The following is a 72,089-nucleotide window of genomic DNA, read 5'->3' on the forward strand; positions in this document are numbered from 1 at the left end:
TCAGAGGCTGTGTTTGCCCGTTGCTATGCAGGAGGAGACAAATGGATGCCTGCCGTGGTGGAGCAGGCCACGGGTCCCCTGTCATACAGCGTCCGTACACCTGATGGCCAGCTACACAGACGCCATGTAGACCAGCTACGGGGTCATACTCTGGTGAGAGTAACAGAGACATCACAGGCTAGGCCATTGTCTCCGCCACCTCTGTCAGGCAGTGACGGCCTGCTTCCTGCAACAATGATGGAAGCCACATCGACAGAAGGTGTCACGGAGTCATCAGCTACAGAGGAAGGTTTTCCTGCGGCTAGCAGTGGCACCCCGACTATGCCTGTCCAGCGGCACTCAAGTCGGGTTAGATTCCGTCCCAGACGCCTGGAGGACTAAGGGGTTTTATCTGGGGGAAAGGGGTGTTGTGTTTTGAGTTTTGCTTCAATTAAGTTTGTCCCAATTCCCAGGTGTTACCTGAAGTGGGTGCTGGGGGGCTCGGTTTTACTTTGTCTTTCACTTTCAGTTTCGGGTTCTGCCATGCAGACAATGTGCTGTAATGTCCACCCATTTACTCAGTAAATAGTAAAAGGTACATTCCGTCTCCTCTATTCATTACTGTTCGGTCAAGATGCAATACTTTAAACAGCGGGAATGGAGAGCCAGAGAGGCAGAGTACTTTAAACAGAGTGGGAGCAGAGAGCCAGAGTGGCAGAGTACTTTAAACAGTGGGAACAGAGAGACAGAGCGGCAGAGTATGTTAAACAGAGGGAGCGGAGAGCCAGAGTGGCAGAGTGCTTGAATCAGCGGGAGTGGAGAACCAGAGCAGCAGAGTAATTTAAACAGCGGGAGTGGAGAGCCAGAGCGGCAGAGTCCATTAAACAGAGCAGGAGTGGAGCCAGAGCAGCAGAGTATTTTAAACAGAGCTGGAGTGGAGAGTCAGAGCGGCAGAGTACTTTAAACAGAGCGGGAGCGGAGAGCCAGAGCGGCAGAGTACCTTAAACAGAGCAGGAACAGATAGCCAGAGTGGCAGAGTACTTTAAACAGAGCTGGAGCGGAGAGCAAGAGCGGCAGAGTACTTGAAACAGCGGGAGCGGAGAACCAGAGCGGCAGAGTATTTTAAACAGAGCGGGAGTGGAGAGCCAGAGAGTCAGAGTACCTTAAACAGAGCGGGAACAGATAGCCAGAGTGGCAGAGTATTTTAAACAGAGCGGGAGTGGAGAGCCAGAGAGTCAGAGTACTTTAAATACAGTGGGAGCAGAGAACCAGAGCGGCAGAGTACTTTAAACAGAGCAGGTGTGGAGAGCCAGGGTGGCAGAGTACTTTAAACAGAGCGGGAGCGGAGTGCCAGAGTGCCAGGGTACTTGAAACAGCAGGAGCGGAGAACCAGAGCGGCAGAGTACTATAAACAGCGGGAGCGGAGAGCCAGAGCGCCAGAGTACTTTAAACAGATAGGGAATGGAGAACCTGAGCAGCAGAGAACTTTAAACAGTGGGAGCGGAGAGCCAGAGCGCCAGAGTACTTTAAACAGCGAGAATGGAGAGCCGGGAGGCAGAGTATTTTAACAGCGGGAACAGAGAGCCAGAGTACTTTAAACAGAGCGGGAGCAGAGAGCCAGAGCGGCAGAGTACTTCAAACAGAGCGGGAGCAGAGAGCCAGAGCGGCAGAGTACTTTAAACAGTGGGAACGGAGAGCCAGAGTACTTTAAACAGAGCGGAAGCAGAGAGCCAGAGTGGCACAGTACTTTAAACAGCGGGAGCGTAGAGCCAGAGCGCCAGATTTCTTGAAACAGAGCAGGAGCGGAGAGCCAGGGTGACAGAGTACTTTAAACAGAGTGGGAGCAGAGAGCCAGTGCGGCAGAGTACTTTAAACATAGCGGAAGAGAGAGCCAGAGCGGCAGAGTACGTTAAACAGAGTGGGAGCAGGAGCTGATAGCCAGAGCAGCAGAGTACGTTAAACGGAATGGGAGTGGAGAGCCAGAGTGGCAGAGTACTTTAAACAGAGCGAGAGCGGAGCGGTAGAGCGGCAGAGTACTTTAAACAGAGCGGGAGCGGAGAGCCAGAGTGGCAGAGTACTTTAAACAGCGGGTACGGAGAGCCAGAGTTGTAGAGTACTTTAAACAGAGCTAAAGAGGAGAGCCAGAGCAGCAGAGTACTTTAAGCAGAGCAGGAGCGGAGAGCCAGTGTGCCAGAGTACATTAAACAGAGCAGGACCAGAGAGCCAGAACGGCAGAGTACTTTAAACAGAGCGGGAGCAGAGCCAGAATGGCAGAGTATTTTAAACATGGTGGCAGCTGAGAGCCAGAGCAGCAGAGTACTTTAAATAGCGGGAGCGGAGAGCCAGAGCGCCAGAAACAGCGGGAGCGGAGAACCAGAGCGGCAGAGTACTTTAAACAGCGGGAGCGGAGAGACAGAGCGGCAGAGTACTTTAAACAGCGGGAGCGGAGAGCCAGTGTGCCAGAGTACTTTAAACAGCGGGAATGGAGAGCCAGAGAGGCAGAGTACTTTAAACAGCGGGAACGGAGAGCCAGGGAGGGAGAGTACTTTAAACAGAGCGGGAGCGGAGAACCAGAGCGGCAGAGTATTTTAAACAGAGCGGGAGTGGAGAGCCAGGGTGGCAGAGTACTTTAAACAGAGCGGGAGCAGAGAACCAGAGCGGCAGAGTACCTTAAACAGCGGGAGCAGAGAGCCAGGGCACCAGAGTACTTTAAACAGCGGGAGCGGAGAGCCAGAGTGCCAGAGAGGGAGCAGAGAATCAGAGCAGCAGAGAACTTTGAACAGCAGGAGCGGAGAGCCAGAGCACCAGAATACTTTAAACAGCGGGAATGGAAAGCCGGAGAGGCAGAGTACTGTAAACAGTGGGAACGGAGAGCCAGAGAACTTTAAACAGAGCTGGAGCAAAGAGCCAGAGCGGCAGACTACTTCAAACAGAGCGGGAGCTGAGAGGCAGAGCGGCAGAGTACTTTAAACAGCGGGAACGGAGAGCCAGAGTGCTTTAAACAGAGCGGGAGCAGAGAGCCAGAGCACCAGAGTACTTGAAACAGAGCAGGAGTGGAGAGCCAGAGCGACAGAGTAATTTAAACAAAGTGGGAGCAGAGAGCCAGAGCGGCAGCATCCGTTAAACAGAGCGGGAGCAGAGCCAGAGGGGCAGAGTACCTTAAACAGAGCGGGAACAGATAGCCAGAGTGGCAGAGTACTTTAAACAGAGTGGGAGCAGAGAGCAAGAGCGGCAGAGTACTTGAAACAGTGGGAGCGGAGAACCAGAGCGACAGAGTACTTTAAACAGAGCGGGAGTGGAGAGCCAGGGTGGCAGAGTACTTTAAACAGTGGGAGCGGAGTGCCAGAGAACTTTAAACAGAGAGGGAGCGGAGAACCAGAGCAGCAGAGAACTTTAAACAGAGTGGGAGCAGAGAGCCAGAGCGGCGAGTAATTCTAACAGTGTGGGAGCAGAGAGCCAGAGCGGCAGAGTACTTTAAACAGAGCGGGAGCAGAGAGCCAGAGCGGCAGAGTACTTTAAACAGCGGGAGCGGAGCGCCAGAGTACTTTAAACAGCGGGAATGGAGAGCCGGAGAGGCAGAGTACTTTAAACAGTGGGAACGGAGAGCCAGAGAGGCAGAGTACTTTAAACAGAGCGGGAGCAGAGAGCCAGAGCGGCAGAGTACTTCAAACAGAGCGAGAGCAGAGAGCCAGAGCGGCAGAGTAATTTAAACTGCGGGAACGGATAGCCAGACAGGCAGAGTACTTTAAACAGAGCGGGAGAGGAGAGCCAGAGCAGCAGAGTACTTTAAACAGAGCGGGAGCAGAGCCAGAGCGGCAGAGTACTCTAAACAGAGCGGGAGCAGAGCCAGAGCGGCAGAGTATTTTAAACATGGTGGCAGCTGAGTGCCAGAGCGGCAGAGTACTTTAAACAGCGGGAGCGGAGAGCCACAGCGCCAGAGTACTTGAATCAGCGGGAGTGGAGAACCAGAGGAGCAGAGTAATTTAAACAGCGGGAGCGGAGAGCCAGAGCACCAGAGTACGTTAAACAGAGCGGGAGCAGAGAGCCAGAGTACTTTAAACAGAGCGGGAGCAGAGCCAGAGCGGCAGAGTATTTTAAACATGGTGGCAGCTGAGAGCCAGAGCGGCAGAGCACTTTAAATAGCGGGAGCGGAGAGCCAGAGCGCCAGAGTACTTGAAACAGCGGGAGCGGAGAGCCAGAGCGCCAGAGTACTTTAAACAGTGGGAGCGGAGAGCCAGAGCGCCAGAGTACTTTAAACAGCGGGAATGGAGAGCCAGAGCGGCAGATTATTTTAAACAGTGGGAACGGAGAGCCAGAGCGGCAGAGTACTTTAAACAGAGCGGGAGCAGAGAGCCAGAGCGGCAGAGTACTTTAAACAGCTGGAACAGAGAGCCAGAGCGGCAGAGTACGTTAAACAGAGCGGGAGCAGAGAGCCAGAGTGGCAGAGTACGTTAAACAGAGCGGGAGCAGAGAGCCAGAGTGGCAGAGTACTCGAAACAGAGCGGGAGCAGAGCCAGAGCGGCAGAGTATTTTAAACATGGTGGCAGCTGAGTGCCAGAGCGGCAGAGTACTTTAAACAGCGGGAGCGGAGAGCCAGAGCGCCAGAGTACTTGAATCAGCGGGAGTGGAGAACCAGAGCAGCAGAGTAATTTAAACAGCGGGAGCGGAGAGCCAGAGCGGCAGAGTCCGTTAAACAGAGCGGGAGCGGAGCCAGAGCAGCAGAGTATTTTAAACAGAACTGGAGTGGAGAGCCAGAGCAGCAGAGTACTTTAAACAGAGCGGGAGCGGAGAGCCACAACGGCAGAGTACCTTAAACAGAGCGGGAACAGTTAGCCAGAGTGGCAGAGTACTTTAAACAGAGCGGGAGCGGAGAGCAAGAGAGGCAGAGTACTTGAAACAGCGGGAGCGGAGAACCCGAGCGGCAGAGTGTTGTGTTTTGAGTTTTGCTTCAAATAAGTTTGTCCCAGTTCCCGGGTGTTACCTGAAGGGGGTGCTGGGGGGCTCGGTTTTACTTTGTCTTTCGCTTTCAGTTTCAGGTTCTGCCATGCAGACAATGTGCTGTAATGTCCACCCATTTACTCAGTAAATAGTAAAAGGTACATTCTGCCTCCTCTATTCATTACTGTTCGGTCAAGATGCAATACTGGCAACGAGGCGGCTGTTGAACTCTCTAGAAGGACGGAGCTAGACATGCGAACCTACAGCCGTGATATTGGAAATTGCGACGAGCGGGCCACTCAGCTAGCAACACCAACGGCATTTTGATAGTTGGCTAGCTGCGACGTAGAAGGCGGACAGAGTATTGTGCGGGCCAGGCAACTACCGTGAGTGTAGCTACCGTAACTCTGGCCGGAGGAGAAAAATAATTTATAAAAAAAAGAAAAAAGTCCGTGGATCTTAAAGCGACAGTGCACATTAAAACTATGACGACCTTGGGACGTATTGAAGAGTTCTCTGGGGATAAGGGCAGTTCATGGGAGGAATACGCAGAAAGACTGGTGTGTTTCTTTGAGGCAAATAATATTGACAAAGAGAAGAAGCGCTCAGTGTTGGTAAGTGTATGCGGAACTGCTACTTACTCCGTCCTGCGTTCATTGGTGGTTCCTCGTAAACCTAGTGAGGTGGATTATGCTGATTTGATTGAGAAGCTGCAGAAACATTTTAACCTAAAACCCTCAGAGATTGTGCAGCGTTTCCATTTTCACATTGTAAACAACAGCCTGGACAATCTATTTCAAGTTACATTGCTGAGTTGAGGAAACGCTCATTACATTGTAATTTTGGTGACCAGTTAGACAATATGCTCCGTGATCGGATTGTGTGTGGAATGCCGGACTCGGCATTGCAGAGACAGCTGTTAGCGGAGAAGGCCCTGATGTTCCAGCTGGCCGAGGAGAAGGCTTTAGCAGCAGAGGCTGCATCGATGAACACACGTATGCTCCGTACAGAGGCAGCACCATCTCAGGCCGCCGAGGAGGTGCACAAGACCACACACGCAGCTGCTGCTGCGAGAGACATGGAGGCAACTAAAGAGACAGGAAGAAAATGTTTCTGCTGTGGGGCTCTCCATGGTACCACAACATGCAAATTTCTGTCAGCGGTATGTCATTTCTGTAAGAAAAGAGGACACATAGCTCGTGTCTGCATGAAGAAAGCTCAGGCTGCTGCAGCAGAGCCAACACAAGCATCGCAGACACACACCCTGACACTGGAGTGTAATGTAGGTAATGTATATATACCTTAAGGGAGAGAACTACTTTTTACAGCTCCTGTATACTGTAGTACCGGCAGTGACCACACCTGTACATAAACCCTGAGTAGTGATCTGTACAGTTAGTTCTAGAGTAACCCTCATTCAGTAAACACCTGTTGAATCGTTCCCTGCAGTCTGTTGTCTGATTATTGAAGGACATAACATTAAGATACACAGACATAACACTGGCGACGACGCAGATTCGAACCTACCTGCAACTCTGCATCACCTCCCAGGGATTCGCTCCTGGAGAACAGTGGAAGAAGGTCGAGTCCAGAAGCACGGGCGTCGACCATGGGCAACCACCCAGTCATCCAGCGGAGATTTGAGCATTGCAGGGGAGGCTCTCGAGGGCCAGGCTTGGCTTTCCAGTCACGGTGGTCCAGCGAAACGGGCTGGCAACAGGTACTGCGCAGACCCATCCCGGACAGCGGCGGGCTAGAGCCCGACCGAGCGGCACAGAAAAAGACCGAGCAGCGTCAACGGGGGAGAGAAGGCAGAGCGCACAGGGCGCAGCCGGTGTTCAGGACCGAGCAGCGTCAACGGGGGAGAGAGATGAGAGAGAGCAGAGCGCAGCCGGTGTTCAAGGGCCGAGCAGCATCAACGGGGGAGAGAGGCGCGCAGGAAAACGCGAGGCGCTGCCATTGCCACGAGGACCGCAGAGAGCGGCGTTGGCAGCAGCGCAGGAGCAGCGCGCAAAACCCACAGGGCGTCGCCATTTGCCACGAGGACCGCCAAGAGCGGCGTTGGCAGCAGCGCGGGAGACGCCATTTTAAGCCACAGCGGGGAAGAAAGGAAAGCGCGGGAGACGCCATTTTAAGCCAGTCTAACCACACCCAAAAATGCCGAAGAGTGGCAGTATCACAGCGTTCGACAATGAAGTCGAAGATTGGATGACATATGTCGAATGCATAGAAGTATACTGCAAGGCGAATGAAGTGCCAGATGACAAGAAAGCGCTGGTATTGTTGAATTCAATGGGTGCAAAAACGTATGGCTTACTACGAAACCTAGTAACCCCAGAGAAGCCAGTAGAAAAGGATTTTGAAAACATAGTGTCAATCCTACAGGATCACTTAAACCCCACACCGCTGCTGATAGCAGAAAGATTTAAGTTTCACAAAAGGAACCAGCATAAAGATGAAAGTAATGCTGAGTATTTGACGGAACTGCGCAAGCTATCGAAACACTGCCAGTTTGGAACGGGACTAGCAGATACTTTAAGGGACAAGTTTGTGTGTGGGCTTCAAAGTGAAGGAACCCAGAAACGGCTTTTATCAAAAAAGGATCTTATGCTGGACAAGGCTTTCAGCATTGCAGTATCACACGAAGCAGCAGCACAGGGCGCTGCAGAGGTACAACGGAGACCGCAAGAATATGGCACAAATGAAATGTCATACGGAACAGTGAAGTGCTATCGCTGCGGCAGAACACACGACCATAATCATTGCTGGTTCAAGGACAAAGTGTGCAGACACTGTGGAAAAGTAGGACACATAGCAAGAGTCTGCAGGTCGGGAAAGAAAACCAGCAGCAAGAAATCTCCACAGGAGAAGTACAAGAAGGCACATAAGATAACGGAGAGTAGTTCAGACGAACAGAAGAGTGATACAGACTCCGGAAGCAAGGAGCTGGGTTGTCTGAAACTACATAATGTGATCAAAACGGAGGATCACCGAACTATCTGGGTCACGCTCAAGATAGCAGGAGTCCAAGTGAAAATGGAATTGGACACAGGATCAGCCCTAACAGTCATAAACCGAAGGGACTACAAGCGGCTATTCTCACATATACCCTTGAGAGATACAAAGATTGTCTTGAAGACGTACACGGGGCAAAAAGTCTACCCCAAAGGAAAAATAAGGGTGAACGTTATATATAACGGCAAGGAAACACCAAAAATGGACCTATATGTATTGCCAGATGGAGGACCACCATTACTAGGACGTGAATGGATCCGGAAGATACAGCTAGACTGGCATTCCATACAAGCACTGACTGTAGATGCCAAAAAGGATGACGACGTCACACCTGGACGACTGTCAAAAATGCTAACTGACGCACAAGAAGTGTTCCAGCAGGGACTCGGAACACTAAATGGCATAACAGCGACGATCAAAATAGAGGAAAATGCAAGCCCAAAGTTTTTTAAGGCCTTTTTAAGACCTTATGCGATCCGCCCAGCCGTCGAAGCAGAGCTGGAAGGTTTGGAACGTTCAGGAGTACTGTCCAAAGTGGACTGGAGTGAGTGGGCTACACCCATCGTTCCTGTAATGAAGAGGTCATTGAGTAATACGCCTGGGGAACCAAAGAAGGTTCGCATCTGTGGGGACTTTAAGGTGACAGTGAACCCAATCCTTCACACTGTACAATATCCGCTTCCGCGGATTGAAGATATTTTCGCCTCGCTATCTGGAGGGAAACGCTTCACTAAGATTGATCTGGCCCAGGCGTACCTGCAAATGGAGGTAGAAGAAGCCTCGAAACAGTACCTCACGATCAACACTCATAAAGGTACAACCGGCTGGTGTTCGGGGTAGCATCAGCTCCAGCTCCGGCTATTTGGCAAAGGGCAATGGAACAAGTTCTGCAAGGGATTCCAGGGACCCAGTGTTATTTGGACAACATCCTGGTCACGGGCGAAAATGACAGTGATCACCTCGCCAACCTGGAGCAGGTGCTCACTAGATTGAAGGAATATGGGCTCCGAGCTAATCACCACAAATGCGAGTTTTTCCAGAAGCAGATCTCGTATTGTGGCCACGTTATTGATAAAGAGGGGTTACATAAGTCCCCTGAAAAGATTGAGGCAGTAGTCAAGGCTCCAGCACCGGAAAATGTGTCACAACTGAGGTCGTTCCTCGGGCTGGTGAACTACTACCATAAGTTCTTGCTGAATTTGTCTACCGTACTACACCCACTGAACACCCTACTGCAAACGGGGGTACCATGGAAGTGGAGTGACGAATGTAAACGAGCTTTCCAGAAGAGCAAAGCATTGATCACATCAAAAGAGGTGTTGGCTCATTTCAACCCAGCACTACCAATTCGGTTGGCGTGTGATGCATCATCCTATGGCATTGGAGCGGTGCTGTCGCACAAATTCCCGGACGGCTCAGAGAGGCCAGTAGCCTTTGCGTCTCGGTCACTAACCTCAGCCGAGCGTAACTACGCCCAGATTGACAGGGAGGCCCTCAGCCTAGTGTGGGGAGTGAAAACGTTCAATCACTATCTGCACGGGCAGAAGTTCACCTTGCTGACTGACCACCAACCACTTGTCTCCATCTTTAATCCAAAGAAGGGCGTTCCGGTGATGACTGCGCAACAGCTACAAAGATGGTCTCTTTTTCTAGGGGCGCACCAATATGGAATTGAGTATAAGGGCACGAAACAGCATGGAAACGCTGATGGGCTATCATGCCTGCCACTGTCTACTGCGGAGGAAGCACCAGCAGTGGATCCTGTCGAAATATTTCATTCGACTATAATTGAATGCTTGCCAGTAACTAACGCTGGTATAGAGGAGACCCGAAATGACCCGACAGTGTCTCGGGTATATGATTTGACGGTGAAAGGATGGCCAGCACATGGCGACTCACTGTTGCCAGCATTCTCATCCAGAAGAGAACAGCTGTCAGTATGCCAGGGGACCTTGATGTGTGGATCCCGAGTGGTAATTCCACCCAAGTTAAGGGAGAGAGTGCTCAATGAGCTTCACGAAGGTCAACTGGGAGGGGTGAAAATGAAAAGCCTTGCTAGGGCTTATGTGTGGTGGCCGGGGATCGATCAGCAAATCGAGGACCTGACAAAGAGCTGCTCAGGATGCCAGAAGGTCCAAAATGCACCACCACATGCCCCTCTACACCCATGGGAGTGGCCCTCATCTCCATGGCAATGGGTGCATATTGATTTTGCTGGTCCATTCATGGACTCAATGTTTTTAATAGCCGTGGATGCGCACTCGAAATGGCCTGAGGTGATCAAAATGTCCTCCACCACCACGGAGAAAACTATTGCAGTCCTACGGACCATTTTTGCCAGGAACGGCTTGCCAGAGCAGATTTGCTCTGATAACGGACCACAGTTGGTCTCCGAAGAGTTTCGAAGATTTATGAAAAGGAATGGGGTAAGGCATTACACATCCGCCCCGTATCATCCAGCCACAAATGGATTGGCTGAGAGGTTCGTACAAACCTTTAAAAAAGCAGTAAAGGCCATGTGCGATGACGACATTCCACTGCAGCATAAGGTGGACAATTTCCTGTTAGCCTACAGAAATGCGACACATGCAGTCACCAACCAGGCCCCGGCCATGATGTTCTTTAACCGAAGGTTGAGATCTCGTCTGGATTTGCTCAGACCAAATGTACGAAGAGATGTTGAGAGTAAGCAATTCCAGCACATCAATGAGAAGCCGACAAGGAGCTTCAATGTAGGGCAACCAGTCTTGGCCCGCGACTACCGAACAGAGAAATGGCAACCAGGAACGATATGCACACGGCAGGGGCCACTATTGTATACAGTGGATGTTGGGGAGAACATTGTGAGACGCCATGCTGACCAGATCCTAGAGTCACAGGAACGAGTCAACCCCATGTCTCGGCCATACGTACCTGGTGAGGAACCCGACGTACAGGTCGCATCTACCTCAGAAACAATAGCATTGGAAGCTGATGAATCAACTGACGACAGGGTGTTAGAATCGCCTCCGCACCAAGAGCGAGACACTCGGGAAAGGCGTTATCCAGAAAGAATCACGAAGCCTCCCCAAAGACTGAATTTATAAATAGACTATTTTCAGTTAATGTTGCATGTTAAAAGTGTTAATTGTAATTAGTTTGATATTTAATTGTTAAATGAGTGTTATGGTACTGTTAATCTAAAAGGGGAGGAATTGTAATGTATGTACCTTTAAGGGGGAGAACTACTTTTTACAGCTCCTGTATCCTGTAGTACTGGCAGTGACCACACCTCTATATAAACCCTGAGTAGTGATCTGTACAGTCAGTTGCAGTTTGAACCCTCATTCAGTAAACACCTGTTGATCGTTCCCTGCAGTCTTTTGTCTGATTATTGAAGGACACAACATTAAAATACACGGATCTAACACAGAGCAGCAGAGTACTTTAAACAGATCGGGAGTAGAGAGGCAGAGTACTTTAAACAGAGCGGAAGCGGAGAGCCAGAGTGGCAGAGTACTTTAAACAGAGTGGGAGCTGAGAGCCAGAGCAGCAGAGTACTTTAAACAGAGCGGGAGCAGAGTACCAGAGTGGCAGAGTACTTTAAACAGAGCGGGAGCAGAGAGCCAGAGCGGCAGAGTACTTTAAACAGAGTGGGAGCTGAGAACCAGAGCAGCAGAGTACTTTAAACAGAGTGGGAGCTGAGAGCCAGAGCAGCAGAGTACTTTAAACAGAGCGGGAGTAGAGTACCAGAGTGGCAGAGTACTTTAAACAGAGCGGGAGCAGAGTACCAGAGTGGCAGAGTACTTTAAACAGAGCGGGAGCGGAGAGCCAGAGCGGCAGAGTACTTTAAACAGCGGGAGCAGAGAGCCAGAGCGGCAGACTGGACATAGGTAGGCTAGCAGTATGGGCAGACAAGTGGCAGATGGAATTTAATACAGAGAAGTGTGAGGTGATGCATTCTGGTAGAAGGAACAGGGAGAGGCAATATACACGTAATGGCACAGTTTTAAAGTGTGTGCAGGGACAGAGGGACCTGGGAGTTAATATGCATAGGTCCCTAAAGGTGGCGGGATATATAGAAAGAGTGGTTAGCAAAGCATATGGGATCTTGTGCTTCATAAATAGAGGTATTGGGTACAAAAGTAGAGAAGTTATGCTGAACCTTTATAAAGCGCTAGTTAGGCCACAACTGGAGTATTGCGTTCAGTTCTGGTCACCACGCTTTAGGAAGGAGGTGAAAGCTTTTGAGAGGGTGCAGTGGAGATTTACCAGAATGGTTCTGGGGATGGGAGCTTTTGGCTACAAGGACAGGTTGGAGCAACTGGATTTGTTTTTACTGGAAGAAAGGAGGTTGAGGTGTGATTTGATAGAGGTGTACAAGATTATGACGGGTTTGGATAGGCTAGACGGGAAAGGTTGTTCCCACTAGTTGATGGTACAAGGACTAGGGTACACAAATTTAAGGTTTTGGGCAAGAGATTCGGGGGGATGTGAGGAAAAACTTTTTTACGCAGCGAGTGGTGAGTACCTGGAACTCGCTGCCGGCGGAAGTAGTGGAAGTGGAGACACTCAATGGTTTCAAGGGGAGACTGGATAGGCACTTGAGGGAAATAAACTTGCAGGGCTACGGGATAGAGTGGGAGAATGGGACTGACCGAATGGCCTCCTTCTGTGCGTTATGACTCTATGACTATGACTCTATGACCAGCAATTGAGTTTACAGGGTATAATTTCAAAGCTTGCAGATGATACGCAACTCGGAAATGTAGTAAAAACTAAGGAGGACTGTAACAGACTTCAGAAAGACTTAGACTAACTGGCAAATGGGCAGACACAGATGAAATTTAATGTAGGGAATAGCGAAGTGATACATTTTGGTAGGAAGAATGAGGAGAGGCAATATAACCAAAATAGTTTTGGCCCGGATTTTACGGTGGTAATGACACCGAAACTTTCAGCGTTCACCGTCATTACCCCTCTGAAACTTACCGTAACTTCAGGATTTAGCGCATGCGCAGATAAACACAGAAAGTTTGTTTATGATATTTCAGCTTTTACCTTAACCCAATGTGAATGTCCCAATCTTTGTTTCAATCTCTGTAAAAATTTTGAAAAGTGAAATGTTAATCAGTGTTTTTTATTTCCTGTCTGTGAGAATTCTTCAATGTGATTGGCTGATTGATGACATCACTGTTAATGTACCCTGGGGATCACTTTTTGACAGCGCTACAATCAAGTTAAGGTCAAGAAAGCTAAAGTTTTCGCTACAGAGATCACAAGATCTTTGTAGGTAGCTTTCTTCGAGGTCAACGGCGAAATGACGGTGATTGCCGTCGCTTTGTTGCTGACTGCAAATTCCGAGCCATAATTTTAAAGGTGGTGCAGGAACAGAGAGACCTGGGGTGTATGTACACAAATCTTTGAAGGTGGCAGGACAAGTTGAGATGGCTGTTAAAAAAGCATATGGGATCCTTGGCTTTATTAATAGAGGCATAGAGTGCAAACGCAAGGAAGTTATGCTAAACCTTTATAAAACACTGGTTAGGCCTCAGCTGGAGTATTGTGCTCAATATTGGTCACCACACTTTAGGACGGATGTTAAGGCTTTGGAGAGGGTGCAGCAGAGATTTACTACAATGGTTCCAGGGATGAGGGACTTCAGTTATGTGGCGAGACTGGAGATGTTGAGGTTGTTCTCCTTAGAGCAGAGAAAGTTAAGGGGAGATTTGACAGAGGTGTTCAAAAGCATGAATAGTTTTGATAGAATAAATAAAGGGAAACTGTTTCCAGTGGCAGAAAGATCAGTAACCAGGGACACAGATTTAAGGTGATTGGCAAAAGAACCAGAGGCAACATGAGGAAACATTTTTTTACACAGCGAGTTGTGATCTGGAATGCACTGCCTGAAAGGCTGGTGGAAGCAGGTTCAATAGTAACATTCAAAAGAGAATTGGATAAATACTTGAAAGGAAAAAATACAGGGCCATGGGGAAAGAGCAGGGGAGTGGGATTAATTGGATCGCTCTACCAAAGAGCCAGCATAGGCATGATAAACTGAATGGCCTCCTTCTGTGCTGTATCATTCTATGATTCCATGATCCTTGTGCAAGATTCAAACAGGTATTTTTCTACTAGGCTGCTTCGTGAAACTCAGTAACAACCCATGATGAAACTACCTTCTGCAGTCTATCAGAGACACTTTCATTCACCATAAAATTTACGTAAGAACTAAAGAATGTTTCGGAACAAGAATGGCAAAGAAACCTCAACACAATTAGCACCTTTCAGAATTGATTTCCACCTACCCATCTAGCCATGTGTCCCCATACCTTTCCTAACTTCAGTTGGGTATCAGATTGTCTTTCGAACCCATTGAGAACGTGTGCTTCAATGGGATTCAGACTAATCTGAATATTATTCAAGTGTATCTTTTCCCCTTAGTGTTTTTGATGCATTTGCTGCAGGCCAAGGTATCAAGAGGCCCAATCGGGAGAGAACATAAGAACATAAGAAATAGGAGCAGGAGTAGGCCAATCGGCCCCTCGAGCCTGCTCCACCATTCAATAAGATCATGGCTGATCTGATCCTAACCTCAAATCTTCTATCACTCTCCATCCACCCGAACCCATGTAATCTCCCGGGAGAGGCGAAAAACCAGATAAAAGACCCAATGGCCAATTTGGGAGAAAAAAATCTGGGAAATTCCTCTCCGACCCATCTAGGCGATCGAAATTCTTCCAGGAGATCACTCTGTCCCTATATTTTCTACAGTACTTACCTTCTGTAAAGGCGATCTCCACCCCAGCCAGGAACAGGAATAAAACCATCTCCTGAAATCTAACACAGAATTAGAACACAGTAGGAGCAGAACCAGGCTACACGGCCCCTGGGCCCACTCCACTACCCACAGGGCCATGACCATTCCGAACCTAGACTCATGTCCAATTTCCTGCCTGCTCCCTGTAACCCTTAATTCCCTTTACTTCTAGGAAACTATCTATTTCTGTTTTAAATTTATTTAATGATGTAGCTTCCACAGCTTTCTGGGGCAGCAAATTCCACAAACCTACCACCCTCTGAGAGAAGTTTCTCCTCATCTCAGTTTTGAAAGAGCAGCCCCTTATTCTAAGATTATGCCCCCTAGTTCTAGTTTCACCCATCATTGGGAACATCCTCACCGCATCCACCCGATCAAGCCCCTTCACAATCTTATATGTTTCAATAAGATCGCCTCTCATTCTTCTGAACTCCAATGAGTAGAGTCCCAATCTACTCAACCTCTCCTCATATGACCACCCCCTCATCCCCGGGATTAACCGAGTGAACCTTCTTTGTACTGACTCGAGAGCAAGTATGTCTTTTCTTAAATATGGACACCAAGGCCTAGAAATTGGGTTGGTAGCGCCGGCGCTGAGCGCCTAAAGAGACCTAGAATTGGGGCGAAGCCCTATGTTGGGGTGAGCGCTATGAGGATAGCGCCGACTCAGAAATTGACTATACATTTAGCGCCTGCGCTAAGTGTTTGCGCGCGCCCGCGAGCGCAAACGGCTCATGACGTCATTTTAGTGTGCAACGCCTTTTAGGAGCGCCTGAGCGCATATTGGGTGGCGCCCGGAGCCTTAGCGCCCAGCGCTATTAGTGACAGTTCGAAGGAGGGCTAACAGGCCCTTCTCGGAGTAGGGCGGCGCTATTTAAAGGGGACAGCTCTAGTGCAGAATCTTCTGCCACTTGGCCTGCTCATTGCGATCGCTGCTGGAGAGAGTTGGCGAGCTAATGTGGAGCGGAGTTCTGGGATTTGAGCTTTACAGTACTTGGGACCTTCAACCGTGTCCGAAGCACTTGCAGCACTACACCTAAAAGCCTTTTGACCAACTGGCATCCGAATGGGAGCTTGTTTGGAGGGCGACGGCCTCATCGCCCAACACTGTGAAGGGGCAGAGAGACGGCGGGAGAGAGGGCCGGGATTGTCCAGAAGGAGGAGGGGCAATGGAGGTCGGCCAATCCGACGGGAGGCTGCGAGGGTCTTTAGGCAGCAGGTGACAAGCCTTGACATGTCGGAGGAGCAGTGTTTGCCAAGGCTCCGAATCTGGAGGGACATTGTTACTGATCTGTGCCACCTGCTTGGTCAGGATCTGCAGCCGCGTGAACGCTGCAGAACCTCTCTGTCCGTGATGGCTACACTGACTGAAGGCCTCCATTTTTATGCCAACGGCTCCTTTCAGTCAGCCATTGGGGACAATGCGACTGTCGCTCAGGCTGCAGTCCGCTGTTGCATCTGGCAAGTGACAGATGCCCTTTATAGGCGAACGCGTCCATTCATTACCTTCCCTCGGACCCTGCACAAGCAGACGGAGGAGGAGGAGTATGAGGAGGAGGAGGAGGAAGAGGAGGAAGAGCAGGCGGAGGAGGAGGAGGAGGAAGATGGAAGGGCTGCTGAAAGTGGAAGGTCCATTCGTCAGAGGCTCCTCTGGACTCGTCTCGACACCCCTGTGGCAGAATGATGAGAGTCTTACCTCATGGGCACTTTGGATGTTTGAGGGCCTCTGCATGCCAGCATCACTGAAAGTAGTCACATGCACCAAGCAACATTTAAACTTCTGTTTATTGACACAAAAGTCTTTCATTACAGCTAAACAACGTAAAGTGAGCAGAAACCATCACTGCCAAAATAAAAGTGACCTGTTCGGCAAAGCAGCAAAACTCAACAAAAATCTGCACCTATAACAGCAGGTGAGGGTGTCTGTGAATTTGGACAAACAAACGTCTCAGCACCTCCCTCTACAACTGGCCCCTTGAGGGAGAACGACTTCTCGTTCGCGCCCGGCCCCTTCCCGCCCTGCTGCTCCTACGTAATTGCACCCCAGTGGCGGCCTCAAGGCTGGGGGACGCTTGCCGACTGTCTGGAAGCGCAGAAGCCCCTGAGGCACGGCCTGGCCGACCTCTGGGCTTGGAGGGTGCGGACGCGGGATGCTTGCTTTGAGCATGGCTGGGAGCAGTGTGGCCTGCAGGTGGTGGCAGCTGCAATGCAGGCGTCCCAGCGCTGGCATGTGCAATGGTCTCCTGCCGAGAGAGGACACCTGCACCATGGTCGGACGACACACTGGCTATCTGAGGGGAGCGGCTCGGCTCATCCGCCACAATCGCAGGCTCCACGGATTCCTGGCCTTGTACGGGAGTGGAAGGGCCCGGGGTGATCCTATCTGATGCAGAGAGGGTGGCTGCAGTGAGACATCGCGTTGCGTCAATCTGACTGTGGAGGAGCCCAGTAAGTGAATGCGTGGCAACAGTGAGGACCTGTGTGCCAGGTGCCAGTGCTTCGGAGAAGGCCTGGACAGTTCTTCCCATGGCTTCGGACTAGACAGGAGCCGACCGCTCCACTGCCTCGGACAAGCCCTGCACAGACCTTTCCAGGGATTGTCCGAAGCCCTGAACAGTCCTTTCCATTGCCGACTCAAAGCCGTGGACAGTCCTCTCCATTGTTGGGCCGAAGCCCTGGATAGACCTGTCCATTGTTTCCCCGAACACCTGGAGAGACCTCTCCATTGTTGCGCCAAAGCCCTGCAGAGCCCTCTCCATTGTTGCCCTGAAGTCCAACATACTCCTAGCCAATGAATCTATTCACTCAGGCATCTTCTCCACTGCAGCCATCAGCTCCGTGTGTCTGACCCGGGCCTGTTTGCTCATCTCTGCCAGGCGCCGGACCTCATCTGCACTCTGTGCAGCAGTCATGACGACCTGCCTTGCCCTGCGGGGAGACGGTGGCCGAACTTGCCTATCCCCCCTGCGTTGCTCCATGCCGCTTGGTCCGGCAACTGGTTCATCCTCAGAGCCACCCCCCCTCCCCTCCAGGGGACTACTATCCCCAGTCTGCAGATGTCTCAGCTCCCCGGATTCTGCAACGGCTGGTCTGGATTCCTCCTGGTCCTCGCCTCCGGTGGCACTGGCAGCTTCAGCGCGTTGAGCCCGAGTTGGTGCTGCTTCATCTGAAAGTGGGAGGTGGAAGAGTGGCTTTAGCAAAAGGACAGGTTTGCTGAAAGTCATGCCAGATTGCGGCATGGCTCTGACAAGGCTGCACACTGAGGATGCATGCTGGCGGGGGGACCAAGTGGAAGGCAACAAGTGGAAAAGGTGAGAGTCTTACCCTCGCTGTCGGTAATGGGGTCGGCAGATGCAGTGGTCACTGGACCAGACAGACGTCCTCCAAGTATCTGGTGCACTCTCTCCTCCAGATCCGTGAGAGTGACCACTTGTGCAGGTCCGCCACCGGTTCGACGCTGTTCTTTTCTAATCTGCGCCATCTTCGACTGCAGGGGAAAGAAGGGGAGGTTCTGTTACATGAGGCCTTGAGACATCATCGCATGCCCCCCATTGTGCAAGAGCCCTTACATGAGGCCTTGAGACATCATCGCATGCCCCCCATTGTGCAAGAGCCCTTACATGAGGCCTTGAGACATCCTCGCATGCCCCCCATTGTGCAAGAGCCCTTACATGAGGCCTTGAGACATCTGTCCATGTGTCTGCCCAGAAAAGGCCATGGGTGCATATTGACAGATGGCCAGTGGTGCATCATTGCAGCAGGGTGCCCGAAGTCAGCTGCAGATGGAGGGAAGCACAAGTTTGGTAAACCATCACTCACCCTAACGATCCGTGTGAGGTCGTTGAATTTCTTCCTGCACTGAACAGGGGTCCTGGTCGCCATGCTGCTGGAGTTGACCCTCACAGCAACCTCCCTCCAAGATCGTCGGTAAGCCTTCTGATTTGGCCTCTTGCCATTATCCGGGTACAGCACCTGTCGACGGTGTTCAACTGCAGCCACCAATTGGTCCAGAGCCTCAGTGCTGAAGCGCTCTGCTCTCTGCCTAACCTTCTCCATAATGATGAACTTTGTACCGCCAGACAAGGGCGAGCGCCGAATCTGAGGCCTACAGGGCGTTGGGTGTTGAAGCTCAGTCTGACTGACCCACCCCTTTAAGAGCCGGCCGGCGCCTGCAGGTCTCGTGCTTTGCCGTAATTGAGTTCACCTGCGCTGCGCCCGTCCGCGTCGAAATTGAGGAGCGCCTGACCTTTTGCGGCTTAAGAGCACCGTGCAACGGCTGATTTAGCGCCTGAATCCCCTTTGGGGGCGATGCAACCCAATATCGCCCCAGGCGCGGATAGCTCTCGTCTGGCTATAAACTTAGCGCATCGCCAGTTCTAACGCCTCAAGCGGGGCTATACCCAATTTCTAGGCCCAAAACTGTATGCAGTATTCCAGGTGCGGTCTCACCAATACCTTGTACAACTGCAGCAATACCTCCCTGTTTTTATATTCCATCCCCCTAGCAATAAAAGCCAACATTCCATTGGCCTTCTTGATCACTTGCTGCACCTGCACACTAACTTTTTGAGTTTCGTGCACCAGGACCCCCAGGTCCCTTTCTACTACAGTACTTTCCAGTTTCTTGCCATTAAGATAATAACTTGCTTTATGATTTTTCCTGCCAAAGTGCATAACCTCACACTTTCCAGTATTGTATTCCATCTGCCAAATCTCTGCCCACTTACTTAGCCTGTCTATGTCCCTTTGCAGGTTTTTTATGTCCTCCTCACTCACTACTTTCCGTCCCATCTTTGTATCATCTGCAAACTTTGATATGTTACACTCGGTCCCCTCCTCCAAATCGTTAATATAGATTGTAAAGAGTTGGGGACCCAGCACTGACCCCTGCGGAACACCACTAGTTACTGGTTGCCAATCTGAGAACGAACCATTTATCCCAACTCTCTGCTTTCTGTTAGAGAGCCAATCCTCCACCCACGCCAGAACATTACCCCCAATCCCGTGATTTTTTATCTTGAGCAATAATCTTTTGTGTGGCACCTTGTCAAATGCCTTTTGGAAGTCTAAATACACTACGTCCACTGGTTCCCCTTTATCCACCCTGTATGTTACTTCCTCAAAAAACTCAAGCAAATTTGTCAAACATGACTTCCCCTTCATGAAACCATGCTGAGTTTGTCCTATTAAATTATGTTTATACAAATGTCCCGTTACTGTCTCCTTAATAATGGGCTCTAACATTTTACCAACCACAGATGTTAGGCTAACAGGTCTATAGTTTCCAGCCTTCTGCCTACTACCCTTTTTAAATAAGGGTGTTACATTAGCAGTTTTCCAATCTGCCGGGACCTTTGCTGCGGCCAGGGAGTTTTGGAAAATTATTACCAATGCATCCACAATCCCTACCGCCACTTCCCTCAAGACACTAGGATGCAAGCCATCAGGTCCAGGATATTTATCCACCTTGAGTCCCATTATTTTACCAAGTACCACTTCCTTAGTGATTTTAATCGTATTTAGTTCCCCCCCCCCAGAGCCCCCTGTTTGTCCAGTGTTGGGATATTCTTAGTGTCCTCTACTGTAAAGACTGATACAAAATAATTGTTCAGCGTTTTTGCCATCTCCATGTTTCCCACCATTAATTTCCCGGTCTCATCCTCTAAGGGACCAACATTTACTTTAGCCACCATTTTTCTTTTTATATAACTATAGAAACTTTTGCTGTCTGTTTTTATATTTTTTGCTAATTTACTTTCATAATCTATCTTCCCTTTCTTAATCAATCTTTTAGTTATTTTTTGCTGTCTTTTAAAGACTTCCCAATCTTCCATCCTCCCACTAGATTTGGCTACCTTATATGCCCTTGTTTTTAGTCGGATACTATCCTTAATTACTTTACTTAGCCACGGATGGCTATCTTCTTTTACACCCTTTTTCCTCAGTGGAATATATATTTTTTGGAAGTTGTAAAATAACTCCTTAAATGTACACCACTGATCATGTACCGTCTTACCCTTTAATCTATTTTCCCAGTCCACTCTAATCAATTCCGCTCTCATACCTTCATAGTCGCCTTTATCCAAGCTCAGCACGCTTGTTTGAGATCCAACCTTCTCACCCTCTAATTGAATATGGAATTCAACCATGTTATGGTCACTCATTCCAAGGGGATCCTTTACTAGGACATTTTTAATTAATCCTGTCTCATTACACCGGACCAAATCTAAGGTTGCTTGCCCCCTGGTCGGTTCAGTTACATACTGCTCAAGAAACCCATCCCTAATACACTCAATGAACTCATCCTCAAGGCTGCTCTGCCCAATTTGATTTGTCCAGTTAATATGATAATTAAAATCCCCCATAATTATAGTTGTTCCCTTATTACAAGCCTCAACTATTTCCTGATTAATACTCCGTCCAACAGAGTTGCAACTGTTCGGAGGCCTATAGACTACACCCACTAGTGTTTTTTTCCCCTTATTATTCCTTATCTCCACCCAAACTGTTTCACTATCCTGCTCCTTTGACCCAATATCATTTCTCTGTATTATAGTGATTCCTTCCTTTATTAACATAGCCACCCCACCTGCTCTCCCTTCCTGCCTGTCCTTCCTGATTGTTAAATAACCTGGTATGTTTAATTCCCAGTCATGGTCACCCTGCAGCCATGTTTCTGTAATGGCCACAAGATCATACCCATATGTCGTTATTTGTGCCGTTAACTCATTCATTTTGTTACGAATGCTACGTGCATTCAGATAAAGAACTTTCAAATATGTTTTGTAACACTTAGTTCTTGTTTTTTCCCTTTTTAGTACTTTACTTTTTACGCCATACCTTCTGTCTGGAGGCTCTTCCTCCACAAAAGCAAAATACTGCAGATGCTGGAAATCTGAAATAAAAAACAGAAAATGCTGGAAATACTCAGCAGGTCAGGCAGCATCTGTAGAGAGAGAAACAGAGTTAACGTTTCAGGTTGATGACTCTTCGTCAGAACTGGAAAAAGTTGGAGATATAACAGGTTTTTAAGCAAGTGTAGGGGCAGGGAGAGGGGAGGAAAGAACAAGAGGGAAGGTCTGATAGGATGGAAGGCAGGAGAGATTAAGGGATAAAAGGGATGATGGTGCAAGGCAAAAGGAGATGCTAATGGGACAAGTTAAGAAACAAAAGATGACTCGAGATGAAGTGTAAATGGCAATAGCAGAATGATTGACAGCTGCCCTGTGGGGGGGGAAAAATAGGTTATGGTCTGAAATTGTTGAACTCGACGTTGAGTCCAGAAGGCTGTAAAGTGCCTAATCGAAAGGCCCTTCGTCAGAACTGGAAAAAGTTGGAGATGTAACAGGTTTTTAAGCAAGTGGCAGGGGTGACAGGGAGAGGGAGGAAAGAACAAAAGGGGTGGGATGGCTCTTCCTCTGCTCGTCCCCTAGTGACGTCATCACGCCGACTTGTGTCGCGACGCTGGTTTGGGACCGGAAGTGAGGTGTGACGGCGGGCCGGAAGAGGATCTGCTGGGTGGAGGTTAGTGCGCAGTGTGGCTGATGTGAGAGCGGGTGGACGGCGGAGAGCGAGGATCCTCGGTGCGCAGAGCAGAGGTGACATCGCTGTAATCGGTCAGTCAGTCTGGGTCGCTGCTGCGTGTCCGGCCGCCTCCCTTCCTTCCCCACATTCCGCGGCGCGCCTGCTGGGCCCCGGGCTTTATTATTATTTTCGGCGCTGCCCCTCCCCTCGAAAGCTGGGCCTGGGCTTTGCGGAGACGGCTCATCCTCTCGATGGCTGGACGTCGATCTCCCCCCGGGGAGTGGGGGCGAGGGCGGCGCTGGGTTTGTAGGTCGCTCCTTCAATCCTTGCCGGCGCTCTGTTCTCGGAGGTGGCTGTAAGGGGGATGGTTGCGTCGGGCCGGACCCGGTGGTGGGGTGTTTACTTTGCAATGTCCGCCACCGTCCCCTCCGGGACCCAGTTTGCTGCCATTGACAACTGGCTCCGACTCCCTGCTCACCGCATCGGGCACGCAAACTGAGGCCCGCAACCCCGTTGCTGGCTGGAATAAAATGTATGGATATTGGAGGCACCTAAAGCGGGCTTGTAGTTGCTGCTTAAGCATTGCTACCACTTAATTTTTGTACTTCATTTTGTTATTGCTGTCAACAGTCCTATCTCTTGTTAAGTGAGGTCTTAAGTCTCGCATCCGACTGCCGAGATTTAATTGAATTACTGCTATTTTGGTTTTGAAAGGATAGTGTTGGTTATAGCAACATGGGAAACGCTTTGTTTACTGTTGCGGAAGACGTTAATTGCAAGCCCTGACTTAAATTTGGAATGATTTAAGTAGCACAGACATGAGGAAATGTCCCCAAATCACTTATTTTGAGTTTCCTCCTGGGAAAATAGTGAATTATTTTTTGGTTACCTTCCAGTATTTAATAAGAGCGCTCTTAATTGACAAGGGAGTAAGTGACACTGGTATATAAGCTACAGTTGACGCCTATGAAAAATTATCGTTAATAAGTGAGCATCATTAGCTTGTACGCAAAATTAAACATGAGGCCCAACGGTACTAAACCAGCACTACACTGGAGCTTCAATTATGCATGCTGATGAATAGCTTTTTCGAGTTACTGTTTTGAGCAATGTATATCAAAAATTTAGCAGCTAAACTCAAGGCACAAAAGGTTCAATGGGCTCAGTGTCAGTAGCTTTGCTGTACTGTAAACATTTGCTTTGGTTTTAAGTTAAATTTACATAGATGAATGTTTGTAAGTCAAATTTGCTGTAAGTGCACAACTACAGTGTAGTTGATAGACTTAATATACTATACAACATCCATTGCTTGTAGCTAATCAAACTGTCTGATTTAAAGTAGGCCCTACTATTATCAAATCTTGGAGGCAATTGGAAACACTGAAATGTTGTCATTTTTAAATGGTACATTCTCTTAAACTTAGTATTTTTAAATTGAACATTGAGTAGTTGGGAATTGATTCACTCTCCGTACTGAAGCCCCCTTTGTTCTTGAGATATGTGCACCATTGCTTTTCATTGATGTAGTCCTGCTTAAGGTAGTGATGGATTTATCATTTTATAGCAACTTGCAAGACACTTCTGTTTAAAAAGTGTATGGTGATGTGACAGTTGTATCTGCCACTAATAAGTTTAAGATATAAATGCTAATTGCTAACAGTAGTGAGAAATAAATTCAGAATGTTCCAAATGTCTGCTTTCTGAAAACTCCCCACAAAGGTGATGCCACCCCATCAGTATTCAAAACTTAAATTTTCAATTTGTGGTGCCCCTAAGCTTGTTTAGGGATACTGGCATATCAGCCCATCAAGCATGCTCTGCTATTCAATTAGATCATGGTTGCTCTGTACCTGAACTCTGCCTTAGCTCCATATCCCTTGATACCCTTACCTAACACAAATCTATCGACCTCAGTCTTGGAAGCTCGATTGTCCAGCATCCACAGCCTTTTGGGGGAGAGAATTCTAGATTTTAACGTGCCAATGTGTTAATCTTGTGATGCCCTTAATTCATCACCTTGTGTTTCTGCCACAACTGGAGACAGAACTGTAAGCATCAATATTTCACCTGGATCTTGTATAATTCACATTGCTCTCCAGACAAATTCTATCTTTTTTACAGTTTAAGTAGACATGCCGTGAACCATTGTGCTCCACTGAAATCCCAGTGGCAATGCATGTAATTTGTGGTCAATTTTAAATTCAAATTTCCTCTCACCCCATAAACGTGCTAATTATGAGGATAAGAAAATAAGAACTGTTGTATTTGTGTGTCTCATTTGACTATCTGGACCATTTTCTTATGTACTGTGGAAGGCAAAGCGAGGGGTTGATTGACTTTATGATATTTGGACTCTAGATCTTTTTTATTTTTGTTTTGTGTATTTCCTTTGGTCCCTTCTCTCCTCTTTCCCCTAAAGAACTTTAGTTTTCAAACCACATTCATTGAATCCTTGAATGTGTTTCCAAAATGTTGCAATGCATTTTTAGCTGATGCTTGGAATAAGTTGAATAACTTGAGATGTAGACTTGAAAAGCAATTTGGCATAAAAATTGTGAAGAATTTATCACACTTGTGTTTTCAGTGTGTGAGATAGCTATGGGTGATGTGAATTATCTGCTCTAATATCGTTTCCAGGTGCCGACCATCTCATCTAGTAGCAATACTTGGATTATGTTGCAAACTGAAATGGACAAATTTTGCAGCCTTATTTTCTCTGCATTTGTGTTAGAAGTTTTCCTGTTGGCAGCATTAGTGCAGTAAGCAACTAATGCTGACTGTAAATGCGATATAAAAAAAAAAAAAAAAAAAAAAAATTTTTTTGACATTTGTGGTATGATATTTTGTACTGCGCCAAAGATAAATGTGCAGTACAGAACCATAGGCTTTGCACCACAGCTGAAATGCAGCATTGGTGATGTAAGTGGCTGGTTTTTGAATTTTGAAATAAAAAAAAAACCTGGACGATAACTGTCGGTCGGGTCAGATTTTTTTTTATGCTTGGAAATTTCACTTGCTGAAAGAGGCCTCAGAAATGCCCAGTGCATGGTTTGAGTACAAGTGCACGGAGTTCTAATTAGTCTCAACACCAATACATAACTACATTTGCCTGTTTACATTGTTACTTGGAAACCTTAAGAGCATGAACTGGGACATTAGCTGAACCTTGCATACCAGTATTGCAGACCCACTTTAAGATGCACATTTGCAATACTGCATCCCAGTGTCCCATTTATATTGTGTGCTTTATTGCAGCTGATACAGGAAAAGGACCTGTGTTGAGTGTGCAGTTTTGGATTGTGACTCAGCATCTCCAATAGCTGAGATTCAAATTTGTTATTGATGCACATGGCTGAGTGACCCAGTGGCATAAAGCATTGCTTGCATCAGTGGCAGTGTTTATATTACAGTTAGAGGGGAGAACTGCTGCTATTTTTGGAGTTGTCTGCAAATCGTGTCTCCCATCGGGTCTCAGGCCCTCAAAGCATTGGTGCTGCCTTATTTATCAAGCTAGCCTGGATTTGACATTCACTCAACATTTGATAAAATACAACATGGTATTGCCTCCTTACCTTAGCACCGGCTTCATATTTGCAAAGATGTAGCCATCAGAGTAGCTTCCTTTTTAGCAGTTTACACTGTACTGCAAAGCTTTTCATTTTTTATTGTTTTAATGAAACAAGAAGTGACGTGGGTTGTGCATTAGTGATTTGCAGCCCTAATTTGTTAAAGTGGCCAAGCTCTCAAAACCACAAGCCGCTGCAATTAATTCCTTTGTTTTCCCCTGTTGTACCATCCTACAAATCTGCAGAGCAGCCTCCTTACTAGAAAATACCAGTCAATGCTGAGCATGCATTTGGTCTGTTCGGCACAATGCAGTTGGCAGGAGTAAAGCAAAAATGAATGTCTGTTACTGAGGAAGAGGAGCGGAAACTCCATTAGTGGCCAAAAATGTGTACATGACTTCCATTTGTAGCACCATGCCCATACTGGTGTGAAGTGGACAGTTATATCGGGACTGGTGTTTTCTTTCAAGTGCAAATGCTGACGGGCTTGAAAGTCGTATTCACTGCTCAGCATTCTTCACATTCTCATGTCATCTTTTATGAAAGGTGACAGTTACGCAGTTGCTTTCTCATTGTTGATGTAATTTCATCAAATACAACCTCTAAGCCATGCAGAAAAGTTTCAGTTGTTGCTTCGTACTGAAATAGCCAGTGGATGTATGACACCAGTTCACAATATTTGAAGTCTGCTGGATTATGGGAGAGCTCGAGTGTAAATCATTTAATGGACTACAGGAAACTTTGCGATACCCGGCACCGGCGTGATGCTGATCTATGAAAACTTCCGGACAGACCAGCGCTAATGTTGAAGGATAGAGGTTTTCATCTCCGTATCTGACAACAAACACTGTTGCTTAGCAACAGCTTGTAAACAGTCGGCCCGTACCTTGGAAGCATCTCTGTAGCTTAGCAACAGCTTCAGAGAGGCTTTCCAAAAAAAAATGCTAGAAGAAAAAAAACCTAAGAAAACGGTTGCTGATTTCTGCCGTTCGATTGAGGTTTCCGGCCATACAACCTCCGGATAAGCCAAAGTTTCCTGTAACATGAAATACCTAAGTTTATGATTGCTATACTTCCAACCCCTCCCTAACCATTATCCCAGTCCTTGGTCAATGTCATGAAAGGAGCTTCTGAACAGTGTAAAAATCCCATTTTGTAGAGTGTGGTGCCTGGGCAAGTGTGCAAATGGGTCACTGAAAGCAAATAGCCACATGGAGCTTAAAATGTACGAACCAATAAATACCAAGTAAGTTTTTGAACTTTCTTGGATCTCCTTTATAGACACGGGGAGGGGGGCCTCGAGTGAACCAATTCAGCCAAGTCACCTCTGAGAAGCAGTTGTATTACACAGGTGATGCTGTTTTCATTTGGAGTTGTTAAAAGCCCGTTGAGCGCTAGTGAAAGGAATACAAATTTTCTTAACCTTCCCATGTTAGGAAAACTGTGAATTTCCAATAAAAAATCAGCAGTCGGCAATAGCTGCCAACACAAAGGAGTGGAAGCGTAGCCAATCAAATCAATCAAAATTTTAATTAACATTGTTTTGCTCGTGCTTTTCTTCGGCTACCTGCTACACTGGTGGTTGTAACAACAACAACTTGTATTTATATAGTGCCATTAACATAGTAGAACACCCCAAGGTGCTTCACAGGAGTCTTTTCAGACAAATAAATTTGACACCGAGCCATACAAGGAGAAATTAGGGCAGATGACCTAAAGCTTGGTCAAAAAGGTAGGTTTTAAGGAGCACCTTAAAGGAGGTAGAGAGACTGATAGCTTTAGGGAGGGCATTCCAGAGCTTAGGACCCAGGCAACAGAAGGCACGCCCACCAATGGGTGAGCAATTATAATCAGGGATGCTCAAGAGGGCAGAATTAGAGGAGCGTAAATATCTTGGTGGAGGGGGTTGTGGGGCTGAAGGAGATTACAGGGATAAGGAGGGGCGAGAGGCCATGGAGGGATTTGAAAACTAGGGTAAGTTTTTTGAAAGCGAGGCATTGTTTAACCGGGAGCCAATGTAGGTCAGCGAGCCCAGGGATGATGGGTGAAAGGGACTTGGTGCGAGTTAGGACAAAGGCAACTGAGTTTTGGATGACCTCAAGTTTACGTAGGTTAGAATGTGGGAGGCCAGCCAGAAGTGTGTTGGAATAGTCAAGTCTAGAGGTAACAGGCATGGATCAGGGTTTCAGCAGCGGATGAGCTGAGGCGAGAGCGGAGACGGGCGATGTTACGCGGGTGGAAATAGGCGGTCTTAGTTATGCCACAGATAAGTGGTCAGAAACTCATTTCCGGGTCAAATATGACAGCAAGGTTGCAAACAGTATGGTTCAGCCTCAGACAGATGTTGGGGAGAGGCATGGAGTCAGTAAGTGCCGTACAAGTGTATGAACAGTGCAGTAAACTGGCTTTGGGCCAGATGGGTTAGGGCAGTGATTGTCTGCTTGCCTCCCCAGCGCTGCCAGACCACAAAAGCCCTCTGACCCCCCCCCCCCCAATACTGCCAAATCTAGGACCTTCCTTCAAATTTTGGCGAATTCTAGGACCACCTCCCCAGTGGCGTTAACCCAGAGGTATCAAGCCTTTCTCCCCCGCCCTCAAAACTAAGGTTGCTAATCTTTCTGTTGCTCCAAACGCTAATGCATGTAGCATAAGGAATAAAACAAGTGAATTAGAAGCACAATTTCAGCTTAGGTTATGACGTAGTGGCCATCACTGAGACCTGGCTACAACCTGGGCCTGACTGGGAGATAAATATACCAGGTTATAAGGGCTTTAGAAAGTACAATGAAATTGGAAAATGAGGAGGAGGAGCATTATTGATAAAGGGCACTAATACAGCATTAGAAAGAGGGGCTATTAGCAAGGGTGAGCAGGCAGTAGACACTCTGGATAGAACTGAGTAACAGAAAAAGATTTAAGACTTTGGTGGGAGTTGTCTACAGACCTCTTGCTGGCAGTGATAAAGCAGCGGATGCATAATCACGGTGATTAGAAAAGCTTGTTGCAAAAACAGTGGTTAAAGGGAGACTTTATATTTTCACCGGCTGGGAGAAGCAAAACAGCTCAAGTCCCAAAGGCAGCAAATTTCTTAATGTATTCAAGACAGTTTTTTTTTCTGGAACAATATGTTCTTGAACCAACAAGCGAACAGGCCATATTAGATTTAGTGATGGGTAATGAGCCTAAATTAGTTGACAATCTAATGGTAAGGGAATACCTAACTAACAGTGACCATAACATTGAATTTGGCATTAGATTTGAGAGGGAGAAGGGTGAGTCACAAACTAAGACTTTAAATTTAGATAAGGCAGACTTCGGAGGATGTGGCAGAAATTGACCACAGTGGACTAGGCAGAACTATTAATTGGTAAAACTACAGTAGCACAGTGGGAGATGTTCAAACAAGTATATGGTAGAATACAAGACCTGTGTAACCCCTAAAGGGCAAGAGCTCTATATGTGTAATTAAATAACTTTGGTCAGGAGAAGTAGGTGATAGTATAAAACTAAAAAAGAAAGGGCTTGTACGAATGCAAAGAACAGTCGAGATCCGGTGGGCTGGGAGAGATATAACGAGCAGCAAAGGGAGAGATCCGGTGGGCTGGGAGAGATATAACGAGCAGCAAAGGGATAGATCCGGTGGGCTGGGAGAGATCCGGTGGGCTGGGAAGGGAAACAAAGTTGTAAGAGCTGCCAAAAGGGAATGAGAGAAAAAAACTGGCGACAACAACTTGCATTTATCAAGACAGACAGACTTGCATTTATATAGCCCCTTTCAAGACCATCGGACATCCCAAAGTGCTTTACAACCAATGAAGCACTTTTTGAAGCGTAGTCACTGTTGAAATATAGGAAACAGGGCAGCCAATTTGCACACAGCAAGCTCCCACAAACAGCAAATGACCAGATAATCTATTTGAGGGATAAATGTTGGCCAGGACACTGGGGATAACTCCCCTGATCTTTGAAATAATGCTATAGGATCTTTTACATCCACCCGAGAGCAGACGGGGCCTCGGTTTAACGTCTCATCCGAAAGCTGGCATCTCCGACAGTGCAGCACTGGAGCGTCGGCCTAGATTTTTGTGCTCCAGTCTCTGGAGTGGGACTTGAACCCCCAACCATCTGACTCAGATGTGAGGGTACTACCAATTGAGCCACAGCTGACACATTAAAGGTTTTTACAAGCATATTAAGAGAAAGAGGGTGACACTGGTGAAATTATAATTAAAAATTATGAAATGCTTCCTTTGTGAATGCTTCATAGTACAGGGTGAGGATAAAGGACCAGAGATTGAGGAAAACTAAAAATAGGGAGGAATTTGCACTCATACAAATTTTAAAAAAGATAATGGAGAACATAATGACACTCAAGATAGACAAATCTCCAGGACCTGATGGTTTCCACCCCAGAATATTAAAAGTAGTAGATGAGGAAATTGTAGCTGCTCTAATCACGATCTTCCAAAACACTCTTGATTTAGGAATTATTTCAGAAGGGTAGGAGAGAGAAACTAGAAAATTATAGGCCTATTAGTCAAATGTCTGTTGTGGGGAAGCTACTGGAATCTGTTTAGTGACTGAGTGACTGAGCACTTGGACAAATAATGAGCTGATAGACAGAATGGATTTGTAAAGGGCAAGTCATCTCCAACAAACCTAGTTGAATTTTTTGAGATGATAATTGTGATTAGGGTTGCAAAGGGGTGGAAAGTTTCCGGTAAATTTCCGGAAATTTTCCACGGGAAGTTTAGCTTGGGAATTTTGCCCAAAAAAGCACATGCTAGCATAATATTGTTTTTTTGTTTTTTTTTCCACAGGTCCTCTCTTTAAAATTACTAACAGAGATAGAATCTTATATTGATTAAGAAATTCCTTAATAATTATGTTTATCTTACTTGGCTTGTTTTAATAATTACAAGTTTTGTGTGTGACTGTGAACAAATGTGTCCTGATTGGTTGGATGGGTGGATGAGCGATTAGCTCCCTCTATTTGTAATATTTGCATATCGAATTGTGATTGGCCTACAGGCATCTGTAAGACTGCTATAATTTTTTTAAGATCCAGGTTAGGGGTCCTGAGGGAAGTCATTTTGTTTTCTGCTGATGTTGTGATGATGCAGTAAGTAAATCAGACTTTATACCAAATAAACCAGTTACTTGTTGAACTCTGTTGTCCTTCAATTTAAAATATACAAAATAATACACTATTGGTGATGTAGCGTCGTGTGTGTACAGGTCATGCTTCCATCACATGGAGCATCAGCAAAAATGTACTCACCCTGTTACAATCGTGCTGATCGACCGCAGTTCGACACAGAGATGGATGCCCTTTATTTCTCTGCATAGAGCAATGCCACGTTTACTGTCGGATGTGTGGAAGCATTTTACCCCAGGCATTAAAGATGGAAAGACTGTGTACATGTGCAAACACTGTAGAAAGCCATATGTAAAGAATGCCACAAAGATGCAGCAGCATTTATCCAATGATCTTGGATCACAAAAGGTCTTTGCAGTAGTTACTGACAATGCTGCAAATATGAAGGCTGCTTGGGCTCAAGTGGAGGAGGCCTACCCTCATATTACGTCTATTGGGTGCGCAGCTCATGGGCTTAACCTGCTCCTCAAGAACATCATGGGTTTGAGAACCATGGAAGCACTGTACAAGAGAGCCAAGCAAGTTGTTAAGTATGTCAGGGGAAAACAGGTAGTTGCAGCAACCTACAACTCCAAGCAAATGACAAAGAACAAGAACACCACACTGAAGCTGCCCAACAACACTAGATGGGGTGGTGTTGTCATAATGTACAACAGCCTTCTGGAGGGTAAGGAGTCGCTGCAAGAAATGGCGTTATCCCAGTCTGGGGATATGGAAACCACCATCAAGAAAATACTGCTGGATGATGTGTTTTGGGAGAGAGTGGTTAGCAGCCTTAAACTACTCTCGCCAGTAGCATCTGCAATTGCTCAGATTGAAGGAGATGACGCTGTCTTGTCAGATGTTCTCAGGCTTTTTACTGGTTTTAAAAGAACAAATCAGCATTGCCCTACCCACATCCCTGCTGCTCAAAGCAGAGGAGAAGGCAATCGTTCAATTCATACAGACGCGAAGAATTTTGTGTCCAGCCGATTCATGCTGCAGCATACATGCTGGACCCAAAGCATGTTGGGAGACCAATACTTTCTGGAGAACAGATCAACAGCGCTTAGTGTGATTTCTACCCTCTCACACCATCTCAATCTGGATGTGGGCAAAGTTCTCTACCAAGCAAGGTCTTTGGAATGGGGATGGGATATGGGAATCATGCAAGCATATCAGTGCACATACCTGGTGGAAGGGACTTTGTGCATCTGAGGCCCTGTCACCTATTGCATCGGTGATACTCCAAATCCCACCTCCATCAGCGGCCTCTGAACGAAACTGGTCACTTTTTGGAATACGCATACAGAGGTGCGCAACAGGCTGACTAACAAGAGAGTGGAGAAACTGGTGGCTATCCGGGCGAACCTACAACTTATTGAGCCAGATACAGAAGTGTCCACCACACAGCTAGACACTCTGACAGAGGAGGAAATGGACACGTCAGAGTCAGAGAATCAGGAGGAGCAATGCGGACTAGAAGACTCAAAGGGACAAAATAAGAACAAATTACAGGCTAAATAAGCTGACGCTCTTTTATTTTAAATGGGTCTTTTTTGTGGGGGTTCAATAAAGTTCAAAATTAAACCTAAATAAAGTTTTGAAAGCCTGTTTTTATTTGTATGGAACAGTATGTCTATTTTGATGACAAAGATAATATAAGGGTCAGAGACAAAAACCATCAGTGTGCAAAAAAACTCTAAATTCCCATGGAAAGTTTCCTCTTTTAAAAATTCCCAGAATTTTGCAACCCTAATTGTGATAGATAAGGGAGTGTGTATGGATGTTATTTGTATGGACTTCCAGAAGGCTTTCAACAAGGTTCCACATAAGAGACTTAACAAAAATGCGAGTGTATGGAATGGAGATGTAACCTATTGACTTGGGTAGGGAATTGGTTAGGTGACAGATTGGCAGGTTTGGGGTACTGGGGTTGCAGCTTTTCACTATTTATTTATCAATTACTTGGATGAAGGAATAGAGAGTCGTATATCCATGTTTGCTGATGACACAGTAAATAGTGTAGATGGGAGCAGAAAGTTGCAAAGGGACATTGATAGATTAAGTGAGCAAAAATGTGGTAGATGGAGTTTAATGTGGGGAAGTGTGAGGTCATCCACTTTGGACCCAAGATGGATCTGAGTATTTTCTAAATGAGAAGCTGGGAACTGTGGATAAGCAGAGATATTTAGGGGATCAAGTACAGAAATCACTAAAATCTAGCAGGTTTATCTCCAGGGCTAGAATACAAAGGGGTGGTAGTTAACGTTAGTTATACAAAGCTCTAGTTTGACGTCTTTTAGAAAACTGCATTCAGTTCTGAGCACTGCACCTCCGGAAGGATATACTGGTGTTAGAAGGGGGCAGCTCAGATTCACCAGAACGGGGCTTAAAGGGTTAAATGGATTGCCTAGACTGGGCTTGGAAATAAAGTGTGATCTAATTGAGGTGTTTAAGATGACTAAAGTAGTTGACAAGGTCGATGGAAAAATGATTTCCTCCAATGGAGTCCAGAACAACGGGGGATAACCTAAAAATTAGAGCTAGGCTGTTCAGGGGTGATGTCAGGAAGCACTTCACACAACGGGTAGTGGAAAACTGGAACTCCCGCAAAAACCTGTTGAGGCTAGGTCAATTAAAGTTCAAAACTGAGATTGATCGATTGTTGTTGGGCAAGGGTATTGAGGATTGTGGAACAAAGGATGGAGTCAATGTACAGATCAGCCATGATCGAATTGAATGGTTGAAAAGGCTCGAGTGGCTGAATGGCCTACTCTTGTTCCTGTCTTCAAAACCCTGGAACCTGTCAGTTCGACCAGACCTCCACCAATATCACAGTATTGTGCCCCAACCCCAGTGTTACCTGGCCATGCTCCCACAGACCTTCGCCAGTGCTCCACATCCTAGCACCAACTTCCACTTCCAAACCCCCCACCCCCGCCCTCACAATGCTGCCAGTGCAAGTAGACCTTCGTACCCTACTCTCCCTGCTCAAATTATTCCAGTCCTCCTGCCATTTATTACGCAACAAGTCCACCTTCTACAGTATTGTCAGAACCACCCACCAATGCTGCTGAAGCTCCCAATAACAGCTTCAATACCCCACAATCCTGCACCTACTGTTGCTAAACTCCAGCTGGCTGTCTACAGAATGTTGCCCAGCATCATCTTGTGTATCCTGGAATTTGAAAAAGATGAGAAAATTAAATGGCTATGGTGGCTTAGTGACTAATACTGGAGTAGCAACCCAGAGGTTGAGAGTTCAAATCCCACCGTGGCAATTTGTGAAATTGAATTCAATAAATGGGGTAATCTGTAGGATAGCAACAGAAAGTGACAATGAAAACTGCTGAATTGTTGCTGAAAATCCAACTGGTTTACCATTGTCCTTCAGGGTTTTGTCATCCCTACCAGCCTGGTTTGCATGTGACTCCAGACAATATGTGGTTGACTTTTAATGCCTTCAAAACATAGAAATGGGCAATAAATACTGCTTTGCCTCTCCCCCCGAATCTCAAGAAAACAAACAAAAGAATAGGTGAATGTATGATCAGTGCCACTCATTTACAGTTTTCATGCAAAAACTGTCAGTTGCAGAATTCTATCTTCATAGCGCTGGTAAAATTCCCAAGTCTGGTGCACTTTTAAGTATCCCGCTTGCTTTGTCTTAACATTTTTCCTGACGCATTTTGTTTATAGGTCCTGTTACAAAGCAGCGTAACGTCTGACTCGCTATGAGCAGTGCCACAGTTGAGTACCAGTAAAGTGAAAACTGAGTTTGACTTTGTGTTGCTGTAAATCGGTGGCAATAATGCACAGGAGTAGGCGTTCAAACTTTAAAAAATGTATTCATTCATCGCTGGCAGGGCCAGCATTTATTGCCCATCCCTAATTGCCCTTGAGAAGGTAGTGGTGAGCCACTTTATACAACTGGTTTGCTAGTAGCTTGGTAGGCCATTTCAGAGGGCAGTTAAGAGTCTGCCACATTGCTGTGGGTCTGGAGTCACATATAGGCCAGACCGGGTAAGGATGGCAGATTTTCTTAAAGAACATTAGTGAATGAGCATTGCTAAATGGTTTTTCTGCAGTGCAGTATTTGTCTTCTAATCTGCAAGGCTTGTTGGTCAGTTTTTCTCAAGTATTTTGAAACCAAGATGAAAGCATTTTTTATTTTAACAATTGGGTTTCTTCAAATTTCTCCTTGTAACAACAATCAATTCTGTGCTACGGTTTAATGGGTGACAGCAGCCAGCCCTCTGGCGCTTAATGCAAAAGGCCATTCTTCACATGTAACCTGAGACTGAGTGTGTCAGCAGGTAATTCAGCTGTGATGGTGGAGAGGTGCGATATCACTGTTTTGAGTCTTATCCTTGGCCACGGTCCATGGATGCTCACTTACAGCAGGCAGAAATGTTGTTTAATTGATAACCCCTTTGATCAGGCTCGGTTAATTGAACAAGGAACAGAATGAACCGGGAACCTATCTACTCTGCATTGCTCAGGACCACATCACGTGTGTTTATCCAGTGAGTCACTGCCTGGTAAAGAATGATGGCCTTAAATCTTTTAATTTGAGATATTTCATGTTCAACAAGCTTTTTATACATAAGCAGTTCCCCCCCCCCCCCCCCCCCCGGCTGCACTTGCATGGGATAACTTTACTTTTGTGATCACAGCCAAAGGGAATCCTGTTTTTTTCTTTTTCTTTTTGAAGTGCTGCATCCTGTGGGTATATTTCTGCACTGCATAGTTACTGCAAGGAGGCAGTTATAATTGCAGGGTTTTATGCTGCGATCCTGGAGTTATGTGCAGTGCATTAATGTTGTGCTGTGCATCCTTGAATGATTGGAGGTCAGCTTTGCAAATAGCTCAGGAAATAACGTGATCGTATTTTATTAAGCACATTCATCAATTCTTGAGCTAAATGGTGCTTCATTTGTATTATTTCATTGGCATGAACGACTTAAAAATTGTGCAGAAATGACGCTTTAAGTTCCCCAGCTATTTAAATTTTGAGGCACAAAGTGGAAAGTACTCGGGTTCTCCGGTTTCCTCCCACAGTCCAAAGATGTGCAGGTTAGGTTGATTGGCTATGATAAATTGACCCTTAGTGTTAGGGGGATTAAATACGTGGGGTTACAGGGATAGGGTGGGATATGTGTTGGTGTAGGGGTTACGGGGATCGGGTGGGATATGTGTCAGTGCAGGCTCGATGGGCCGAAATGGCCTCTATCTGCACTGTGGGGTTTCCTGTGTTCTGTGATACTCGGCTGTTGTTCGTCTTCTCCCCCCCCCCCTCTCAATTGGTATTGAGATGGGATTGATAGAATGTAATTTGCTGCTATTTGGCAGTGTGCTTAGGGTAAAAAAAGGAATAACTTGCTTTTATATAGCCCCTTTCACGACCTCAGGACGTCCCAAAGCGCTATACAGCCAATGAAGTACTTTTGAAGTGTAGTCACTTGTAATTTAGAAAACGCGGCAGCCAAGTTGCGCACAGCAAGGTCTCGCAAACAGCAATGTGATAATGACCAGATAATCTGTTTGTGATGTTGATGGTCAGGACACCGGGGATAACTCCCCTGCTGCTCTTCGAAATAATGCCATGGGATCTTTTACGTCCACATGAGAGAGCAGATGGGGCCTCGGTTTAATGTCTCATCTGAAAGACGGCACCTCCGACAGTGCAGTACTACACTGGAGTGTCGGCCTAGATTTTTGTGCTCAAGCCTCTGGGGCGGGACTTGAACCCACAACCTTCTGACTCGGGTGGGAGTGTGCTACCCACAGCTGACAACATTGCACTGTGAATTGCCAGTGTTCATACTGTGTGAATGACCATCTTATGTTTATGTATAACATTGTGCCACATTCTGGTTCAACAGATAACATTTCTACACTTAAAAAAAAAGTAACTGGTTATACATTTTTGTGCAGTGCAAACCTGTTCAGGAGTCCAGCAGAGCTTCATTTTAATGTTTGTCTAGCCTAGATTCTGGTGCATATTATTTGAGTGCTGGTTACATGGAGAAAACTCCTGAGGCCATAAGGTGTGCCTTTGTGAATGTAGGAGATTGCAAGTTGACTCAGTTGATTTGTTTGTCATTACAATTTTGTTCGCAATCTAGTGTTGACTTTGTACAGTATGATGTTTCAGTTCCTACTGGATTTTTGTTAGTTGCATACACCAGCCTAACAACCCAAGATAAAAACCTAACCCTTAGTCTCTTTCAGTGATCTAATCACAGATGGTCTGTAAAATAATAAAATTCAGTAATTTGAGCAGGAACATTTTCCTACTTGGTGCTTGAGCAGTTTTACAAAATCACAAAGATTGCATAAGAATATCTACCACTTTTTTTAATTGCACATTTTTAATCTAGGTGAAAACGCTGTATAAGGATGATGACTTGACTTGCAATACTGACCCATGCTAACAATGTATATTCAGATTCAGATTAGATTTATTTGCCATATGTAACAAGTACAATGGAATGATAGCAAAATACTGCAGATGTTGGAAATCCAAAATAACAACAGAAAATGCTGGAAAAACTCAGCAGGTCAGGCAACATCCGTGGAGAGAAATTTGAGTTGACGTTTCGGGTCGAACCTTTCTTCAAAACTGGAACGAAAAGAAACTGGATCGGAGGCAGGGCTGCGATCGGACAAAAGAATAAAAGAAACAAAAGAAGTAAAAGATGAAGAACAAGGTTGAAGTACAATGGAATGCTTGTTCCCCGTAGGGACGCGTCAGCTATACATACAGCGCCACGTTCAGAGTCAATACAATGGCTTGCCGTGGCAGTGGGAGCACGATGTCCCTCAGCCGCTCCGTCCTCCTCTTCACCGTGGCCGCCTCCTCACTGTTGCCGGCTCCATGTGTGGTGGCCTGCTTCTCCCACTTTGGCCACCATGCCCGGCTCCCCTCCTCCCATCCGGACTGCGAGTTACCCGAAATGGAGCTGCCGGCTGACTGCTGCAGCGTGTCGTGAGTCTGCTGGTGCTGCTCGTTGTGCTGCGCTCCTCTGCCCGACTCGCCGAACACATCATCGGGATGTGAATGCTCCAATGCAGCCTCCTCTTCACTGTCGCCGGCTCCACGCTCCACGGCCCGGGGCCTACTTCTCTCTCTTCACTGGTCGGCTTCCCATGTGAGCTTTGTATGGAGCATTAACTATGGGTTACAATTGAGTCTGCAACATGCAAGAGTTCAGTTTTGAAGCAACTGTACTGATGAATGTAAGGTCACTTGTACACCGGGCAATCTTGGAAGATTGTTTTTTCAGTAAAATGAGCAGCACAGCTCCAGTTCTCCTGTGCCTAATCCTGGGTAATCGGTTACATTTTCTTTCACTTCCATTATTCAGATTGTCACATGGATTTAAAATTGACCAGTAGGGCAGAAACCAAATTTGCAGCCATTTTAATGAAGATGGTGTTAAATTTAGGAATTTGTTTTGCTTTGAAGGTCAGATTGACCTGTTTAAAGCTTCATTTTCATAGGCTGTACACATTACTCCAGAAGGATTGAATCTGAATAATACCACTTTCTAAGTTGGTCACTGCTGCATGTTGCAAATTCAGTGGCAACAACAGGTTAGCTGTGGAAGCATCCCTGGTGTAAGATAGTTGAGATCATGGCCTGGATTTTGTGGTGATAATGCTGGCGAAACTGTCAGTGTTAGCAGTCATTACCCGGCTGAAACTGACCGCAACTTCTGGATTTAGCACATGCACCGAAACGAGAAAATCATGACGTTGCGGTCAGTCATTAACTACTGCTCCAGCGGTTGTGCTGTGGAACTCCCCAGAGCTGGGGATCAGTTGAAATCACAAATAAGGACGAAAACTAACAATGGAATATCGCTGTTTAAAAACCCCCTTAAACTTGTAAGCGTTGTTGAAAGAGGTGTAACTGGGTTTTTAACGGCGTACTGACTGCTGAACAATCGATCTGGTCCTGAAAAACTAATTTTCTATTTGTGGAAAGTCAATTTTTCCATTAATATGATTAAGAATTACAAGTTTCCAATTTTTTAAGTTTGTTTGCTATTTCAGCTTCTAAGTCCCAATATTTATTTTACTCCCTGTATAAAATTTATAAAGTACATGAGAATCTGTGCACTTTACTTCCTGGTTTGCTGTGAGAATTCTTCAATGTCTGCTTAGCCAGCTTGATGACATCACTGTTGCTGGATGCTGGAGATTTGTTTGATTTGGTGCCAGATTCAAACAAAGGTCGGGAGAGGTGAAATTCACACCAGAGGTGGCTCGATCTTTGTGTGCAGCTTTCTTTGAGGTCAGCGGCAAGTGCTGTCGCTACGTTGCTGACCGCAAATTCCAGGCCATTATCACACTGGTAACTATTTCCATTTGCTGGCATGATTCCTTTTGGGTTTTATTCACCTAACAATAGCATCACTAAATACAAAATAGGTATTATAGTGGCAGTTGGGGATTTGCAGTGTTTAATTTCTGTTCATAAATGGTGATGCATTTTCAGTGAGTTACTATGTAAGCACATTGTTGTGTAGTGTGATACGAAAACATATAGACCAGGAAGGAGCCAGTTGCAATCTATTGTTTGCAAAGCAGTTGATCTTCACCACGACAGCAGTGCAAGGACTGCAATTGATTTCGGTATCTCTGGGCTATCAAGGGGGGAAAGAATCAGCCAGGGTCAGTGTGCCTGGAAAAAGCATTTGTGTGGTTGTCGGATGAGGATCAGATCAGGCTCCGCTAACAGTGTACTAACTTGAAGAATGATTTCCGAGGAAAGGTGCTAGAAGGCAACTGGTGACCGCAGAAGTTTTACATCGTGAATCAGTGGGGGAGAAATTGGTTTTGTGACAGCAACTGGTACGAAGTTGGCGGCTGCCTGGAACACGTGCTCAGACTGAGGCCTGAGCTAGCAGGGTAGATAAAGGGGAACCAGTGGATGTAGTATATTTGGATAAAGGCATTCGATAAAGTGCCACATAAAAGGATGTTATGCAAGATAAGGGCTCATGGGATTGATGATAATAGCACAGATAAATGATTGGTTAATGGACAGAAAACAGAGTAGCAATAATTGGGTCATTTTCAGGTTGGCAGGCTGTAACTAGTGGGGTGCCGCAAGGATCAGTGCTTGGGCCTCGGCTATTTACAATCTATTTATTATTGACTTGGATGAAGGGACTGAGTACAATGTATCCAAGCTTGCTGACAATACAAAGCTAGGTGGGAAAATAAACTGAGGACACAAAGCCTGCAAAGGGATATAGACTGGTTAAGTGAGTGGGCAATAAGGTGGCATGTGGAGTATAATGAGGTTAGAAAAACACTTTTTTAAATGGTGAGAAACTATTAAATGTTGGTATTCAGAGAGATTTAGGTGTCCTTGTACAGGAAGCACAGTTAGCATGCAGGTACAGCAAGCAATTAAGGCGAATGGCATGTTGTACTCCAACCCCCTTGCAATAAAGGCGAAGAGTAAGGAAGTCGTACGACAATTGTACAGGGCCTTGGTGAGACCACACCTGGAGTACTGTGCACAGTTTTGGTCTCTATCTGAGGAAGGATATACTAGCCTTAGAGGTTCACTAGATTGATTACTGGGATGAGCAGGTTGCTCTATCAGGCTAGATTGATTAGATTAGACCTATATTCTCTGGAGTTTAGATGAGGTGTGATCTCATTGAAACATAAGATTCTGAAGGAGATTGACAGGGTAGATGCTGAGAGGTTGTTTCCCCTGGCTGGAGTGTCTAGAACTAGGGGGCATAGCCTCAGGTTAAGGGGTCGGCCATTTAAGACTGAGATGAGGAATTTCTTCACTCAGGATTGTGAATCTTTGGAATTCTCTACCCCAAGGGGCTGTGGATGCTGTGTCGTTGAGTATATTCAAGGCTGAGATCGCTAGAATTTTGGAATCAAGGGATATGGGGAGTTGAGGTTGAAGATCAGCCATGATCTTATTGAATGGTGGAGCAGACTCGAGAGGCCATATGGCCTACCCCTACTCCTAATTCTTATGTTCTGAGTCTCATACCAAATTGGGCCTCTGGCCTCATTTCAATAGTATCAGCAAGCTGCGAGAGTGCTCCTCCTGGAACCACAGCAATACTGCAGCTTGCAGCCGGTCCTTCCCAAAAATCGTCCGGCAGGTAATTCCTGCGACAGCCGGCAGCGACCCGCAGTATTGCTGTGGTTCCAGGAGGAGCACTCTTCCTTCTGACTCCACATTAAGCTAAGTAAAAACTTAGCTGGTCTTCTCTTTGGATTGCTGAAGAGACCATCGCAGACCCTGGAAAAACAGCACACCATGCATGGCACGTGCTCCGCTCCGTTTCTGTCGGGGATGCTGATTATCATATTCAAATGAATTTCTTGGGCATTGGCAACCGGCACACTTCCAAGGAAGGTCGCTCATGTAAATTGGTCTCCCTCAATGTGAATTTTGCACCCAGTGACTGTTCAACCCCCTCTTTCTCCCCCCCCCCCCCCCCTTCAAGAAATGAAGAGAAAATAAGCAGTTGAATCATATTTGCTCAAAATTGCAAATAACAAATTAGGATTAATTTGTCATTTTAATTGTCAAAATAAAAGGGAATCTACATTAAAAAAGAGACCGAATTGTATTGTGGCAGATTTGTGCCATCTTGGAGAAGGACGTGTTGATTTCCTTTGCTGGTCAAGGTTATGTCAAGAAAATTGGCATACAATGTGTCATTCCTTTAATGCTGCCTCCTCCAAGTCTGTTGCTGGAAGTGTAGTATTTGTTTTGATGCAGTCAATCCAAACTTAATCAAAATCGAACAATTTTTTGCCAACTGCTTAGCACAGCAAATCCTGGTTCATTAAACCTGGAATTGTGTCTTGCCCATAATACTGTAGCTGATCAATTTGCCCGCTCTGAGCATTGCACAAACAGGTAGAAGTATTTCCAGAATTTTGAACTTGCTAATCCATGCAGTGAATCACAGGGTTTTAGGAATTACTTCAGAGCTTATGCCTGATCCATAATTATTGCTCACCACAACAATGAAATTCTGCTTCAATTTTACCCAAACATGACTTGCTGCAAAAAACTGATGGAGTTTTCGAGTCTCATTTAACTTGGACCAACAGTTACTAGACAAAGGTGCTTCGTTAAATACAGGAAACTTTGTGCTATCCGGCACCAACGGGACCGAGTTGTTGCTGTTCCCTCAAAACTGCCGGACACACCAGCGTTAATGTTGAAGCATACGGAGCTTTTCATCTCCATATCTGACAACAAACGCTGTTGCTTAGCAACAGCTTCTAAACAGTCCGCCCGTACCTTGGAAGCGTCTCTGTAGCTTAGCAACAGCTTCAGAGAGACTTTCTAGAGCTTGACTGTTGGGGAAAAAAAACAGCCACGAGAAGGAAAAAAACCTAATAAAATGGCTCCTGATTTTTGCTGGTGGCTCGAGCTTGCCGGACACTTCCAATGCAGGACCTACAGTCTCTGTCACAGGTGGGGGAGACGGTGGTTGAAGGGGCGGGTGGGTGGGGTGCTTGGGTTGATGTGCGCTGCCTGCGCTTGGCTTCCGCTTGCTCCTGGCGAAGTGACTCGGTGTTCGGGGCCTTCCCGGGTGCTTCTCCTCCACTCTGCGATCTTGGGCCAAGGATTCCCAGGTGTCGGTGGGGATGTTATACTTTTTCAAGGAGGCTTTGAGGGTGTCCTTGAAGCGTTTCCTCTGCCCACCTGGGGCTCTTGCCGTGCCGGAGCTCCGAATAGAGCGCTTGTTTTGGGAGTCTTGTATCGGGCATGCGGACAATGTGACCCGTCCATCGGAGCTGATCAAGCATGGTTAAAGCTTCGATGCTGGGGATGTTGGCCTGAGCAAGAACACTGATGTTGGTGCGCCTATCCTGCCAATGGATTTGCAGGATCTTGTGGAGGCAGAAAATATATATGCATTAGGAAACCACAGTCTTCTGCCAAGTTTTGTGTAGAAGTTTAAACCTTTTAGTTCATTAAACCAAAATATTCATGGTGAAGTTGCTGAATTCTCTGTTGTCACTTGCTGGTTCTTTTCAATGCACCATCAGAATTGAAACTAGTGGTTTTCAAACCTCACTGACGGATTCCCAGGAAATGTTAATATTCTCCTGGGTGCTGCCTGCCCAAGACTTCAAAGTGTCAAGTACCCAAAAGAAAGCATTGCAGAAACAAAACATCTTGGCATACAGCAACTGGAGTAACGTCCTGGTCAGGCAACAGAAATGTAAAGAGGCCCCCAGTTTCCAAACTTGATTTGAAGCTGCTCTGACTAATTAGTCTAAGTCAGGCTTTAGGCTTAAATGAAAAACTAACCCTGCATCATTCTGGTTTTTAAAAAAATATTATTTGCATGTACTTTTGGCCCTTTTTCAAAACCAGTCATCTGTGTGGTGTTTCTCTCTCCACAGATGCTGCCTGTCCTGAGTGTTTCTAGCATTTTCTGTTTTTATTTAATGAGCCAGTCATTGTTTGCTGTAGACAGTGAGAAGTGGGTTAGCCAATGCCCCTTCGTTATGTCAGCTCCTACTAATTAAGTGGAATTTACTTATTCTGAAGCTATGCAAACATTTTTAGTGGCAAAATCATTTTAGTTCTCTACAAAAGATTGTTTTATCACTGCAGCTCATTTGGAAATGGTTTCAAATTGCCTTGAGCTTTTCATATACAGGAAGCAATATGAAGAGGAATGAAAAATAAAGCCTTATTCTACCAAGGTTTAATTTTGATCAAATGTTCTTTTTTAAAAAAAAAACCCAGATAGATTTGTCATTGTGTCTGGATTATTTACCAGTGGGAACAGAAAGATGCTTATGTATTATTTTCTGTTCCACAGCTCGAGAAACACCATGAACCCAGTCTACAGTTCAGCTGCTTCAGGGGTTCCATATGCAAATCCAAAAGGAATTGGATACCCAGGTAAGTGGATAGACTAATGCTTCAAATAAGACTGGTTAAGAAAAATATAGTTAATTATTGTTGGTGGGTGTGAGGGAGACTGAAGGAAAAGATTCAGTGAAGTAGAGTGCTCTTGACTGTACCTGGGCAAATACCTTGGAGCAATTAAGGAGCCTGACTGCAGGAGCACTAAACTCCTGTGCCCCATTGAAAGACTGGATAGTGTAGTGTGTTTGAACACTACTGTAGTGTCTGGGACTGGGTTTGAACCAGGCTATAATGGAGTGAAGTTTAATTGCCTTGACTTTTATTTTTCCATAGTCATGTTTAAGTCCCTTACACTGTCAACTTCAGTAGTTTCCTCCAAGCACACTCTACTCCACCCTGTCATTAGCACTTGGGGTTTGAAGAAATGTGCTTGAAAATGAGAATAGTAGTCAATGATCATTGAAGTGATTAGAAAGGGGAACTGGTAACATTCCTTTTTAAACCATTGTTCCTTCTGCCAGTAGACAGTAATTCTTAAAACTGTTGGAATCTAGTGGTAGCATACATAATCTAGTTTTACATTGGACAGTATTTAAATTTTTGTTTTATGGGGAAACCAGTTTCTGTGTAATAAACTTGCGTTTATGCTTAGCTGTTGCCTTTTTTGTAATCGCTCATTCTTTGAGCTAATTGGAATGATCTTTTTTGAAACCAAGCAGGTTTTCCAGTGGGTTATGCAGCAGCTGCTCCTGCCTTTTCTCCGACGATGTACGCTGGTACAAACCCAGCCTTCCAGACAGGTATCGCACCTTGTTAATCATTGCATGTAACTCTTAAGTGGACACACACTGCAAAAATAACTGTTTAACCTTGCAGCACAAACTGATTTTCAAGGCACACAATTATTTTCTTAACATCTTAATACGGACTGGAGCTGAGAAATTCACAGTATTCTGCGAATATGCAGATTTAATCTTGTTACTCTTAAAAGGTTAAAAGTGATGAGGAAATGGTCATAAATCTCCAAATCATTGAAGGCCGCATTGTTTGTGAATTTATGTGCAGTTAAGTTGAGGGATATCGAGCTCACTTTATTCTGCTTTAACATGTAGCTTAGCCCCAAATGCAAAAGAGCCACCCCTACCTCATGAGTGAAATGAAGAGCTTGCATCAAAACATTCCAAAGCAAGAATTACTTTGAAGTGCACTGTTATGTAGGCAAATGCAGCAGCCATTTTACCTAGTCGTGTCCTGCAAACAGTAGTGATACGTGATAATGGCCAGTAAATTTGATTTTTGGCGGTCATGGATGGGCCAACAATGTTGGCCAGATCACTGGGAGAACTCCCTGCTGCTCTTCAAATAGATGTACCCCTTTCTTGGTACTTTGCTGAAATGTAACTCTAGAACTTTATAAATCACTGGTTAGGCCTCAGCTGGAGTACTGTGGACAATTCTGGGCACCACTCTTCAGGAAAGATGTAAAAGCCTGAGAAAGGGTGCAGAGGAGGTTTACCAGGATGTTGCCAGGGATGAGGGACTTCAGTTATGAGGCGAGTTTGGGAAAGTTAGGACTGTTCTCCTTGGAACAGACAAGGTTAAGTGGTGACCGAATAGAGGTTTTCAAGATCGGTTTTGATGGAGTAGATAGTGAAAAACTACTCCCTCTAGCGAGCGGGTCAAGGAGATGAGAGATTTTTTGCACTGGGAGTTGTCGGGATCTGGAATGCTCTACCCGAAAAGGTGGTGGAAGCTGATTCCATAAATAATTTTAAAAGGGAGTTGGACAGGTACTTGAGGATGAGGAACTTGCAGGGTTACGGACAAAAAGCAGGGATGTGGGACTAAGCATGACTGCTCTTTCAAAGAGCCAGCACAGGCACGACGGGCCGAATGGCCTCCTTCTGTGCTGTAGGTTTCTATGATTAGTGTTGCAGTTGGAGTTTGAACCCACAGCCTACTGACTCGGACAAGAGGGCAACCAATGAGCCACATTAACACTGTTCAGATTTTTCTGTTTATTACATCCTTGTGGCTTCTTGGATCATTGTTTAATTGCAACCATTGCAAAGTAGCATCATCTATTCACCACAGACTTTGCTTCTTAGTGACTTGTGAACCCCTGGTTGACAGTTCTAACATTACTGGATTCTGTTTGTTTCAGGTTATACACCAGGCACACCTTATAAAGTCTCGTGTTCTCCGACCAGTGGAGCTGTGCCACCTTATTCCTCCTCTCCCAACCCATACCAAACAGCTGTATACCCGGTTCGAAGTGCCTATCCACAGCAGAACCCTTATGCACAGGTCAGGAACAAGGCTATTTGCTTAACAAGCCTATTCGAAATGACATGACTTTCAAAGTCAAAATTACTTGCTGAGGCTGTGCCATTCAATGAAACGTAACTGACGAAGATCACTGTTAAATAATGGACCAATTATTTTGCTGTGGAACTCTCAAAATACAAACTGTTGTGCAAGCTGGTTACCAGTTGCTGTAATGCAGATACTCTTGACTTGTAGTTATGAAATATCCATATGCATGTTTTCAATTGTACAAATTTCAAATGAATTATTAGAGCAGCCTTGGTTGCTATTAAGCTTGTTATTTTTGCCTTGGCTTATGCAATTTAGAAGAGTTTCAGAAATCCAGAACATTTCATTTGTAATAAAAACAGAACATGCTAGAAGTAGTCAGCAGGTCAGGCAGCATCTATGGAGAAAGAAACAGTTAACATTTCAGGTCGATGGCCTTTCGTCAGAACTGTCATTTGTAATTTGTAAATTCAGTTCCAGCACATTACCCAAGTTGGTATCCGGTGCTTCTCAACTATTCAAAAAATGTGGCCTACTTGGTATGTGCATCATTAAAGTCTGAGGCAATAAATCATAGGTCATCAAGCAGGTATATTATTAAAGTCTGAACAAATGGTAACCCGTCATGGTGTTAATGCATTACACGCAAGTTCTCGAGTTCCAGTCAAACAATCGCTTTTTCAAAGTTAGCTGATTAACCAGCATTTTATTTAAAAATGCTTCAGGGTAGACCCCAGAATGGGCCTCATGCTTTAACTATTCAAAGATGAGGAATGTATTTACTTTTTTTTTTTTTTTAAATGAATTATTCAGCTTGCTGCGAGATGGCTGGTTGTGTGCTACCTGCCATCATCGTCCTTGCATTTCATGGCTGGGGTGTAGAACTGTGAGCAGTTGCAGACCCTCAATTCCCAGAACAACCCCTACTTACTAAGATTGTTGACTCCAATCAGGAATGTCCTCTTTTTTTCAATAGAAAGTAGCAGGCATATGTTCCGACAAATGATTTAAGGTAAAGCCTTTATCTTTGGGCATTTCTTCAAGAAATCTACCTTGGGGTTGTACCTAGTTAGTAGAATTCCTGTATAGATTGAAGGCACCAGCATTGAAGACTCGCCCTAGTGAAGAAAAATTATATTTTTTACATAAACTTGGGTGGAAAAAAGTCCAGTCAGTTGCTGCAGCTCAACCTATTTATGTTCCTGTACAGGATTATAATTGACTGTTGGTTGTAGCCATTGTATTTTGGAATTAGCAGTGTTTCTGCCCTGATTCTTAAATTCTCTGATGCTGGCGGAGTGCAGCACAAGTTGGTAAAAATGCTCTGGGTGTACTCGCACACTTAACAGTGGTGTCGCCAAAGGCCTGTGTTCGAGATACATGTCTCCTGTCAGGGTCAGGAGTTCATGCTGCTGGTCATGGGTCTAAAAGGGTGGTGAACATGAAATGGCAGAAAGTCAAGGTTAATAGCTGATGCTGAATCACCTTGCTATAACCAGTCGCAGTTATCCACATGAACCGTGAGATTTATATCATGAATTGCACTAATCACTGAATATAAAAAACATAGAAGAAAGCTGAATCTTCAAACCATTAGAAGCAATTTTTAAATCCTGAAATTCAATTCCACAATCATAACTGGTCACATGTAGAATGTATGATTAAAACAAAGGATTTTAAATCCTATCTGCTGAATTTACAATTGTTCTGATGAGAATTGAACATGTTGGGAAATTACTGGTCTCATTTGTTTCCTGTTGCTGAGGAAGAGCAGAAGCAATATTTAAGATGTGGTCTACATAGTTTCAGATTAAAGCTCAAAACATTCCACAGAATTTCAGTGGAATCCAAAATGTTTGCTATGAAATGGGATAAACAGGGGCAGCATTCATTGAACCAAAAAAAAAAAGCTATCCGGGTACAGTTCATTAAGTACTTCCTAGCCTCCGAAGTTTACCCAGAATTAGGTTTCTCCTCCATTCCACTTTTTTTCAAATAAAATGAAATCAAATGTATGAGCAGTTTAGGTACAAATTGCAGATACATGTCAATGCAAACATTCCTGCCTTAAAAAAAATCCCATGTTTTCCAGGGAATAGAATTTACTGTCTGAAAGCTATTTTTTCCTGTTTGGAGTAGTGGTAATAGAGTATCATGGCTTAGGATGTGACTGGGAAACGGGTTGTGGTTATAGATAGGTATGTCTATGTTGCACTGTCTTCGGTGTAATATTTCAGCTAAAGGTGGCAAGATATTTGATAGAGAATTACATAGTTTGGAAATCAATTTGAAGTTAATGTATCATGAGTTCCACCAGTAGTGCTAATTTGTTTATACTAATTCTCTGGATTGTCTTTTAACAGTATCTTTCACTTTTTCCCCCCCTCTTAATAGCAAGGCACTTACTACACACAGCCACTGTATGCAGCACCACCTCATGTAATTCATCACACCACAGTTGTCCAGCCTAATGGAATGCCCGCTGCCATGTACCCACAACCAATTCCATCACCCAGAGCAAATGGTGTTGCCATGGGAATGGTAGCTGGGACCACTATGGCAATGTCAGCAGGTGGGTATCAACGTAAGCCAAACCGACTCTTGCACCGTGGATTTCAGTTCTCTTGAGATGTATGTGTTTTGGGTTTGGCAGTCAACCCTATATTTACAGTGTGCTGCAGATGGAGTGAAATGGATGTATTAAAAGGTTAGATAAGAGTCAAGCATAAAAAATGTTAAATATTTCAAGTCCAACAAAAGGTACTTATTTTTTAAAAAAGCACAACAGCTTGATGGTGTCAGTCAGTCATGGGATGTTTAACTCTTGAGCCAGAAGAATGAATTTCTATCTTAACACTAGATATAACATTGCCAACTCTGTTTTACAACTTCTAAAACTGGATAAAGATTAATTGCAAATTTATGGTGTTGTCGCCACCCAAATCCGTGCCCATATTTCCTGCAACTCTGTTTGAATCCCTCCAATCAGGTTACTGCCCTTGCCACAGTACTGAAACAGCCCTTGTCAGTCACAAACGACATCCTATGTGACTGTGGTAACCTATCCCTCCTCCTCCTTCTTGACCTGTCAGCAGTCTTTTAACATGGTTGACCACACCATCCTCTTCCAACACCTCTCCTGTGTCACCCAGCTGGGTAGGACTGCACTCATCTTTCCATTCTTAACTTTCCAGTCATAGCCAGAGAATCACCTGCCATGGCTTCTCGTCCTGCTCCTGCACCGTGATCTCTGGTTTCCCCCAAGGATCTATCCTTGGCCCACTCCTATTTCTCATCTACATGCTGCCCCTCAGGTTCCACATGTACACTAACGACACACTGCTCTACCTCGCCACCACCTCCCTGCATTGTCACCAATTCGTCACACTGCTTGTCAGACGTCCAGTGCTGGATGAGCAGAAATATTGGGAAGACCGAAGCCTTTGTCATCGGTCCCCACCACAAACTCTGTTCCTGAGCCACCGACTCCATCCCTCTTCCTGGCAACTGTCTGAGGCTTGGTGTCGTATTTGAGACAGATGAGTTTCCGAGCACGCAACCACTTCATCAAGACTGCCTACTTTCATCTCTAACATCGCCTGACTCTGCCCCCTCCTCAGCTCATCTGCTGCTGAAAACCTCATCTATGCCTTTGTTACTCTAGACTTGACTATTGCAGTGCTCTCCAGGCCGGCCTTCCATCTTCTACTGTACATAAACTTAAGGTCATCCAGAGCTGTGCTGCTGCACCAAGTCCTGTTTACGCATCACCCCTGTGCTTGTTGATCTACAGTGACTCCTGGTCTGGCAGTGCCTCAATTAAAAAAATTTTCATCCTTGTTTTCAAATCCCTTCATGGCCTCACCTTCCTTATCTCTAACCTACAGGCTGAGATAATGCGCTCCTTCAATTCTGGCCTATTACGCATCCCCAGTTTTAATTGCTCCACCATTGGCCGATCTCTAGAGCAGTCTAGGCCCTAAGCTCTGGAATTCCCTCCCTAAACCCCTCTACCCCTCAATCCACCTTTTAAGATTGACCTTAAAACCAACATTTTTCACTAAGCTTTTGGTCATCTGTCCTAATAACATCTTGTGTGGCTCAATGTCAAACTTTGTTTGATAACCCTCCTGTGAAGCACCATGAGACCTTTTACTATGTTAAAGGTGCTATATAAATGCAAGTAGTTGTTGTTGACCCACTGCTGTAATTGGAACCCATAATATGAAGTTGTTTGAGCTGTCTGAGTTGGTCTGCTGGCTTTCTGTAGGGATGTTATGTTCTGGTATGTCAGACTGTCGTTGCGTGTGCCGACTTGTTTCTGGAAGCTGAACGAGCCTGAATTCCTGTTTGGTTGAAAAATTGTGGTCAGTGATAGTTAGGGAATTGCTTACTTATTAAAAACAAGTCGTACAATTTTTGAGTGACATAAGGTTGACTTCCATTCAAATCACTTGATTTCCTTAGGCCCTGAGCTTCAGTTCTCGATCTCTTTGGAAAGCAGGATTGACTTAAATTTAAGACTTGCTTCTCTTCCACACTTAAATAGACCAACAATATGTCAGTATGATGTCCATTATGTTATGAGTTTGTAGAGGGAGAAAAATGTGTACAAATTATTACTACTTCTGTCTTGTACAGTAGTGTTTTAGTTTTATTTAAATATATTCACTTCACAGTTCTTAAGGTATAAATTTTGGTTTCTACCATTTTGAGCACTTTTGATGCTTGAACTGAGACTTCATTTTATTAAATAAATTATTTCCCTTGCAGGCACTTTGTTGACGACTCATTCCCCCACTCCAGTAGCAGCTCATCCCGTTTCCATGCCTGCTTATAGGACTCCAGGAACACCTACCTACAACTATGTACCCTCGCAGTGGTGATCAACCAGTCACTGGAAATGCAAGTCTGTCTTTCTTTCGTTGTAAAGTAATCCCCTCTTAGAATTTGAGCAACAGCAGATGGCGAAGAAATCTAATGTTATGGTTATACTCGATATGAAATCGGCTGAAATTCAACTTCCGGAGCAGCTGAGTATCTGGATGCTCCACGATCTAACAGCATTCAGGGCCACATTTGCCGTTCTGTCTTTTTATAATACTTGGATTTTGCATTATTTACTTAAATATTAAATCTTGGGGATATTCTGAGCAACAGTTGGAGCTCTGGAGTTTCTCTCCAGTGCAGTCTGAAGACACACAACTGTCATACACTCTCCCACCAGTGGTAGTGCTAATATAGCAAGACAAGTTTACATTGGCACTTGCCATTATAAATGTGGACATTAGACTTTATAATGGGAACATTTGATACCAAAGTGTGGCAAGTACATAGCAACAGGAAGTAGGGGTTTGTATGATTTTTATTACAACATTTTCCCTCTTCATAGTCAGCTCACACACAGGGTATTCTTTCTCCTACCACCTGGGCTCCGCTGTTTCAGAGGAATTGCAAAATCAAATTTCAAAACAATTCAGATGTCACTCAGTATAATCCAGCAGCATAAGAGACATGTAATTGCTTTGTTGCACTTTCTGAACCTTTCTTATGCATTGCCTCTTCAATTTGACGTTTGCTAATGTGCAAAGGGAAGCAAATTATGGAAATCTAATTTACCACCCACTGAGCTAGCTAATTCAGCACAGACTGGCAATGTAACCTGTGATTTCGCTGATATCTCTAACTCAGTTACTCATTAAGCCCCCACCCAATTAAAGTCTTTGAATTTACACAAATTTTAAGAGCTTTTCTTTTGGATGGCAGAGATCGATCGGTATAGAAAAAAAAATTGTTTCAGTCAGTTTTGGACAAAGATTGACGTATCTAGCCAAACCCCCCTCTACCTTGTACTTGCTGGCACAGCCTTCATCTAAAATGTCAGATGATGTTTTCATTACTTCAGATACCTGTGATGTTTACTGAGCAGCTTGGTTAATTATTGAATCCCCATGATTTGGTCTTGTGAGCTGGTTTGAGAGAAGTTCTCCAGTGAGATTCAGGTTTTGTAATTTATATTAGTGTACCCTGACTACCTCATGATTTGAGTAATGCAGCTTTGGTGTGATTAATGTGGAAAGATAAATCCATGGTTTTGCACAAAATAGTTACATGGGGGTCACCCACACTGGAAATTAATGGTATTTCTCTCAAATCAAGCTCCAGGAACATTTTTCAAAATAAATAATGTAACTTTTTAAAGTTTTTGAAAGGTGGCTTCTATGCTCAGTGTTGGCTTGGACAGTGTGGAAGAAAAGTATATTTAAAACACACTTTTTTTTTCTCCCCCCCCCCCCCCCCCCCCCCCCCCCCCCCACACACAGGTTGAAAGGGTGGGAGATACGCAATCAAACAAGTCTTAACACTTGGTGCTGATTCCCACATGCCTCCAACCAGGATCCTTCCTTCCAGTACATCAATGCTCTCAACACTTGCCAAACACTACCAAAAAAATCACGGAAGATTATCATGGCTGCCTATCTTGCATCTTGGAACTCCGCAGTACTCCAGTCTTATGGCAAAACCTGTTTTGTGGACTGTCTTGCAATTTTATAGATTATACAAAAGGGAGTACAAGTATATTTGGATTCATATCTAGTTCAATGCATGTTACAAAATGCTTGCTCAAATCTACCTGCAATGACTGATGCAAACCATCATATGCAAAATCCAAAGGAACTGAGATTCAAAAAATGTTTTGCAACTTAATTTCAATAATGCAGAGTCTTATTGTATGTAATGTTTTTAAAAAAAAGAATTGTGCAAGTGAATTTCTTACCAGAAAAAAAAACTTCTGGAGGGGCTGATCTGTTGGACTCGATGTTTTTTAACGGGAACAGTTAAATTTCTTTAGCCAGTGTATTAATTTACATTGTTGGGTAGCAGATGCATTTACAGCACGGCGCCTGGAGGTGGTGTTTAGGTAGGTGTGAAATCAAGCCTGCAGGCATTGACTTGCCAGTCCTTTTTTTCCATTTTAAACTGCATTAGATTCAATGTTATTTTAGAGAGAAAGGCAGCAGTGGAGATTAAAACGAGCTGGATGAAGGAAATGTGCAGACATTTTTTAAATGGATCTGGAACGGCCAGTAGTTGGGGAAAATAGAAGTATTTTTATATTCTTTGATTTAATATTGCAGTAACATGTTATGAATGCCTCTGACTTAAAATCATGGCACTTGATGGTTTGTAGGCTTTTAATTTGGCAGCCTTTAAATAGTCACATTTTTTCCATGTCTCGAAGTTTTCCATGGGTTTTTGTAGAATCCAAATCACTGGTTATCATTTTGGATAATAGATAATATACAGTTACGTTACAAGCTCATGGCAGTAGCATTCCGTACGTGGTAACACTTCCAAAAGGAGGACACTCGTAATGAAACATTTTCTTCAAATTTATGTCTCAGTTCTTCACAGAATAGGCCTCGGATTTTTTTAAGCATTGGCGGTGTGCTTGGATGCTGCCCACTAGTGGACACAAGTAAAATAGGTGACATTGTTTTTAAAGTTCACACAATTTTCATCAATCTGTCTCATTTGATTTGTTCCAGGTTGTGCATCACATAGGATGACTTCATTGGTCAAGCAAGGTTGAATAACATTTTTGAAGGCATTTATGACTAATGCTTCTGAATATTCAAACTAGTATGAAACCAAAGGAGGTAAAAAAATGTAATGCTGGTTTAAGGAATCTGTCCATTACATACTTCTGTAATGCGATTTTCATAGGATTTTAGTTTCTGCAGCAGTCATGTTTGAATTGTGCAGTGGACTGCTACAGTCAAATAACTGTTTTGCTGATGAAATGGGAAGAAAGGCAGAGCTTCTTTATTCAGCATATATTGGGCGCTTTCTCCCCAAACTCCGCATGCAGTTCACTGAGCAATAGCTGTTCTTAGTTCCCAGGCCCCTGGTAATGCCATTCTTGAGTGAATAGTGTAGGTTGACTTGTCCTTCAGCATTTCCTATTTGGGCTTATTGCCTTACCCAGGTGGCTTGGCTAAGATCCAGACCTCACTGTATTAGATGAGGAATTGCAGGGAAAACAGAGGCTGAGGAGCTTGATTTATGGTATCCAATGTAAAAATCCCAAGTTCCACTTGCATTCTTTTTTGAATTGTCCATTGCTTGAAAAAAAAATTAATGCAGATCTAAAACGTTAAGTAGATAAATTGGCCGGTACTTGTGTTCAAAATGACCAGGTTATCTTGGTTAAGAATTTCTTTAGTTTTTCCTTCATATTTCATAGGCCCTAAAAACTGTGCAACAATTGCTTCAATGTATAGAATGCTTATTCTTTTATAACAATAAGGAAGCAAGTTGATAAAGCCAAATAAGGCACCGCCCATCTTGAATTCCAGCCCCACCTAGAGATTGAGAATGGTCAAAGCCTTCAATTATCATGAAAGTTCATTGCAGAATTGGCCCCTAATCTGTGGTGAAACCTGATTGTGTCTGGGGATTAGGATTGTCTTGCAGTGCAGTTGAAGGCATTCAGCTGCCTTCCTGGATGTGCTTGTGATATTAGAAATGCAAGGAGTATATTGGATTGCTTCTGGCACCATACATGAAGCAGGAAGGATCCACATTCTCTACAATTGTTACTTTTTTCCAAACTCTTGTCCTCAATTTGTGCTAATTCAGGTAAAGTTTGACAACAGTTGTGGAAACCATTGAACTTCATTTAAAGTACAGGAATTTGTCAGTCAATGAATTAGAATTGTTTTTGATAGCTAGCAAAGAAATATTCAAGGGGAACAAGCACACAACTTTTAGATTCGTATCTTTCCTATTCCATTTTTCTATATTGAACTTTTATAATGGATTTAGCATGTATGTTAATTTCATTTTAAAATACTCAAGACCAATTCTTTAACCCATTTTTGGACAGCCAGCAGCATTGCTGCTGGGAATAGTAATGGTCAAGGCATTTAACTTTAAAAAATGGAGCAGTATGAAATTTTACTGGGTTGTTTATTAAACCTAAATTCAAGTTGAACATATCTGATTGCACACACTACAATTTGTGCACCCGACACAGTGGTGTTGCAAAAGATTTCTCACACAATGGAGTTCTGCGGGCCGACTGAGTAGCTCCATTTCCAAATAGCGCTGTGTTTTTGACGGGGACTTCAGAGGCTGTCTTTTACAAATCCTGCATTAAAATGGTATGAACAAGGAAGAAGTTTTAAAGTTGGAAATATGTTCACAATATCTTGATTCCCCTTCAGTTTGAAGTGAGTTAGATTATAAATAATTCACTCATTTTCAAAGTAAAATTGTATCCAACGTGATGTCTGCAGGCTGTTTTCTAACCTGGGTATTTACAGGACTTGGAAACCAGTGTGACTAAAGAGGAAGTGATCTGTATTTCAGATGCTTAAGAGTACTGTAATATGGCTTTAAAATCTTTGTGCATAGTGACAGACTACATTGACATTCTGAAGGCGTCCCAAAAATACAAACATTGCAAACTTAACACAAGTTACAAATATGACAATAGAAAAATTCTAAAGGAAGTGTTTTTGGTGATCGTTCCTTTAAAGATTTACAAGTCACAAACCACGGCTTGGTATGAAATGAAAAGTGAACCTAAAATGAGTAGCCTATAATCAACACTGTGCACTGGACTAATGCTATTTGCTTTAATTTCCTCTTTTTTAAAAACTGTTATCTCATTACATTCTTCTCCCTGCTCCAACCCACCTGCTATACTGTGATGTGTATTGAAATGTTTTCATTCTTACTCCTATTGCGGCATCAGTGTGGACTATGTAACTGAGTGCAGTTTGGAAATTTTATTGATCGGTGTGGTTTTTCAAATATGCAACCCATACTTGCTTCTTGATCACTTGGAATCAGTTGTACTTCTGTAGTACTTTTGCATTACTGATTAGTGGATGATTAAGTAGTGAAGGCTTAATCAATAGCGCAGAGCTGCCGAGAAGGCGCAATCTTGCACAATTCCTTTTCTTTAATGTATGTCTTGAGAAAATAATGGGTACTGAGGTGAAGAAAAATCAACCATGTAAGCCTGCTGTGGGCAATGTTTAATATAAAGCACTGTTTAAATCTGGGAGTTTCTTCATGTTACACTGCTGTACATGCACTCATTTAAAATACAGCATCCTGTGTTGAGTTTGAAATTTAGTTGCTTTTTGTATTTAAAAAAAAAACTTGGCAGACCAAATTATGCTTTGTTGCACAAATTATGACATCACACTCATTTGGTGCTTTAACCACCCTAGTGTTCATACTGGTTACTTTTTGCATTTTGAGTGGGTACTTGGGATTATTACAATTTGTTTTAAAGGGTGGGTGGAAGAGAATCCAAAATCTCAAGTCTCTTTAGCATCCAGAAACTTGGGGGTCAAAGTTTGTAATTCACAAATGGTCATCCAACTTTCTGCACTTTGTGACGGGAGACCGCCGAGTTAATTCTGGGCTGGTGTCGCATTTTTAAAGGAACATGCAAGCTTGGCAGACTCATTTTATTTGTTCTCCCTTCCAAAGGTTCTATTCAGACAAGGTTATTAACTGATTTGTCGAGTTACATTAGTGATAAAAATATAGTGCAAAATCTGGTAGCCTCATTCAATTTTGAGACTTTGACAGTTGCTTCAGAATATTTCCAAGCTGCTTAGGTAACGTATGCCATATGTTCAGGAACTGATTGAGAATGACCATCTTGCGTTGGGTTAAAGATTGTGCATTTCACCATGGTTCATGGATACTGTGTGTAATTGGTGTCTTTTCCATTTAACCTAACACAGCAATTCTTGCACTCAAACTGGGTGTGTTCCTTGAATGCAGTTTAGTGTTCAACTAAAATAATTTTCAGTTAGCAATATCTGCTCGAAATATTGGGTTGGGGGCAAAGAAAAGAGCAGTACAATAAACATAACAGCAGTCAGTGTGGATCCATGGGGCAAAATGTCTTAATACATTTTGTGTATGTTTGCATGTTCTTTTAAAGCAGTTAACAACTGGGTTGACGTACCCTGCAAATGTTGGATCCCTGCCGAGCAATCGGATGCTGTTTTTCTTAATTAATTCTTTGTATAGGGATGTAGAGGGTGTGTTTTTCACCCCCCCCTCCCTTTTGCATTGTGAACATTAATTGGGAAGCAAACAACAGAACCTAATACGAATTGAAGAACCATTAAAACATAAGAGGTACCCTCTGTTCTCCGAATCCCCCCCACACGTGCTTGCATTCTCATCAGGCTCCGTGTACTCCAGTCAGCTGCACCGCAGTAGTCAAGGTGGATGTGATCTGAAATATTTCCCTGTTTTAATTTAAAAAATGAAGTTGAGATTTTGAATTGCAGAATTTTACAGAAGAGTAGATTGTTTTTGTTGGTGTGCAGTGTAGTGCTGTATGACAGCGTTTCTGTTCAAAATAAAACGAGTGTATGCAACACGTAGGCACAGCCGAATCACCCCAGTGAGTTATGTACATTTTTGTTACAGGCACACTTTTTTTAATTGACTTTTGAACACTGCTTAATTTTAAAAAGAAACTCTTACTTTGGTACTTATTTAGTCTAGGCCAGTGTTGTCTTCTGAAAATCCGTTTTAAAGCACCATTTTACATTGGATAACATAAACCAGAAATTGACATTTCCTTTCTGAGCCAGTTCAATTATGTGTAAATTCATACATTGTTATTTTTTTAAAAGCAATTTGACAAGTAGATGAGCTCAGATTTAAAAAGAAACTTCAAGGCATGTTTATTGTAACAAGAATTGTTATGTATTAATACTTAAGTTTTCAATAAAGATTGACTTGTGTTGCTTATGTTGTGTTGTGAACTTATTTATGCTCTGGTTCATCAAACTGATGTTTTACTCCATTAGATGGTATTTGAAGTTTGAGGGCAACATAACTCATTGCCAATTGTCAGATCAACTGAATAGATTAATCCACATTATATAGGTTCAGATGCCACAAATATCAACTTGCTTGTATTTTCTGTCCATATAACTTGTTTTATTAATATATCTTTACGCTTACTATAGTTGGATATCCATCAGGGTCTATGAAATAATAGCCAATCCAGCTACGTGCTCAGTATGGAATACCAAAGAATTACTGAGTGAGTTTATTTAGGCTGCATATAGTGACACTTGTATTCCTGGTCAGAATGGAAACTGAGTAATTCCCCCGTCACCCGAGTTCTGTTTGCTGCAGTTAGAGACTTTTTAAAATGACTAAGTAGACTTTGTTTGCTTTGCTGTTTTCTGATTAAATAAATTTTGCTGTAAAATAAGCTAATTGGCTGACGCAGTGGTGTCAATAGGCACTTTTTTAAAATAAACACGCAATGTTAGTTGACTTGCTATGCACCTATCAGTTTGGAGATTGTCATGTGATCTTTGTCATATGCTGCTACACCAGTAGATGGCAATGTTGTACTGCGTGCACTTCCATTCTCACTGGAATGCAAGTGTAATTATGTAGAAAAGACAATTTTGCACAATTATAAACATCACACCTTAATAGAATAACAACTGAAACAGACATGGTGGCTCCAAGCTAGCTATAATTCTTACACAAACCTTTTGATGTTTCTTAAATTGCGTTAGCCTGACACCACCTGCTTGCTTAGCATTTCCCTGCGTAATCGAAACAATCTAAACCATGCGTTAGCCTCGATCTCAATGCATTACAATACAAAGATATTAATGACTTCAGTATTAAGCTATTTTTCTTATACACTACCTACACATTAGTTCCATCAATCTACAACAGTATGATTTCTACAGTGAATCTGAAATAAAAGCTAAATGCACCACAGATCTGTCAGCATTTGAAAAGAAGTTAACAGTTTATATGTGAACTCTTCAGGAGACGATTGCCCCATTGGTGTGGGCTAGATTTTAAATAAAATGCAACTGTCTTAACTGAAGGAATCAGCTGTTCCCCTGTAAAAGAAAAATTCCACCAAAGGAAGCTGTCCTAGATTTTCTTTTTCAAACCAGTTTAATCAAAATGCACTAGTGGGAATATGGAAGACACAAATGTTACACTGAAGACCTGCTTGAAAGAGTTTTCTTTTTAAATTCATCTATTGCCTATGATTCATTTGTCGAGATTCAGTTCAAACATCAGACCATTGTACCTAAGCTGTGCATTAATTAAAGATTATAAAATGTAATGGTGTAAGTACCATTTGTCTTTTCCACAATTACATGAACAGTTCTATGTAACAACGTGATTTAATGCAATGATTTAGCTTACAATCAGATTGATGTGAAGAGATAGGCCATTTGGTTCATCTATCCCAAAAACCCTAAATCACAACATCCAATTGTTAAACCTTAAATGATTTCAAGGTTTTTGCATTAAATACACAACAGAAGTCCATGCCATACTTCGATCACTCTGTGGTGTCTTAAATTTGTCGTCTGCCTCCTTGTTCTGCTCTCATAAGTGAAATAGGTATTGTTCCAGATTTGCCTTTTCTATTACATGGACCTACTGAGGTTCTGCCTTGCTTTAAGCCAAGGTGAAGTTTTTTTTCCCCATTTCCACAGGCCTTGGATGCTTAGGCGTGACAAAAACTGAATGCTGCCCTCAGTGTGTACTGATTAGAGCAGTGGTTTTAGCGCAAGATCCTTGGAATTGTACTCTGATTTGGCTATGTCGTTGAACATTCTGTTTGCTCTTTTGCAGTAGCTGGATATGTTAACTGACTAATCTAACACCTCGATCACTCAAATTCAAGATCTAGTGCAAGAGGACATAACCTTAAAATCAGAGCCAGGCCATTCAGGCGAGAAGTTAGGAAACACTTAAGAGCATAATAAATAGGAGCAGGAGTGGCCATTCAGTAAGATCATAGCTGATCTACCTCCATTCCACTTTCCCGCCCTATCCTCAAACCCGTGATTTCCTAGTGTACGAAAATCTATTGATTTCAGTCTTGAATATACTCGATGACTGACTGAATATCTGTAGCCCTCTGGGGCAGAGTGTCAGTTGTAGCTCAGTGGGTAGCACCCTTGCCTCTGAGCAGAAGGTTGTGGGTTTAAGTCCCACTCCAGAGACTTGAAGGACAAAATTCTAGGCTGACACTCCAGTGGAGTGCTGCACTGTCGGAGGTGTCGTCTTTTGGATGAGACTTTAAACCGAGGCCCAGTCTACTTTCTCAGCTAGATGTAAAAGATCCCATGGTACTATTTTGCAGAGGAGCAAGGGAGTTATCCCAGTGTCCTAGCCAATATTTATCCCTCAATCAAAATCGCTAAAAAAAATTATCTGGTCATTATCACATTGCTGTTCGTGGGATCTTGCTGTGTGCGAATTGGCTGCCCCGTTTCCTACATTACAACACTGACTACACTTCAAAAGTACTTCATTGGCTGTAAAGCGCTTTGGTGGTTGTTAAAGGTGCTACATAAATGCAAGTCTTAGAATTCCAAAGATTCACAACCCTCTGGGAAGAAATTTCTCATCTCAGTCCTAAATGGCTGACCCCTTACCTGTGAGACTATGACCCTAGCATCTACCCTATCAAGTCCTCTAAGAATTTTCTATGTTTCAATGAGCTCACCTCTCATTCTTCTAAACTCCAGAGAAGATGGGCTCAATCTCTCCTCATAGGACGACCCTCTCCTCCCAGGACTCAACTAGCGAACCTTTGTTGCATTCCTCTAAGGCCAGTATATCCTTAGGTAAGGAGACCAAAACTGCACAGTACTCCAGGTGTGGTCTCACTAAAGCCCTATATAATTGAAGCAAGACTTCCTTACTGTTATACTCCAACCCCCTTGCAATAAAGGCGAACATACCATTTGCTTTCCTAATTGCTTGCTGTACCTGCAAGTTAACTTTCTGTGATTCGTGTACAAGGGCACACAAATCCCTCTACATACCAACATTTACTAGTCTTTTACCTTTTAAAAAATATTCTCCTATTCTTCCTACCAAAGTGGATAATTTCACATTCCCCCACATTATACTCCGTCTGCCACTTTCTTGCCCACTCACTTAACCTACCTATAGCCCTTTGCATCCTCCTCACAGCTTACTTTCTCACCTATCTTTGTATTGTCAGCAAACTTGGATACATTACATTCGGTCCCCTCATTTAAGTAATTAATATAGTTGGTAAATAGCTGATCCTTGCGGCACCTCACCAGTTACAACCTGACAACCTAAGATGACTCGTTTATTCGTACTGTGTTCTATCCGTTGACCAGTCCTCAATCCATGCTAATATATTGCCCCCAATTCCATCAGCTCATGTCTGTCTGTTTGGTGCAGGAATAGGACAGCTCTGTTTCATAAATTGCAGTGGATTTTTCCTGTATTTCTTCCCCTTTAGCGTAGAAAAATGTCCCAAGCCACTTCAGAGGTGTAATCGGGACAAAAAGTGGATACTGTGACAAAGAAAGAGATATTAAGATCATCATAAGCTTGGTCAAAGAAATGGGTTTGGAAAAGGAGGTGGAGAGACAGGGGCCTAGGGAGATAATTCCAGAGAGTGGGGCTGGAGGAGGTTACGGAGATATGGAAGGGCGAGACCATGAAGGGGTTTAAAAACAATGAAAATTTTTAATTTGAGCCATTGAGGTACTGGGAGCCAATGCAGGTCAGTGAGCACAGGGGTGATGGATGAGTGTGATAGCATATAGGCAGCAGAAGTTTGTGTGAGCTGATATTTACAGAGGGTGAAGGATGGGAAGCCAACCAGGAGACTATTGGAGTAGTTGAGTTTGAAGGTGACAAAATCATGAATGAGTGTTTCAGCAGCAGTTGGGGTGGAGGTAGGTGATGTCATGGAGAGGACATGGCATCAGAAACTCAGCTTAGAGTGGAAAAGGATGCCAAAATTGCAAACAGTCTGGTTCAGCCTGAGACAATGATCGTGGAGGGGAATGGAGACAAAGACAATGGCTTCAGTCTTCCCAATAGTTAAGTCTTCCCAATAGTTAAGTCTTCCCAATATCCAATCCTGGATGTTAGCTGAACAGTCTGACAATATTGAGGATGTCAACAGAGGTGGTGGAGATAGAGCTGGGTGTTGTCAGTGTACATGTGAAATCTAACCCCATGTCTTGGGCTAATATCACTAAGAGACTGTATGTTGATGAGGAAAAGAAAGGGGCCAAGGAAGCTCCTTGGGGGAACCTGGAGATACCCTTGTGGGGAACGGGAAGAGAAGGAGATGCTTTGGTCTATGATTGGATAGGGAAGTTCCAATGAGGTGGACAGTGGAGGAGAGGTGATCACAGAATCACAGAATCCCCACAGTGCAGATAGAGGCCATTTCGGCCCATCGAGCCTGCACCGACACATATCCCACCCTATCCCCGTAACCCCACGTATTTAATCCCCTAACACTAAGGGTCAATTTATCATAGCCAAATCAACCTAACCCGCACATCTTTGGATTGTGGGAGGAAACCGGAGCACCCGGAGGAAACCCACGCAAACACGGGGAGAATGTGCAAGCTCCACACAGACAGTCGCCTGAGGCCAGATTTGAACCCGGGTCCCTGGCGCTGTGAGGCAACAGTGCTAACCACTATGCCACCGTGCCCCCCTGTGATGGAGGGGGGTGGCGTGGTTGACCATCCTGGGGAGCTGAGATGGAGGTTGAAGTCACCTAGGATGAGGCAGGAAAGGAAGGAGGATATCTTAGAGAGAAACTTGGGGTGGAGCTTGGGGGCCAGTAGATAACTTGGATTTTACAAGAGGAGCGGAACAAGTTAAGGTGCTCGAAGGAGGACAAGTTATCAGAGGAATAGGCAGAGAAACTGAGTTGATGGAAGGTTTTGCCGGATGGAAGATTTTGCCGGACGGGGAGGCATCAGCAAGGGGTAAGATGTCACCACCCATGAGCCACGTTTCAATCAAAGCCAGAATATCAATGCAATCGTCCACATTAAGGTCAAGAATGGCAAGAGCCTTGTGCACGAGTGAACGAATGTTCTGGAGTAAAACATGGCGAGGGGCAATTGAACCAGTCCAGGGGCAATTGAACCAGTCCAAACTGGTTGGTTGACTGGATGTGAATGACTTAACTATACTCCACAAAGATCAACTCATCAAATGCAATCAACACCAGAATCTACTCTCCATCTGAAAATCTGATGTTGCTGGGCTGCCATTTCTTCACAGGATCTTTAAGGAAGCAACATCAGGAGTCCATAGCGGTTAAGGCAGACAAACAATAGACTATGAGAAGCTCAGCCATAGTGTTGCTCTTGTGTGTGAAATTCCCCCGTCATTAGTTTGGATGTATTTGTCATTTGCTGGCTGATAGATAGGGGTGTGGAAGATGAGAATTGTTTGTTGGCAGTCTAGTGTCTGCTTTCAGCAACGATGGGGTCCAAATCAGGAGACTTCAGCTGAAATTCTCTCAGATTGTACCTTGTTGTGCAATTAAATGTACATAACATAAAATAGCCAGAGTACCTTTTGCACAGCTTCAGCTGCAGTACTACTGATGCACTGTGGGTGTCAGCAAATGGCTTAGCAGCCGAGTTACACAGCGTGTAGCTAATGAGATACAAGCAGTTTACCTTAAATCCATCATCATCACATCTTGTTAAAAATGATGTTTGCAGTAGATGATGCTGTGCAAAATCCATTGAGAGTTTGTGATTCATAGAGTGGCATCAGCCTTCATTTAGTGTTGCATTTATACAACAAGCTATCTACCTTTGATATTTTTTAACATGACTAACTGGAATTGTAGCTGTGGAACTGACTGCAAAACACACAACAACAACAACTTGCATTTATATGGTGCCTTTAACGTAGCAAAACGTCCCAAGGCGTTTCACAAGAGCATTATTAATCAAAGTTTGACACCGAGCCACAGAAAGATATATCAGGATAGATGACCAAATGCTTGGTCAAAGAGGTAGGTTTTAAGGAACATCTGAAAGGAGGAGATAGAGGTGGAGAGGCGGAGAGGTTCAGGGAGGGAATTCCAGATTTCAGGGCCTCGGCTGCCAATGGTGGAGCGATTAAAATCGGAGATGCGCAAGATGCCAGAATTGAAGGAGCGCAGAGATCTTGAAGGCTTGTAGGGCTGGAGGAGGTTACAGAGATAGGGAGGGGTGAGACTATTGAGGTATTTGAAAACAGGGATGAAAATTTCAAATTTGTGTGTTGCCAGACCGGGAGTCAATGTAGGTCAGTAATGTAGGGTGATTGGTGAACGGGGCTTGGTGCGAGTTAGGACACGGGCAGTCGAGTTTTGGATGACCTCAAGTTTACGTAGGGTAGAATGTGGGAGGTCAGCCAGGAGTGCGTTGGAATAGTCAAGTCTAGAGGTAACAAAGGCGTAGTTGAGGTTTCAGCAGATGAGTTGAGGCAGGAGCGCAGACAGGCGGTGTTACGAAGGTGGAAGTGTAATGTATGTACCTTTAAGGGGGGGAACTACTTTCTACAGCTCATGCATACAGTACCGGCAGTGACCACACCTGTATATAACGCTGAGTAGTAATCTGTTGCTCCAGTTGCAGTTTGACCCACGTTGAGTAAACACCTGTTGTACCGTTCTCTGCAGTCCGTTTCTTATTATACACGGACGTAACATTGGCGACGAGGCAGGTTCAAACCTACCTGCAACTCTGCATCACCTCCCGGGGATTCGTTCCTGGAGATCAGTGGATTTGAGGTCAAGGCCAGAGACTCGGGCGTCGACCACAGGCAAACTCCCAGTCATCCAGCAGCGACTCGAGAATTGCGGGGGAGGCTGTCGAGAGCCAGGCTTGGCTTTCCAGTCGAGGTGGTCCAGCGAAACGGCTGGCAACAGGTAGTGCGCAGACCCTTCCCGGACGGCGGCGGGCTAGAGCTCGACCGAGCGGCACAGCAAAGGGCCGAGCAGGGTCGACGGGGAGAGAGAGAGAGGGCAGAGCGCACAGGGCGCAGCCGGTGTTCAGGGGCCGAGCAGCATCGGAGAGAGGGAGAGAGAGAAGCGCGCGAAACCTACAGGGCGCCGCCATTGCCACGAGAACCGCCGGGAGCGGCGTCGGCAGCAGCGGGGGAGGAAGGAAAGCATGGGAGACGCCATTTTAAGCCATTGGGAGACGCCATTTTAAACCACACCCAAAATGCCGAAGAGTGGCAGTATCACCGCATTTGACAATGAAGTCGAAGATTGGACTACATATGTCGAACGAATAGAGGTGCACTGCAAGGCAAATGAGGTGTTAGATGACAAGAAAGCATCGGTATTGTTAAATTTAATGGGTGCAAAGACGTATGGTTTATTACGAAATCTAGTAACCCCAACGAAGCCAATGGAAAAGAGTTTTGAAGACATAGTAACGATACTAAAGGAACATTTAAACCCCACACTGCTGCTGATAGCAGAAAGATTCAAGTTTCACAAACGGAACCAGCACAAGGATGAAAGCAATGCTGATTATTTAACAGAACTGCGCAAACTATCGAAACACTGCCAGTTTGGAGCGGGACTGGCAGATACCTTAAGGGACAAGTTTGTGTGTGGGCTTCAAAGTGAAGGAACCCAGAAATGGCTTTTATCTGAAAAGGACCTTACGCTGGAAAAGGCTTTCAGCATTGCGGTATCATATGAAGCAGCAGCACGGGGCGCTGCAGAGATACAACAGAGACCGCAAGAATATGGCACAAACGAAATGTCATACGGAACAGAGAAGTGCTATCGCGGCGGCAGAACAACACACGACCAGAATGATTGCTGGTTCAAAGTCAAAGTGTGCAGACAGTGTGGAAAAGTAGGACACATAGCATGAGTTTGCAGGTCGGGAAAGAAAACCAGCAATAAGAAACCGACCAAAGGGAAGTACAAGAAGGTACATAAGATAACGGAGAATAGTTCAGATGAACAAAAGAGTGATAATGACTCCGAAAGCAGGGAACTGAGTTGTCTGAAACTACATAATGTGATCACAACGGAGGATCACCGAACCATTTGGGTCACTCTCAAGATAGCAGGAGTCCAGGTAAAGATGGAATTGGACACAGGATCAGCTCTAACAGTCATAAACCGACGGGACTACGAGCGGCTATTCTCACACATACCCTTGAGAGACACAAAAATTATTTTGAAGACGTACACGGGGCAAAAAGTTTACCCCAAAGGAAAAATAAGGGTGACCGTTATATATAACGGTAAGGAAACACCAAAACTAGACCTGTATGTATTGCAAGATGGAGGACCACCATTACTGGGACGTGAATGGATCCGGAAAATACAAGTGGATTGGCATTCCATACAGGCACTGACTGTGGCTGACAAAAAGGATGACGACGTCACACCTGGGCGACTGTCAAAGATCCTAACTGACGCGAAAGAAGTGCTCCAGCAAGGACTCGGAACACTAAAAGGCATGACAGCGACGATTAAAATCGAAGAAAACGCAAGGCCAAATTTTTTTAAGGCCACACCGGTACCTTATGCGATCCGCCCAGCCGTCGAAGCAGAGCTGGAGAGTCTGGAACGTTCAGGTGTACTGTCCAAGGTAGACTGGAGCGAGTGGGCTACACCCATTGTCCCTGTGATGAAAAAGTCGTTGAGCAGCACGCCTGGGGAACCAAGGAAGGTTCGCATCTGTGGGGACTTTAAGGTAACAGTGAACTCGGTCCTTCGCACCGTACAATATCCACTTCCGCGGATTGAAGATATTTTCGCCTCGCTATCTGGAGGGAAACGCTTCACTAAGATTGATCTGGCCCAGGCGTATCTGCAAATGGAGGTAGAAGAAGCATCAAAAAAATACCTCACAATCAAAACCCATAAAGGTCTCTACCAATACAACCGGCTGGTATTCGGGGTAGCATCAGCTCCGGCTATTTGGCAGAGGGCAATGGAACAAGTCCTGCAAGGGATCCCAGGGACCCAGTGTTATTTGGATGACATCCTGGTCACGGGCGAAAATGACAGTGATCACCTTGCCAACCTGGAGCAGGTGCTCACTAGATTGCAGGAATATGGGTTCCGAGCTAACCGCCCCCAAATGTGAGTTTTTTAGAAAATAGATCTCGTATTGTGGCCACGTTATCGATAAAGAGAGGTTACATAAGTCCCCAGAGAAGATTGAGGCAGTAGTTAAGGCTCCAGCACCGGAAAATGTGTCACAACTGAGATCATTCCTCGGGTTGGTAAACTACTACCATAAGTTCTTGCCAAATTTGTCTACAATACTACAGCCACTGAACACCCTACTGCAAACTGGGGTGCCATGGAAGTGGAGTGACGAATGTAGACGAGCTTTCCAGAAGAGCAAAACACTAATCACATCGAAAGAGGTATTGGCCCATTACAACCCAGCATTACCAATTCGGTTGGCATGTGATGCGTCACCCTACGGCATTGGAGCGGTGCTGTCGCACAAATTCTCGGATGGCCCAGAGAGGCCAATAGCCTTTGCGTCACGATCACTAACCTCAGCCGAGCGTAACTATGCCCAGATTGACAGGGAGGCACTCAGCCTAGTGTGGGGAGTGAAAAAGTTCAATCACTATCTGCACGGGCAGAAATTCACCTTGCTGACTGATCACCAGCCTCTTGTCTCCATTTTTAATCCGAAGAAGGGCGTTCCGGTGATGACTGCGCAACGACTACAAATATGGTCACTTTTTCTAGGGGCGCACCACTATGAGATTGAATATAAGGGTACGAAACAGTATGGAAATGCTGATGGGCTATCACGCCTGCCACTGCCTACTGTGGAGGAAGCACCAGCAGTGGATCCTGTCGAAATATTCCATTCGACTATAGTTGAATACCTACCGGTAACTAACGCTTGTATCGAAAAGGAAACCCGAAATGACCCGACACTGTCTCGGGTATATGATTTGACGGTGAAGGGATGGCCAGCACATGGCGACTCACTGTTGCCAGCATTCTCGACAAGGAGAGAACAGCTGTCAGTGTGCCGGGGGACCTTGATGTGTGGATCCCGAGTGGTAATTCCACCCAAGTTAAGGGATAGAGTGCTCAATGAGCTTCATGAGGGTCATCTGGGAGGGGTAAAAATGAAAAGCCTAGCCAGGGCTTATGTGTGGTGGCCGGGAATCAATAAACAAATCGAAGACCTGACCAAGAGCTGCTGAGGATGCCAGAAAGTCCAAAATGCACCACCACAGGCCCCTCTACACCCATGTGAGTGGCCCTCATCTCCATGGCAACGGGTGCATATTGATTTTGCTGGTCCATTCATGGACTCAATGTTTTTAATAGCCATGGATGCGCACTCGAAATGGCCTGAGGTCATCAAAATGTCCTCCACCACCACGGAGAAAACTATTGCAGTCCTACGGACCATTTTTGCCAGGAATGGCTTGCCAGAACAGATTTGCTCCGACAACGGACCGCAGTTTGTGTCCGAAGAGTTCCGGAGGTTCTTGAAAAAGAATGGGGTAAGGCATTACACATCCGCCCCGTATTATCCAGCCACAAATGGATTGGCTGAGAGGCTCGTACAAACCTTTAAGAAGGCAATAAAGGCTATGTACAATGACAACATTCCGCTGCAGCACAAGGTGGACAATTTCCTGTTCGCCTACCGGAATGCGACACATGCAGTCACCAACCAGGCCCCAGCCATGATGTTCTTTAACCGAAGGTTAAGATCTCGCCTGGATTTGCTCAGACCAAACGTACGAAGAGATGTTGAGAGTAAGCAATTCCAGCACATCCATGAGAAGCCAACAAGGAGCTTCAATGTAGGGCAACCAGTCTTGGCCCGCGACTACCGAACAGAAAAATGGCAGCCAGGAACGATATGCACACGGCAGGGCCCACTAATGTACACAGTGGACATTGGGGAGAGCATCGTGAGACGCCATGCTGACCAGATCCTAGAGTCACAGGAACAAGTCAACCCCATGCCTCGCCCATACGTACCTGGTGATGAACCCAACGTACAGGTCGCATCTACCCCAGAAACAGTAGCATCGGAAGCTGATGAACCAACCGACGACAGGGGGCCAGAATCGCCTCCGCACCAAGAGCAAGACACTCGGAAAAGGCGCTATCCAGAAAGGACCAGGAAGCCTCCCCAAAGACTGAATTTATAAATAGACTATTTTCAGCTAATGTTGCATGTTAAAAGTGTTAATTGTAATTAGTTTGATATTTAATTGTTAAATGAGTGTTATGGTACTGTTAATCTAAAAGGGGAGGAATTGTAATGTATGTACCTTTAAGGGGGGGGACTACTTTCTACAGCTCATGTATACTGTAGTACTGGCAGTGACCACACCTGTATATAACACTGAGTAGTAATCTGTTGTTTCAGTTGCAGTTTGAGCCACGTTGAGTAAACACCTGTTGTACCGTTCTCTGCAGTCCGTTTCTTATTATACGCGGACGTAACAGGAAGTAGGCAGTCTTGGTGATGAAGTGGATATGTGGTCGGAAGCTCATCTTGGTGTCAAGTACGACACCAAGGTTGCGAATGGTCTGCTTCAGCCTCAGGCAATTGCCAGGGAGAGGGATGGAGTCGGTGGCTTGGGAACAGAGTTTGTGGTGGGGACTGAAGACAATGGCTTCGGCCTTCCCAACATTTAGTTGGAGGAAATTTCTGCTCATCCAGTACTGGGTGTCGGACAAGCAGCGTGACAAATCAGAGACATTGGAGGGGTCGAGAGTGGTGGTGCTGAGGTAGAGCTGGGTGTGGCCAGAGTACATGTGGAACCTGATGTCGCGCTTTCGGATGATGTCGGCGAGGGGCAGCATGTAGATGAGAAATAGGAGGGGGCCAAGGATAGATCCTTGGTGGATACCAGAGTTAATGGTGTGGGAGCAAGGAGAGAAGCCATTGCAGGCAATTCTCTGGCTACAGTTAGATAGATAAGAATGGAACCAAGCAATTGCAGTCCCACACAGCTGGATGACAGAGGAGAGGAATTGGAGAAGGATGGTGTGGTCAACCGTGTTGAAAGTTGCATATAAGTCGAGAAGGATCAGGAGGGATAGTTTACCATTGTCACAGTCACATAGAATGTCATTTGCGACTCTGATAAGGGCTGTTTCGGTACTGTGGCCGGGGCAGAAACCTGATTGGATGGAATCAAACATGCAGTTGTGGAAAAGATGGGCACGGATTTGGGAGGCGATAGCATGTTCAAGGACTTTGGAGAGGAAAGGAAGGTTGGAGATGGGGTGTTTGTTTGCAAGGACTGAGGAGTCAAGGGGGGTTTTTAAGGAGAGGGGCGATGATGGCAGATTTGAAGGGCAGGGGAAATAGTACCTGAGGAGAGGGAACCGTTAACAACATCAGCTGACATGGCAGCCAGGACAGGAATTTGGGTGGTCTGCAGTTTGGTGGGAATAGGGTTGAGGGAGCAGGAGATGGATCTCGTGGACAAGATGAGCTTGGAGAGGGCATAAGGGTAAATAGGAGAGAAACTAAAGAAAGATGCGGGATCAGGGTTAGAGCAGTGGGGAACCTTAGGGGAAGTTTGGCTTGGTGGGCTAGGGGAAGGGAGGGAAGCGGCAGAGGCAACTGAACGGATGGTCTTAATCTTTGTGACAAACAAGTCCATGAGCTCCTCGTACGTGTTGTTGGAAGTGAGGATGGAGAAGACAGGGTAGAGGGGTTTTAGTGGAGAAGAGAAGCCAGGGGTTATCTTTACATTGCAGGATGATTCTGGAATAGTGAGCAGTTTTGGCTTACAGCAGCAGGATCCGATGGTGCTTTATGTGGTCCAATCAGATCTGGCGATGAATGGCTAAACCAGTTGTTCACCATAGACATTAGGTCTGCTTCCCTTGAACTTAAGGGAACGGAGATGAGGGCCATACCAGGGGGAAGGGCCAGGGTGAGAGAGAGTAATGGTTTTAAGGGGACAAAGGCATCAAATGTGGAGGTGAGGGTGTGATTGAGCAGATCGGTAGCTGCAGAAATGTCCTGATGAATGGAGGACCAAAGACTAGACAGTTGGGAATTTTAAAGTGCAGTTGTAAGTGATTTGAGGGAGAGTTTTTTCCGGGGTGGACAAAGAATGAAGTGGGGTTGGGAGGGGGAAAGAGGGTGTGGGTGGAGAGGGATACAAGGAAGTGATCAGAGATGGCCTTATCTGCGATTGACACAATGGGAGTAACAAGGCCACGTGAGATGGCAAGTTTGAGGGGGTGGCTGTGAATATGGGTAGGGGAGTTTATATGGAGGGAGAGATTTAGGGAGGAAAGGAGGGCAGTGGACTCAGGAGAGAGAGCATGATGGGCTGAACTTTCCGGGGTGGTAGCGGGCGAGATCGGTGGCGGGTCGGGTGGGAAAGTTATTATTTTTGACAGCAGGTCAAGAACCCGCTGTCATCTCACTCCCACCCGCCTTTCCCACAGGCACGTCTGTCATCACGGAGCCAACCTGACCGGCAGTGGCGGGGGATCCAATGAGATGATTATCAGGTAGTTTACAGGCACTTAAGAGCCTTTTTTCACTTACTTTTTAAATTTCCCTGCATGGCCATGGGGTTTACGCAGCTCGGGAACCACGTCTGTCAACCTGAGGCAGGAGTTCAGTAGCCATTGCTCCAGCTGATTACTTTACAGCATGAAAAATAAACCAAAATAAAAACATGTTGATTACATCAACTAACAGATTGATGGAGATTCTGTTCTACTTGAAAAGATACTGGTAAATGTTAATTCAGAAATTCCTGAAGGGATGTACGTGCTACCCTGGATGGTGAGGGAAATACATTTTTCACTGGCCATTCTCGGCTATTGCCTTCCAACTCAACAGCAAATGCAATGAATTGATCTGCACTATAAAAAATGACATATACCATTTAAATACATTTTTGTGTTGATTTTTTAAAAATTAATTGATGGGATGTGGGCGTCGCTGGCTAGGCCTGCATTTAGTGCCCATCCCTAATTGCCCTTGAGAAGATGGTACTGAGCCGCCTTCTTGAACCGCTGCAGTCCATATGGTGTAGGTACACCCACAATGC

At 44.9% G+C, this 72,089-nt stretch overlaps 1 protein-coding gene across 7 annotated transcripts; it reads left to right on the forward strand.

The window, feature by feature from the left end:
- Positions 1–22,149: 22,149 nt before the first annotated feature.
- On the forward strand, positions 22,150–57,972 carry fam168b (family with sequence similarity 168 member B). Of its 7 annotated transcripts, none has more exons than XM_085990651.1 (7): positions 22,150–22,255; positions 43,810–43,892; positions 44,576–44,659; positions 46,024–46,166; positions 48,570–48,759; positions 50,949–51,080; positions 52,499–57,972. In XM_085990651.1, exons 2-6 carry the CDS (start codon positions 43,823–43,825, stop codon positions 51,059–51,061), a joined length of 600 nt encoding a protein of 199 aa, XP_085846777.1. In that variant the 5' UTR covers positions 22,150–22,255; positions 43,810–43,822; the 3' UTR covers positions 51,062–51,080; positions 52,499–57,972. The 7 variants fall into 7 exon arrangements, with proteins under 7 accessions (XP_085846777.1, XP_085846780.1, XP_085846775.1 ...); XM_085990654.1 differs by having other exon boundaries at positions 44,579–44,659; XM_085990649.1 differs by having other exon boundaries at positions 22,238–22,347.
- The last annotated feature ends 14,117 nt before the right edge of the window (positions 57,973–72,089 follow it).

Source organism: Somniosus microcephalus, chromosome 6 (assembly GCF_052327205.1).
Source record: "Somniosus microcephalus isolate GS21.2 chromosome 6, FLI_Smic_1.0, whole genome shotgun sequence".
In the NCBI taxonomy this organism is placed as follows: domain Eukaryota; kingdom Metazoa; phylum Chordata; class Chondrichthyes; order Squaliformes; family Somniosidae; genus Somniosus; species Somniosus microcephalus.

Coding starts and splice junctions, on each gene's coding strand:
- fam168b (XM_085990651.1), top strand. CDS start 43,823: ATGAACCCAGTCTACAGTTCAGCTGCTTCAGGGGTTCCATATGCAAAT. Junction 43,893..44,575: donor AAAAGGAATTGGATACCCAG/GTAAGTGGATAG, acceptor TTTGAAACCAAG/CAGGTTTTCCAGTGGGTTAT. Junction 44,660..46,023: donor AAACCCAGCCTTCCAGACAG/GTATCGCACCTT, acceptor TGTTTGTTTCAG/GTTATACACCAGGCACACCT.